Source organism: Equus caballus, chromosome 13 (genome assembly GCF_041296265.1).
Source record: "Equus caballus isolate H_3958 breed thoroughbred chromosome 13, TB-T2T, whole genome shotgun sequence".
Classification (NCBI taxonomy): Eukaryota; Metazoa; Chordata; class Mammalia; order Perissodactyla; family Equidae; genus Equus; species Equus caballus.
Window position 1 is genome coordinate 25234240 of NC_091696.1, and position 72089 is coordinate 25306328.

General features: G+C 43.9%; 1 long non-coding RNA gene and 1 pseudogene across 1 annotated transcript; both read right to left on the minus strand.

Moving 5' to 3' along the window:
* Nucleotides 1–6694: 6694 nt before the first annotated feature.
* LOC138916993 (uncharacterized) lies at nt 6695–52766 on the minus strand. The gene is made up of 3 exons (XR_011424295.1): nt 52640–52766; nt 28719–28758; nt 6695–6777 (listed from the first exon to the last, which is right to left on the minus strand). It is a non-coding gene; the product is annotated as an uncharacterized lncRNA (long non-coding RNA).
* Nucleotides 28946–29046, minus strand: LOC111767664 (U6 spliceosomal RNA; annotated as a pseudogene).
* Nucleotides 52767–72089: the final 19323 nt, after the last annotated feature.

Genomic DNA, 72089 nt, shown 5'->3' on the forward strand with positions numbered 1-72089 from the left:
CACAGCTGGTATGTGGAATAGAGTTGAGATTCAAACCAGTCGGATGGATTCCAGAGCCCATTTCATATCATCAGCCACATGCCTAACTCCTTTTATTTTTTTCTAGCATTCCTAAACTTTTGAGATTCATTGTATAGAGGAAAATATCCATTACCATATTCTCCACAAACTCTCCCTTAAAATCATAATGAGAAACAGATTAAGTATATGCAGGCATATATACACACGCATGCTTATAAGCATGTGCGCATGCATGCACGCATACACACATACACATCTAGCTGAGGAGGGTGACTAAGGGCAACACAGAGAATACCCTTAATTCTCTCTCTGCCTACCAGGCAGGATAAGCAGATTGAATCAGGCTCTCAGGCATAGTCTCTTCCAGCACCCCTGCTACACTCCAAACCATCAAAGGAGTATCAGGCTCATTGCTGTCCCAACACTAGACAAGTAACATCATCTGGGAGTCCTTGGTACCTTAGGAAACCGAAAGCTCACCACACAACATGGACAGACTACATAAAGCCTAAAAGTAGGCCAAAAAAAGTCCGTCTGAGCACAAGAACAAGTTCTCAGCCATCAGTAGCCTCTCCCAGAGCTAGCCCAAGGGATTAAGGGTCAGGTCTTGTGCTTGGTAAACACAGATCAGGATTCTGTAGGAAAGATAACGGTGATCCACTCAGGCCACTTCGAGGCTATTGCACACTCTTAGCCCATGCCTGCTACCCTGGCACCAGGACAAGTAGTATCATGAGTCTGATCTACCTCCTTCCCTATCCTTTCTGCCGGCTGTCCTCCTGAGACATCAGTCCTGCCTGATTTGCTCTTGCTAGCAGCGGGTGGTGCTGGGCAGAGGGAGACAGAGGGGAGCTCTATGCCTTCTTAGGAATGATCACAGCTCCCAAGGCCCAGCAGCAGGCCCATCGCCTACAGCTCCTTGCAGAACTTGGCCTTTGCCTTCCAAATGCACATGTGGCATCTGGAAACATTCCTGTGCCTTGAAAGCTCCATCTGCTCCCTGATGGAAGCTGCCCACGCAAAGGCTAAACTTCCCTCTGTTGTTGTATAAAGAGCAGAGCCTCCTTCTCAAGTCTCCAAATAAACTCCTTCTCTCCCAAACACAAACACTGACACCCAAATGTCTAGTTTTATTGGGTCTCTTATCTCAATTCACTTGATAGGGGAGCTGAGTCCAGTATAGTGTTTAATCAAAGTCTTCCATACCTCCCAGAGGCGCCACTTAAAAGCAGCACAGCTGCAGCCCCCCTCAGCACCTGTGGCCTGGCTGAGTTCAAGAGAACCAAGGAGAACAGTAACTCTGGGAGTGACACAGTCTGAAAGGGAGGAGATCACGTAGCAACTTGGCATTCATGCAAATACTAATACAATCATGGAAATACCAAAACATTCATCCAAATACTAATACAGTCATGAAAATACTAATGCATTCATGCAACTGGGTTACTGAGCAGTGATGGGCCTGGCCCTGAGGTCATAAAGGCAAGATAAATCTTCCTTCCAATGTTGTTGTGATTTCTCTCTCAGTATTGAAAAATGATTGTATTTTTTTAAATGTTTAGATCATAGTTCTCTGCTGAAGTTTGGGTCTCTTAGATGAGAGCGGATAGACACTCTACCTAGAAAAGGCAGAAGGCTGGCTAGGAGCAGGCTAGACTAGACATGGGAAGAATAGGTCAATGGCACCCAGCATTCAGAAGTCCTTGGCACATCAGACTGGCCTCCTCTGCCAGGGAACCCTAGTACCAGCTCCAGCTCTGGCTAGAGGCCATCACCTGGGCAGAGGAGCCACAGGGACATCTCTGCTTTGTGCTCTATCCCCTCCTCCCTACCCTCCTCAATCCTTCATTTACTAAAGATACCCAATATTCCCTCCTAACCCACAGTCCCTTTTTAGAGAATGACCTTCTTACCCCACCCCTACCCAGAGCCTACAAGGTCTTACACACCTCAGCCAGGATTGGATAGCTGACTGAAAATCACTCTCTGGGCCATAGCTAGTTAAGTTCTACTCTCCAATAAATTTTATCTTAGAGATCCAGATCTGTGGATAGGCAATTGATACTGGGCACTAAGACAGAAGACATGGATTTGAGTTCCAACTCTGCCATGCGTTGGTTGTGGAGCTCTGGGCAATTACTTTAACTATGCCTCAGTTTCCTCATCTATGAAATAGAGATCTTGGTAGTAACTACCCCACAGGGTTCTTGTGAGAATTATTTCAGGGCAAGCACTTGGAACAGGACCTGGAACGTGGCAACCTCTCCATAGGTATTAGCTATTATTATCATTTTTATTATCATTTCTATTACCATAGCAACAAAGCCATGGGCAACCAGAAGTCATGCCCGAGTAAAAACTAAGAGCATTGGAGATGTAATTAGACTGCCAAGAGAAGCAAAGATAAGAAACCATGTGGCCCCAGAAGGAGGAAGATAGAAAGGATACCGCTCTGCTGACTTTTTGGTTCCCTGAGACCCAATCTGCATCTGCAGTTGGATGCCTTGATATCCCCCAATATCTTGACTGTAAAGGCTCTATTTCTTAAATTAGCATGGGCGGGGGGTGGGAGTGTTCTGCTCCTGGCAAGTAAATGATCTCCAGCTAAGTTTCAGGGACTCCTCCACCATCCATGCCACATAGAATTAGTTCTGTCACTAACTCGTGTTACCTGGGGCAAGCCCACCTCCCCCTCCAGAACACTGCACAGATAGGACTAGCTGTCCCTAAAGCTCTGATGTCCTGTGACTCTTCAAGGACTGCCGTCACTATGCTGCCTGGAGCCCTATCCCTTTCCATCTGGATTGCCATTTTCGCTCTCTCCCTGGCATATCAGGATAAATTTGAACATAGTAAGTGAACAGAAAAGGAAAAGCAGCCAGTATGAAGTCAGCAGACAGTCTGAATCATTTCTGAGGAAATTTCCCACATCAAGGGCAGTGAGAAAAACCAGGTGAGCTCTGAGAGTGGCAGTGAGTCTTCAGTGACAGTACTCACATTTCCAGGTTCTACTCTAGTTTACAAGTCTACGGGTGTGGCCTCCATTTTACACAACTGGTCCCAAGGGAGTGACTCAGATTCGACACACAACTGCAATAAAGGGCTGTCACTAGGGGGATGACCTCACTGTGTGCTTCCAGCCTCTGCAGAAAACCATTATCCTGAGGACACGAGGTTATACTGGGCATCAGTAACAACCTTAGATGGGAAGAGGACCAGTGTGAAAGAAACTTGCCCATCAGCTATTAAGTACTAAGGACTTCCTCATACATTCTCCCATTTAATCCTTGCAACAACCCTCCAATGTCAGTATCTGCCCTGGTTAATGATGCTGTACTACAAACCACGCCAAAACTTAGAAATGTAAAACAACAACAATTTGTTTTTGCTCATGATTTTGTGAGTCAAGAATGTGCAAAGGGTTCAGCTGTCCCGTTCTGATTTGGGGCCTCTCACACCCTTGTGGTCAGATGTTGGCTGTGCTGTGGTTATCCAAGGGCTTGACTAACCCGGACATCCTAGATGGCTCACACAGACGGCTGCCACTTGAGGCTGTTGTCAGCTCATTGCTCAATAGAGTCCGTAGGATGTCGCCTCTCTGGGGAGCTGGATCTCTTACCTGCTGGTTATCTCCTAGAATAAGAGTCCCAAGACACCAAGTCGAGGCTGGGGAGCTTTTATAACCTAGCCTCAGAAGCTACTCTTCATCGCTTCTGCCATATTCTATTGACTGAAACAGCCACAAGATCCACCCAGATATGAGGGGAGGAAATATAGACAGCTCTCCTTCAGTGGAAGAAGTATCAAAGAATTGGGGGCCAGTTTCTAATTGCCACTATGTGATCATATCCAATGCGAAGTTCAGGGAACTCAAAGAGGATTACTAGCCTGTCCAAAATCACATTCCTAAAAATTAATGGAATGGGAATTCAAACCTAGCCTTGTCTAATTCCAAATTGAGCACCCCTTTGTCTAGATCAAACTGCCCAGTAAGCTTGGGAAATCCTGCTTTCTTGACCTTGGAAGGGGTGAGGGGACTATACATGTGCTCTATCTTTAGAAACTTAAGGCCCCTTCTTTCTATCTTCTTTCCTTCCTACCTTCCTTCCCTTCTTTTTTTGTAAGCATCAACTACTGACCACCTGGCTGCCTTGCTTCCCTGAGTTATTTCTAAGCCAGCGGTCAAATTCTACCACCCCCACCTCCATGTTGGCCCCCTCCCAGGGCTGTAGAACTTAAGACATTTGGAGGGGATGTCACCACACTGAGGGTCAGAACAGAAGGGAGCTCTCCAACTTGTCACCACTCCACCAGTAAATAGTGTCTTCCCAAAGGCTGGAGCCATATTGCTCTCTTGCCCTGAAAGGATGGACACAGCTATTGAATTTGAAGCTCTAATGTGTGCAAGAATCCTACAGTTTGAGAGGTTGAAGGGTCCCTTGGACTCCTCCAATTGTTGGTTTGGAAGACACTTAGACATATTTCCTGCTCATCCATCTGGAATGATAAGCACAGACATTATGGGTATCAAATATGAACATCTACATCATCTGAACTGCTCATTGGAAAGAGTTCTCATTTCCAAATGATCCTTCAGGTGATCATAACACATTATGGATTTAATTGCATCCTGTTCATAGCCATTGAGTGTTGCAGCTGACTGGCTTCTGTTGTTAGTTTATTCCCCTGGAGGATGAAAAGTCCACACCCCCCAGTGCTGTAACAACCACATCCAGCGAGTCCAGTCACCAGCTGATACTGATAGAGCTTCAGGCACAGTGGCTGAGCCCTAGTTTTGAAGTCTTATAGTCTTGATTCAAATCCTAGTTCTGCAGCTTATCCAGCTAAAATTCTCGACCTCTTCAAGTCTCAGGTCCCTGACTATTAGATGTAGATAATAAAAGCATCTTCCTTATTTGGGTTATTGTGAAATCATGCTGAGGCTCGGTGACATCATGCACTTAGCAAAATGTGTAACATCTGGTAAGAATTAAATAAATACTAGCTGTTATCATTATCCCCAGAAATAACTAGAGAGTTTTGGAGTAATGCTGAAGCCCAGACTGGAAGAAAAGGGGGCTAGTCAGGATTCATAGAGGCCTCATAGGTACGCAGTTATAGGCAGGCGGGGAGACAAATCCCAGGAGATCAACTAAGGGAAAGAAGATGCAGAAAAGCATGCAGGATCTGATATTTGGAAAATTACAGAGGCAACAGGAACCAGACTACTACCACGCCAGAGGCTCTTGTCTCTCTTTCAAACAATGTTCTGAAATGTTGGGCAGCCCAACATCCACGTATAGAAAGAAAGACTTCTAAGGTCAAACAATATCTAATGTCTTTAATACAGGCAGATACAGAAGTTAAGGAGAAGTAACACTTCTCGAGCATCTATTGGATGCGAAGTATAGTACAGTCACTTCTACACACATCGCATCATTGACTCCACACATTACACTGAAGAATTGGAATCGTTGCCCCTATTTTTTGAAAGGTAAAGAAACTGAGGCTCAGAGAAGTTAACATACTCAAGGTCATGGAGTTAGGATGTGGATTAGCTGAAAGTTGAAGCCCCGCTAACTCTGAAACTTGAATTCTTTCTGCTCTATATTCCAAAGAAGTTTCAGAGAGACCAGAATGTGTTGAAGGGCTTTGAGTGATGGCTGACTCCCCTGCAATGAAGTATTGGAGAGTTGTCCAAATGTCCTATGCCATAACCAAAATATCATCCTCTTCTTATTTTTTTTCCTTCAAAATGCCATTGTCTGATTCCAGTTGCCACTTCCTGCCAGAGAAAAGCAGAAATGGTAGGACCTGACTTTGAATCTGTACTTTCCTGACCTTTGGCATTTACTTCCTCTGTAATCCTAAACTTTCAACTTCCATTCAAGCACATCAAGAAGTTGTTGTCCTCAGTTTAAGCAGTTTGTTTTCATAAGAAAGCATTGTTTTGGCAGCACCAAAACAGCCCCCAGTCAATTAAGAAAGAAGGTTGGCAATTGTGCAAGAGATTTTGATAAATGGAAACCCAACTACAAGCTGCCCTTCCAAATCTGAATTTGCACATGATAATACACACAATAATGTAACCCAGTGAATATTGAAAACGAGGTCACACACATGGCATCTTTACTGCCACGCTGAGAAGCCGGTGGCGATTTCCTGTTTGAAGAAAGTGGCATTGTTCTACATTACGTTTAGAGTTGTGGTTTATCCGATAAAAAGCAGCTGAATATTTTGTCCCCTGTACCTAAGACAAACAATGACAATGTTTATCACACTCATCCAACCCTGCATACGGAATCAACCTGGAATTATTCTTTCAAGAGGATTGAGTTCAGCATTGTATGGGAAATGCCTGCGTCAAGAATTCAGTAACATGTGAGGGCACTTGGTCAAAACAACTGTACCAGCAAAACGCCTCACAGTGCACCGTCAGAGAGCAACAGTACTACACAAGTGCCAGCATGAGCCACCTGATAAAGTTTTCAGAAAATGTTGTGATCAGTTTGCCTGGGGTATTTGCTTTTCTTTTCCCATGTGAAAGATTGGAGTCGCTGGCATTCTGGATTAGCTACTATACCTTTTTTTGCCTTCCTCCACTTTTTGCAAAGAAACTGAAAGAAAAATGTCTGCTTTGAGTGTGATCATATACTGCCAGAAAGAAACTTACCTATCTAATCCAAGTACTGTCTTCTTCAAATAATGGAATTGAAGCCAAGCGGGGGCGATGGTAAGCAATGTGTCCAAATCCACCTAGATAGGGAGACAGAACCAAGCATGGAACCTACTGAGTTACAGATCCGTTTTGGTGAGGCAAGTATTCAGGTGAATCAGGGCATAATTCCAAGGGGAGAAAATGAAAGTTAAGGTTTCATCTGGTTTGTTTCTGGTTTAATTTGAGCCAAAAAAACCCATAGTTTCTCATATTTAAAAATAAGCCTTTTTATTTTTTTTTCTTCTTCTCCCCAAAGCCCCCCAGTACATAGTTGTATGTTCTAGTTGTGGGTTCTTCTGGCTGTGCTGTGTGGGACGCTGCCTCAGCGTGGCTTGTTGAGAGATGCTAGGTCCACACCCAGGGTCCAAACTGGTGAAACCCTGGGCCACGGAAGTGGAACCGGCGAACTTAACCACTCAGCCACAGGGCTGGCACCAAAATAAACCCTTTGAAGTAGGCAAAAAAAGTAGTATGCTTTTGGGGACAGGACAGCAATCTCTAAATTTATACCAGCTCAACATATGAAACTTCAGGTTGAAATTTTATGAAGCAACATCTAGTAAAGTATAACTACCTGAAAGTTCACATTTGTAAAATTTCAAATGTCCAAATAACAAACTATAAAAGGTATCAATATTTTGCAATTTTGAGCATCTTATGTATATTATGAGGACAAATTATATCTTGGCACTTGCTGTGATTGCTCTGGAAAAGAAGTCAACAGACTCTGTTTTGAGTCCTAGGTTAGCCACTAACCAGCGGTGTGGCCATGGGGGAGTCGCTTTTCTTTCTGGGTCTTGGCTTCTTCAACCATTAAAAAAAAGGTTTGATAACATGATCATCATGACTCTGTCTTGATCAAAAGTGCATCGTTTGATTTCTTTCCCAGAAGACTGAGAAGGATAGAGAGACAATGATGCACATGAACACAGCCGTAAGTGATGCTAAAAGCCTTTGCTCAAAGGAAGAAGCCAACAGCAAGGAGTCCCAATGAGAACAAAAGACATCCTGGGAATCAACCTTTTCACCATTCTCCTTCCCTCATCTTTACCATCACCTCCACTCCTTTTGGGAATTTCATGCATTGTGAAAGTTAAAGGACTGTGACTGATTTGGAACCTATGTTCCACTTTTAAGGTCTGTGCTCTGTCCCAAAGACCTTTCATTTTTCCCTGTCTGTCACATTGTCTACTTTTGCTAGCTGTAATTTCTAGAACATCTCAGCATAAACACCTTTCAGTGAAAGCATACGTTCAAGTTTGCAAAGGAATGAAAGTGGAAAATAAGATAGCAAAATCAAAACTTCACTTTATGAAAATGTTATAAAGTTTAAGGGAAAAGCTGAAAATTCGGCTGAAAGTTGGCAATAGGCAGTAGCTGTTATGTGATAAATACAGCCCTGCTGGTGGTTGGGGGTGGGGGGACTCTGCTCTGCCTTTTAGGAGGTCTCAGCTCTTCACACCAGCATCCAGCGTTCTAGGTTAAGAATTTACATGGCTATAAAAGGAGTTTTAGCTTCTCAAATTGATGTGTATTTGGGGTGGGTTGGCTATAAATTGCCTTCCCAGTTTCTTAAGTGGGTTGTCCCTATTTCTCCCCAAAACATTCTTTCTCCCACCACTTCAACTCTCCCAACCACTATTCAGTACTTTGACAGTTATCGCTAATAAAAATAATAATACTTACCATCTGAAAGTTAGTAGTATAGCTTGAAAGTTTTATGTACATTTATTTTTCCTTGGATTTATGTCAGTCTCTCCTCCAAGCAAAGAATAAATAAATAAAAGCACTTCATCAAATTTATAACCTACTCAAATTCAGAGATTTCTGAATAGGAAACAGACCAGGGACATTTAGCCAAGATTAACTTAACTAGAAAACCAAAACCTTGCATACGGTACTTTGAAGAAAAATGTTAGTCTTTAAAGATTGTGTCCACACGTGAAATGTGAAGTGGGTAACTAGAACAATTACTTTTATCACAAAGGCCTCCTAGCTTTACCTTTTCCAAGAAATGCTCAGGTAACAAAGGCAAAAAGGGTTTTCTGGTCTCAATTATATCCTAATAATTGTTTCAATTCTCTGCTTCCTTTTGAGTGTGAAGATCCAGTCTAAAAGGCTTTTTAAAAACAGGCTAAAAAGGTTTCCCAGATGTGAAATAGATTTTACAAAAGAAACTTCTGGCAAGTTTAACGTAAGTAAATCAGAAACATATGGGCTATGTTTCCCTCAAAATACCCATGGGTTTCAAAGCCCAGAAAACACATAAAAAGTAAAGGGAAACTGTTTTCCAAGGCTGGACTTATTTGAGAAACTGCTTGCTGTAACAGAGAGCCTGGCTCAGCTCCCCCAAGTAGGGGGTGGAGCCAGTGGTGAGGCCGCCCACCAGCTCCTACACTCACGCTTCTGTTGACAGTCCTCATTTCTGAGGATGATGTGATTGATGGCGTCTTGACCTGTGCCTATGGGTGTGACTGAGAAAACCATTGCTCAGTGCTTCCCATACTGAAGACATGACTTCATAGCTCCTTTGCAACCATCTGTAGTGAATGTTTACACAGCCTGTTTCTGTTTCTGTTCTTGAGGGCCTCTCATGCTAAATGATCAGGCTGGTGGTAAGCATACATTTACTGAACACTTAGCATGTGCCCCGTGGGGAAGGATAACAAAGAAATGGACAAGCACATGCCAGCCCAGGAGGTGAATTACAGACTCAGACTTGGAAGGGACTTTACGATTCCTGAGCTCCTCCTTCCACTCCGTGTGGGAATTCCAGCTACAGCTTGCAGTCCAGATAGTGGGAGGAAAACTCAAAAATTAGCCTGAATGGAGAACACAGTTTGGAGAGTCAGAGGGCCTGATATCAGGTCCCAGAAACACCGTGACTATAGACCTGTCATTTGACTGCTCAGAGTCTCAGTTTCCTCATCAATTAATTGTGGGAATAATAGTCAAATCACCCCTTGGGGTTGCCAAGGGTACCTCAATAAATATATGTCTCTTCCCTACCCCCTCCCTAAATAAGTAGAAAAACAAAACAAAGAAGATGGAGACCCGAATTTTCATCCTTATCCCTGAGAAAGACAGAGTTGGACGATAGAGTAGAATGAGAGATAAATGGGCTTGTCACCTGAACCCCAGATGAGACAGATGACTCATTCAGGCCATTCCCAGACCACACTGAGCTGGGGCAAGCCACCATATGCTGTCCAGTTAAGGCTTAGGGCTTGAGGAGTAGAGGAAACCTCAGACTCTTGGTGATTATCTCACTCCCAAGAGAAATAGGAGGGCTGCACAGAGCTGAGCATGTCCAGATTATTCTTCCCAGACTACCAGTCAGAGAGATCCCTTCACTCGCATGAAGAGGAGTGATGAATGGGCAGAGAACAGCCCAAGGTAACTCATAAGACGTGTTCTCTCCACCTAAATAGAAATACCAGCAGTAGAGAGCTAGCTAGCAAGGTAAGGCATGTGAAAGCCCTCATGTAAAGTGGAAAGCATTGCATGCATTTTAGTCTTTCACTCAATCAATCTACATTTATTGAACATCTATTTGCTTAGTCCTGTCACCAGCTTCCAGGAAATTTAGGTTGATTAAGACCTTGTTCCTTCACTTGAGGATACAGTCTGGTAGAAGAAACAGATAAGAAAGCTAAAAATTACAGTAGGCAATGAGTTTACTAAGACTCTGAAGTCTGCACAGGATAGGGAAAGGGCATCTAATTGAATGGACAGCCAGGTAAGCCTTCTTTGTGGAAATGACATTTGAGAGCTGAGGCCTAAAGAACACAAAGCAATAAGAGAAATTGGGATTTGGGGTGACTTTCAAGGCAGAGAGGGGTCCTGAAGAAGTCACAAAAGAAAAGAAACAGGGCATTTCAGGAAACCAAAAGTCATTCTGTATGGTTGTAGGAGAAATCGTCTTAATGTTATGGAGAATAATGAGAACAGAGCGTTAGAATATGGTAGAGTGGAGAGGAAGAATCTCAGAGTGTGAGAATGACCTAGAGAAGGAGAACACTAACCACTGCTTCAGTGTGGCAAAGGAGAGAGGTAGAAACAAGACCAAACAAGGACGTACATTTTTTAACTGACTTGAATAATTCTAATTTTTGTTTTATGTAAAATGGAAAACATAGATATAAACATGTAAAACATTTGTTTTATGTAACAAAAATGGGATTAGGAAAGGGAATGTACATACGTGAGTGTGTGTGTGTGTATTTTATAAGTGGAGACTGGAAGGACACATCCCAAAATGTTAACAGTGGCTGTATCTGGCTAGTGGGATTGCTAATTATTATTTTTTGCTTCTCTTTATTTTCTATCACAAAAATTTATAATTTTTTTAAATAAAATAACTAATAAAACTGACCTGGTCACAAGAAGTTTTCTATGTAAATTACCCTTTCAAATGGAGCCACGCATTAGGTTCTCTTGTATAATATTTCTGGCTCTTTCTAGCAATTACTAATCAGGTTACATGGCCTCAGGCTTTATGGGCGCTGGTTCTTCTTCTCCACCTTGGCAACTGTGATCTCCCAAAATATTCGCAGTGAACATTAGGTGAATACAGTAGTATAGTAACTCCCTGGCTCCCACCGGCAGGATTCATTCAGTTGCAAGCTCAGGAGAGATGTCAAGTTCCCTTGTTCTTTCATTCATTCATTTATTCTGAGAGCGGAACAGCCAAACAGACTCAACTTGACCTCATGTGAGCTACTGGAGATGAGAGCTGTGGAAGACCCGAGCCTTACACCTACGGAGAAGACTGTCACACACGTTCCTGCAAACAGTGTCATCCCATTTTGTTCCCTTTATGTTTCCACAGCTAAACGTGTCCGGGTCAGCCCAAAATGTTCTTTTTCAGATATATGAATGAGTTGGAGTTTTCTCTTTTTGTTTAATATAAATACTACATATGCAATGTAAACTATACACATTCTTCACCATTTGCATCTTTCACTTAAAAATATTTCTTGAAGGGCCCGGCCAGATGGCGCAGCGGTTAAGCACGCACGTTCTGCTTCGACGGCCCAGGCAGGGTTCACCCGTTCGGATCCCGGGTGCGGACGTGGCATCATTTGGCAAGCCATGCTGTGATAGGCGTCCCACATATAAAAAGTAGAGGAAGATGGGCATGGATGTTAGCTCAGGGCCAGTCTTCCTCAGCAAAAAGAGGAGGATGGGCAGCAGATGTTAGCTTAGGGCTAATCTTCCTCAAAAAAAAAAAAAGATAAAAAATATTTCTTGGAGATGACATTCTATCAGTAAATACTTTATTCTGAACATAAGCAAGCATAAATACATTTCTAGAGGTAAAATGTGCATTTGAGATTTTGATAGACATTGCTAAATTGCTCTCCATAAACTCCATTCCAATTTACTCTCCCCCTAGTGCCTGCTGTCTAGTACCCTCCCTAACCCAGCATGGTATCAAACTCTTGATCTTTGCCCAACCAATAGGCAACAAGTGATATCTCATTTTAGTTTTCATCTGCATTTTTATTGTGAGTGCAGAATATGCTTGAACAGGATTAAAGAGCCATTTTGCTAAAAGCCTGTTTACTGCTACCAAACACAATCTCTTTACAAAACGAGGACTGCCGACTCTCCAGAAAAAAAAAAAAAAAGAGCATGCAACAGCAGGCAGTATAAATCTGTTCTCAACCACTGCTGTGAAGCAGTTGACTGTGCCTTCCACCTATAACCTGAGCATTCCAAAGCCGCTTTCCGGACCACAGTGGAGAAATCACAGCGGAGACGGCAACCAACATGCGCATGCTTGCTGTACGCCAGGCACCAGGCTCCATAGACACTCATTTAATCCTCCTAACACTTTTAATCCATGAGGCTCTGAGAGGTTAAGTACCAGCCCAGACTCACACAGATTATAAGTGGCAGGGGAAGAACTGAACCCAGGTCTAAACGCCAATATCCATATTTTGTGCAGTACACCACACCGCCTCCTGCTATGCTGAGGTGTTTGAAGTCCACTGGCTTGCATTCTGCGATTTATTATGCTAAGAGGCTATCTTCTGACTTTAATCATGACCCTCGAAGCAGAAGTATAGTATAGTATTGCCTATCTGTGGAGCCCAAATATAGGCCTGGATAAGATTTCTCAGGATCCCAGCTCCCCTCAAGACTTGGGAAGACCTGCCAATGGAGACTCCACATTGAATTAACTTGTTTAATTATAGAAGATACCCAATTGTCAGTATCAGGAATCATGCAGAGACTTGAATATTATCAATGAAACAAAAAAGTGGGGCTGGCAATTGGCATATATATTGCAGGTCTGCACCATTTAGCTCAGCAAGGTGGCCCAGGGGATTTCCTGGGCGGCATGCTGATGGCTCCCCTTGGGAATGTATACCACAGAGCCCTACAGCAGTGTCTTGAGACAATCAAATTTGACAACTGCAAGTTCCAAATAAGAATTCCAGCCAATGAGGTTTCACTACTTCACATCAGAGCTCCTAACACAAATACGATATAGAGCAATTGGAAGAGGGCCTCTTGCCCAGAAGCTGGGTCACGGTTAGAGATCAGTTCAGGCAATCCAGTCCCCTCCCACAGCATGAGGGGTAAAGAGTCAGTAATAGGAAAAGGTGTCTTGGGAGCAGATACCTTTCACCGCATCCGTCAAAGCGCGCCCCAAGCAACCTGCCGCCACGCGTGCCAGGGCTGCCCAGGGTGCCGTCCAGGAAGGAGGGGCCTCGACCAGATAATTACAGAAATTGGGAATAAGCATTTAGAAACTTTTATAGCAATTTGGCAGAGTAATTTTATGTCTGTTGAATCTAATAGTAAAAAGAATTGGGGCTTGTAAAAAAATTTTATTAAAGCTATTAAAATGAAGAAGTGTTTTGACATGTGACAGTGCTCACAAGACAGGGTCGCAATTACTCAGAATAAGGAAGCCCAGACATTCTATCACACAACAAAGGGTTTCCAGGGGCCCCTGTATGGCCAGGAGGCGTGATGCAGGGTGCCTTCGCTGTGGCTCAGTGCCACCATCTGCCGCTATTGCTCCATAAAAGGCCTTTGGCAAAAGTTGAAACCACCACCAAGGCTACCATCACACAACTGTTACAATTGGAAGTTTTATTAAAAATGTGCAAAATGGCTTTTCTGGAGAAAAACTTTTATTCACTTTCTTAAGAGGGGGCAGAGAAAAAGCCTCTGAGAAAATAATTGAGAAATTATGTCGCGTACTCCAGAAATCCGTATCCAAGACTGGGATAGCCAAGTTCCAGAGAGCTGTCAAGACTTCCCAAGGATATGCTGAGAGAAATAAGTTAGGAACAAAAAGATAAGCATGTATGACTCCACTTATACGAGGTACCTACACTAGGTAAATTCACAGCAACAGAAAGTAGACAGAAGTTCCCCAGGGTGAGGGGGAGAGGAGAATGGGGAGTTGTTGTTTAACGGGTACAGAGTTTCTGTTTGGGATGACAAGTTTCTGGAAACAGATAGTGGTGATGTTGCACAACTCTGTGAATGTACTAAATGCCACTAAACTGTACACTTAAAAAGGATTAAAACTGGAGCCGGCCTGGTGGCGTAGTGGTTAAGTTCATGCACTCCAGCCGCCTAGGATTCGCAGGTTCAGATCCCAGGTGGGGACCTAGTATCACTCTTCAAGCCACACTTTGGTAGCATCCCACACAAAACAGAGCAAGACTGGCACAGATGTTAGCTCAGCAACAATCTTCCTCGAGCAAAAAGAGGAAGATTGGCAACAGATGTTAGCTCAGGGCCAATCTTCCTCACAAAAAAAAAAAAAAAGTTAAAATTCTAAGTTTCCTATATATTTTATCACAATAAATAAATAAGAATTCTTAATGTTTAGATTAAAAAAAGAAAAGAAAATAGCTTCCAATAAAGTAACCTCTTTCTGAGGCCTGAGTGAACAGGAAAAATTAATTAATTAATTAAAGCACAGTGGTCATTCCACCTGAATCCAGTTACTGTACTTGTGAACCAGAAATACACCCCTCTCTCTTAGGGAAAGACGAGGGAGTAAAACAACACATTATTCAAAAAAAAGAGGAGTCAAGAATTCCACGAGTACGGAAACTCCAGTGAGTCCCTGTGTCATGTGGCACTCTAATCATTCCCATCTTCTTGGAATTGTCCCCACTCCCATGTGAAATCTGCCTTCTCGACCACTGCCTGAGCTGCCTCAGCAGATCAGATTGGCTGGGGGAGTCTTCATGCGCAAACCTGCAAACACTCTGCACACAGTTGAGGAGGATATCCTTCCATAAAGATAAGTTCTATTTTTCATTGAAGATCTATAAGATTTCCCTGTTAGAATCTCCAAACGAGCTCTTGACAAATTCTTCTCCATAAATTTCAGTGGTTTTATATTATTCTGAAACTCCTAAATCTTTCTGCATCCCTCCGGCTCTTTGTTAGAATAGATGTTCTCCAAGTATCCATTCACCAACTTCCTCTCGTCTCTGTATATTCTCTTGCATCTACCCTGTCAACTTCAGTAAGCTTAGTCTTTCTCGCTATGATTCTGACCTTTTTCTCCTCAGCCTCAAGTCTGCATTTTGACTGCCTACTGCACAACTCCACAAGGATGTCCCACAAACACTTCAGGCTTGGTATGATAAACATTTATCTTCTTACCTCCTAAATCTGATCCTCTTCCTGCATTACGCACTTCCACAAATGGCACCACCACCATCCTCCCAGCAACCCAAGCATGGAAGCTCCTTGACTTCTGTGATATCCCTCTACATTATTCCTCTGCCTGCTGGTTTTCCTTCCTTCAATCCATCTGGCACATTCCCTGATTAGATTACTCCTCAGTCCATCTGCAGTTTCAGAAACCAGTGCCTAGTTGATCATTCTCTGCCAGCACTAGAAAGTTCCAAGGACCTCAGATCACCACAAACCAGAGACTAGTGAAAACACAGGTAAAGGAAGCTGGAACTTGCCTGGAATTCAATAATAGGCACCCAGAAGCTGGAGATGCCCCACCTTTCTGCCAAACCTTAAGATGTTACCCCTATTGTTTAGAGGGGCAGTGGCAATTACAATGCATTGTCCCAGCATTATGAAATGGAGGTCAGCACCCCATCAGAAAAAGCTGGAGGAGCTGGAGACTTTGCAGGATAGGATGGAGGCAGCTATTCAATCTGTTGTCAACTGAGCATCATTTATGTGCCAAGCAATGTACTAGGAAGCTAGAGATACAAAGAACCAAGCCACGTCCTTCAAGGAATTCCCAATCCAAGGAAGGGCCACAAAAATGCAACACAGGATGATCTTTCTTCACTAGAGACATACACAGGACACCAGCGGGCAGAGGGACGAGTCCCCAATAATGTCAGGAGCTTGGGTGGAGCGGTAGAGATTGTGGAAGAGTTCACAGAGGCTGCTACCTCTGAGGTTTGAGCTGGGATTTTAAGGATAAGAAAGGAAAGAACCTTCCAGGAAGAGGAACCACACGTGCAGAGTGAGGACATAAGGACACATGGGTTTTTAGGAAATAGCTAGTGTTACAGCATGGCCATGAAGGGCAGTGGCAGGAAATGACACTAGAGAGACATTTGGGTTCAGGATCACACAGAACTTTGTACAGCAAGCTAACCCAGACCCTTGACCTTCTCCTGTGACCCAAGAAGCAAGGATTAAAAATCACAGTTAGCTCCTAGAGGTGGCTGTGAACTTGCCTTTCATCTGGTCCAGCCCTCTCATTTCATAAGCCAGGAGGGGAATCACAGAGGAAGCAACTTGCCCAGGGCCTTCCGATAATCCCCACACTCTACACTTTCTCATGCAATAAAAACCCCACACACAGAGTCTCCGCTAAGACCTAACCGTGGAAAATAGACTCGCTGACATGAGGGGAGTGAGGATGCGGCAAGGCACCTGCTGCAGGGCACTCCTCTTGAAAGCAAGCCTGAAGGAAGAAATCGTCATTCTTGCAGAAAGAATAGATTGCACACAGACTTAATGAGGAAAAATAAACACCTTTCAAAGGCAAGCCTAACACTCCCTGTGAGTCATCCTAAGCCAAATGTGCCAAACCTCAGAACGTGCTAGCAGCACTCAAGGTCCTAATAGGCCTAACCAGCTGTAAGGCAAACAATTAGCCTCAGTCATAGCCAAGAACAAATGGTCAGATACAAGCATACAACCTCGAATCTCAAAATGCGAAAGGGTCACTTTACTCTTTTTTGTTTGTTTTTATGATTGTTTCGGGGCAACAAAAGGGGTTCTGAGGACATCATGAGGGTTTGCAGATACAAGGAGCTTATACTAATTAGATAGAGAGTGCAGGTGTAATCACGCACAAACTTTGGATCTAGAAGGAGCAAGGTTTAAATGACAGCTCATCCACTTAGTATGACTTTGAGCTGATTTCTTACCTCTCTCAGCTGCTCTAAGTTGCCTGGCAAGCTGCCAGGCACTAAGTAGGCACTCAGATATTCATGGGCCCCATTTCCACCTGTCAGGCCCCTGTGGGAGAGCGTTTGCAAAACTAGTCACAGTAATTCCCCTTTCTGTATCTATGCCCCTTCCCACACTAACCCTGGGCTTACCAGGTGACTTATTTTGGCAAATGACAGATGGAAAATGAGACATAAGCAGAAATCTGAAAAATGTTTGTGCATTGGAGTTTTCCCTCTTTTGTAACTCTTGGGGATCTTTTGACCACCACCCTATGAACAAGCCTGGGCTAGCCTGCTGGATGATGAGATATGTGTGACTAAATCATTTTATTGCCCCAGCTCACATCAAGCCAACCACCAGACATGTGGCAGTGGCCAGCATGGATCATCCAGCCTCAGCTGGCCACCCACTCCAGAAGAACTACCCAGCCAAACGCAAATCATGAGAAGTAACAGATGCTTGTTGTTTTAAGTCTCTGAGTTTGGAATGACTTGTTATTCAGCGAGAGCTGACTCCTTGAGCGGTAGGAGTCCCACGGCTTATGGCCTCAGGTCTCCCCTTACACAACAGGGGAGATCAATATGTTAACATCAAAATGATGAATCTCAAAGCTGTAGAAAGTTCTCTCTTGCCTATCGAAATTTCATCAAATATCTTTTAGGTACCTCAAGTCAAGAGCCAACGGTAAACTTACTATATTCCCTACAAAACAAAACAAAATTTTCCTCTTGTTGCTCTGTTCCCAGGAAGTGAAACAGGAAGACTGCTCTTGTCTCTGCCCTCCTCTCATCTTCTATATCCAGTCACCAGGTTCTGTCAACTCAACCTCTTACACGCCTACTGGCTTCCCTTCCTCTTTATCCTCACTATTCCTACCCCATGGAAATCTCTTACCCAAACTACTGCAATGGCCCCTACACAATTTCCTGCCTTCAGAATGTCCCCCACCAGGGCAGCCTCCACCTAAGCCTGCTACTCCTCTGCTGGAAGTTCTCGGAAATGTCCCTGTTGTTTGTGGGATGATGTTCAAATGCGCTCATCTCTCACGTAAGTCCTTCCCGAGCTGACCTCCTCTTCACTGCTATTTCCAACATCTACCATATCTCATACCACACTTAGAGTTCCCTCAGCATACCAGGCTGCTGCACGCCTCCAGGCCTTTGTCTGTGTAGTCCACACAGACATGGCATATCTGTCCTCTTTGCTCTCTTTTTGAATTTCTACTCACCATCAGATTGAACTCAGAAGTCACATCTCATGTATAAAGCACCCTCCGATGCCTCCCCCAAAAGAAGTTAGTCTCTTCCTCCCTGCTATCACTGTGCTCGGTCCATTCCGTATTGTTGCAGGGATCACACTCCAGTACAAAGGTCTGTCAATACTCTCCCTCGCCCACCTCCCAAAGCCTTTCTGCAACCTCCCTTATAGCAGCATCTGGAACCATATCCAGGATGCAATAAGCATTCAGAAAGAAGTCTGTCTAATAAATGAAATCTTAGCATCCTTCTCCTTTCCCTTACAATAAGCTAGCTTCATGGGCCTGTCATTAATAACTTCTTAATGCAGAGAAGCTCATTTTGCAAAATTTTGAACAAAATTGCTAACAAAACAAGGTTATAAAATCTTCAGATTTAAGATTTCCGTTTGGGGTGAACCCTTTTTGATATTAGTAGCCCCTGCTGAGTTGTAATTATGTTGCCTGGCTCTAAGAGGGAATGTATATCTTTGGCCCAAAAGAACAAGTTCTAAGAATAAAGAGTTTGATGACTCCCATAGAAAATCTTACATTCTGAGGAAAGTTCTGGTCAAAGAGAGGAGTAAGAGCCATGAAGGCAAGCAGTAGATTGCAGGTTCGGAAAATACAATAAAACTCTGGAAGCGCTATGTGAAATAGCCTGAATCCCTTCCCCAGCAGGGTGATCTCCTGCCAGAGCACAAGCATCAGAGTAAGAAGACTGAATTCAAGGCTCGGCTGCTACAGACTTCTGTGTCCACCAGCAAGGCTTATAACTTCCCTTTTCTCACCTGTACAATGAATGGGTTGGGCCAAATTATTTCAAAATCCTATTAAGTTCTATAATTCGATGAGTCTGAGTCTATGACAATGATTCCTACCCCTGCCTGTGTATCAATATCACTTGGGAAGCTTTATAAATCCACAGCTTCCCAGGCCTCTGTCTCAGAGACTGTGATTCCACCTATTTGAAGAAAAGTCTGGGAATTTTGTAGTTTTAGAAAACTCCAGCAGGTGATTCTGATGCAAAGCCAAGTTTGGGAGCTGAGCCACCATATAGAAACTTCACCTGCTATCATTTGTCAGCTACATCTACCACCTACAGAATAATGTTTTCCAATGGGAATATAGCTCCGATTTCATAATAATGGTTAAAGGGAATACAGGATTCACTTTACATAAACTCACCTTAGGGGCACTTTCCTGGAACACATCTATTGCTCAAACATGGAAATTACCTGTAGCTTTTTGTATTTCAACATCTGTATTATTACCATTTTAAGCATGTGATTTGGTATAATCTTGAGCAAAATACTTATCGTATAAATCCATCTTAGATCTTTTTTAGTGAAAAAATAATTTTTTTTATATAAATATTTACTGCCACCACCCAGGGACATACCTATGCCACAGAGTAAGATACACATCTGTGGCATAAACGAATAGCAGGATGAAAATGTACCAGCTAAGCATAGCTATCCACTGCAGCTGTCTGCCCACTCTCAATGTTTTTCTTCCTAGCAGGACCTATTCATTTCCAGGCAATGAACCATGATGAGTCTAAGTTAATTATGACAATCCTATTTCCCTTGGCAAGACACCAATCTTTGCCGGCCCTGTTGCAGCCAGGGAGAGCCATGTGACCTAGTGCTGGGCCATGAGTCGTGAGAGCCAGTCTGTTGGCGGACTTCTGGGAAATATGTTTTTCCTCCTTGATAAAGGAAGGATCCTTTTTGTCACCCAGATCCCTGCTTCCTTCCTTGAAAGTGAAGGGTTCCAGCAGCCCTCTGGTGACCACGAGGCATTAAGCATGAGGCCCCAGTGTCCACACTCAGAGATGACAGAGTGACAGAGTGGAAAATGAGAAAGAGCCTAGACCTTGATGGCATTAGGAAGTTGCTGTTCCTAACAGCAGATCTCTTGTTATTGAATTAAAAATTAATTTCTTCAGTCACACTAGCCACATTTTTTAAATCTATGAGGGACTCTGAGCAAACAGCAAATGAACTCCTAACAGCAGAACTCTTGTTACATGAAACAAGTAAGTATCTTTGTTCTTTCAAGCCACTGTAAGCCTTATTTTCTGTTACTCAAAGACAAGCTTACATCCTAACCAACTCAGTTTCTAGTCAGAGTTAAGTATAATCTGCAGGAGGCAACCAGGCATCTTTGGGGTCAGAGTTCCATGCCATTAGATAGGGAGAGAGCTGTCACCGGGGAAAAGGCATTTCAGTAACTGCAGGAAGGATGAGAGAAAGATGGGAGGAAGGGGGTAGAGACAGCTTTTGCAGAGAAATCTTGAAAATGAGAGACAGGAATGAAAGGCTTCAAGTTTATCATCTGACACTCTAGTAGGGGGGTCTTTACAATGGAAATGTATAAGGATTTTTTTTTCCAAAACTCTAAATCAAAAAATTGCAGAAATGGGAGCCGGCCCCATGGCTGAGTAAAGTTCTGCGCACTCCACTTCAGCAGCCCAGGTTCACAGGTTTGGATCCCAGACATGGACCTACCCCACTCATTGGCCATGCTGTAGAGGCATCTCACGTACAAAGTAGAGGAAGACTGGCACAGATGTTAGCTCAGGGTGAATCCTCCTCAAGCAAAAAAAGGGGAGGATTGGCAATGGATGTTAGTTCATGGCGAATCTTCCTCAGGAAAAAAAAAACAACTTCAGAAGTCACTGAACCCTGCTTCACACATCCAACCACTTTCATTGCTCTTATTCATTCCTCACCCAGAAGGCTCTGTCTTTGATTATGGGTCCTGCCCAATGGTTCCATCCAAGAGGATGCTTCATTTCAGGTCATATGAATTCATCTTGGCACCAACGCTGGCTCCTGGTCACTGGAGCCTGGGCCCTTTTGACTTCACTGGTGCACACTACATGTAAGCCTATGGAGGCCCCTGGGATTCTGAAAGCCATGTTACAATAAGATTCTCACATTTGGAACTGATTTCTGGAAAACACTGAGAAATGCAACACATCCTCTGTTTCCTCTCTCTCTTGCTCTCATTCTCTCTCTAATACTTAAGGAAATTTTTAAAAACCCATTGGTGTATAGCACATTGGCACATCAAAGTCCCCAAAGGAAAATATTTGAATTTCTCCAATCTATTTTCCTCTCCTGTTCTTTATGCTTCTCAATGTGAAGAAAGGTAGAGCTTACATTTTATGTCAACACAAAAGGCCTCCGTTTGTGTGCATTACTTATTAAAGTATTCAGCGATTCAATGTCAAGGTATGTATTATACATACTTTTTTTTCTAGGCCATTATCAGCTTTCTTACAACACTATTATTCTTCAGCCCAGCTAATGCTTCTGTCAAAGATCTAGCAACAAGCACGGAAAATGTCAAACAGTGGGGAAGAAACCTAGCTGTTTCCACAACGGCACAAAAAGCCCAAGTTGTCTTATATGGAAAAGCAGTGTAATTCCTCCATGACCACCAACGGATGTTTTATCAGGGGATAGAGTAGTGGGATGGTTTATTTGTTTTCCTCTGAACACCTGAGTCCACCTCCTCTGAATAAGTTTCCTTTCTTCTCTTGCCAATATCCTTAATAAAACAGAGCCTATGTTTTTATCTTTTCACCCTCTCCCAGGAGGTATCTGGCTGGGAACGTGACAGAAATCAGCCCAGAGAGTCAGTCCTGTTCTGTCTGCAGAGCAGTGTGATCAGATTTAAGGAGCACTAAAAGACTCCTCTGGAGAAAAATATTTTCCCAACCTGCTTACCAGGGTGCCTGAAATTACAGCCCTTCTGCTCTAAGGCATTGAGAGCCTCCATTAAAATGCAAATATGTTAGGTGAGTTATTTTATCAAACTATCACATCTTAGCTTGAATTAGTTTATGGCTTAATTCAAAATCCTGAAATGATGGCACACAGGGCCATTAAGTTTGGATGTGAGCAAAGATGATACAGAGGTTTAGAGTTTAAAATGTGTTGCCTAAGGAGCAGTCTTGGGTAGTAGGGCAAAGTAGGAGAACAGAATATTCTCTAATGTCACCAAAGTGAGTCCAGAGTTAATACTCACAGGCAGATGTCCTCAACAATCCTGGCTGAGCAACAGCCTAGTCCATGTGGTCCAGAGTTGTCATCCTCACACTTCAAAATAAACTAAAAGAACCATCATTGTGCATATGGCTTCTTTTCTCCCACTTGAATTGGCATCCTCGGTTGGATTTACTTACCATTTCTTCCCTGTCTGAGCACGCTCAGGACTCTTACCCACTCCCTCCCCAGCAGTTTCAGAGGCTGCACAGAGCCTACGGTAGACACTACCAGGACTCTCCAACATCTCCATTTCTCCTCCCCTCCCACTCCCTTGAAGTTGGTTATGACCATTTGACTGACTTTGGGCAATGAAATGTAAGCAAAGTGGTATCAAGTCCAGGAAGAAGGGTTGGCTCCTGATTCTCCATGTTCCCTTCCTCTGCCATGGTGAACTTGAGTAAAGATGCTTCAAGATCAAAGCAGCCAAGAAAGCTGGACACAGAGAGCAGCTACCTGGAAAGATGCTCAGACCTGCAGACAACCATAATTGAGTGAAAATAAACTTCTGTTATGTTAGATCATGATAGTTTATCATTTCAGCACAACCTAGCCTATGCTGGCTGATTCATACACCATAAATAGCACCTCAGGGAATCTCACCAGGCCCTCTCTATTACCACACACTCATCATTCAACAAATATTTATTGAGCACCTACTATGTGCCAGATGATATTATAGGTATCAGGGATTTAGTGGTAACAGTAAAGACAGAGTCCCTGGATTCATGGAGGTTACATTCTAGTCAATGATGAAAGGCTATAAATAAGTTTATTAGTTAGGAATAGGTTTGGCTGAGTATAGCAGAAAACCCAAATAACATCAACTTAAGCAAATTAGAGGTCTAATTTCTCTCACATAAAATAAGTCTGGGGGTTGGCATTCCAAGACTCACAGGGTAGCTCTACAGTGTCATTGGGAACCCACACTCCTCCTATCTTTCTGATCCACCCTTCTTAGCACATGGCTTCCATCTTCCAGAGCACTTCATATTCCAAAATGGCTGCCATTGCTCCATTCATTTTATCCACATTCTAGCAGGAAGAAAGAGAAAAGGGGAAAGGTAAGAGGGGGTGCCTCCCAACTGAGTCAGGCCCCCTTAAAGAGCTTTCTTGAAAGCTGTAGCCCACAGGTAATGTGTACAACTCATTGTCTACTCCTACCTTCAAGGGAGGCTGGGAGGGAAATATAATCCCAGCTGGATATATTTTTATCACAAAGAAAATAGTGTTCTCTTAGTAAAGAAAAGAGGAGAATAGGTATTGAGCAGGCATTTAACAGTCTCTGGATTAATAAGGATAAGGATTTTAGCTGGTGATAAGTATTTTGAAGGAAAAAACTGTGATTAAAAAATGGAGAGGGAATAACTTTACCCAGGGCAGGGAGAAAAGGGCCTTTCTAAACAAGTGGCATTGGAGTGGTGAGAAAAAGTTCTCCATGGGAGTGTCTAGGGAAGTGAACCCAGGGAGAGGGAACAATGATCGCCAATGATCGCTGCAGTACCAAGGAAGTGGAAGCCCCCAGTGAGTGGAGTGAAGTGAGTAAGGTGGAACGTGATGGGAGATGAGTGCAGAGAGGCAGAGAGAGACTCGGTCAGGAAGGAATGGGTGAATTTCAATCCAAGTGTGATGGGAAGCAGGTGGGGGTACTCGGAGGTAAGCAGGGCGTGACATCATCTGATTAATCCTTAGTTCTGTCATTCTGGATACTTTTGGGAACTGGTTTGTAGGGGGATAAGAATGGTGACCACTCAGGAAGCCAATTCAGACATCCAGACAGGCGATAACGGCACTGCACTGGATGTGTAGTAGCATGGATGGGCAGTGCTGAGGATGCAGCTGCGATCAGCCATCATGAATTTTTGCAGCTGCCATCAGCAATCGTGAATTTTTGGTAAACCACATTGGCCTTGATGGCTAACTTTTTCTACGTTTGGCTGCTCATCTACGGGCTCAGAGAAAGCTCAGAGAAAGTTGGGTTTTTCCAGAATTGCAGTCTTGCTGGGAGAGTATGACTAGTGGTGGCCGAGGAGACGCTGGGGAGGAAGGTTGTTGAGACGAGTCACTGAAATGAGGGACATTGGACTCTAAGCAGGGTGAGGAGGGAAATGATATAAGGCAAAGGCTGAGGGTGCAAAGCTCCTCCCCAGAGTAGGCCACTTCTTGTTTCCCTCCTGTGGCTAACGGCTTCTGCCCCTCTGCCTAGCTTCTGCAGATGGACACATGGCTGGACTGTCTGTCTGACACCTGGTGACCAATACCACCTGGGTCCCATCTCTCAGATCACCCTGGTTGGTCCTGCCCAGCCCACACTCAACTCAAGTATTGGGCTCGCAAGGTGTCTAGGAAGAAAGAGCAAACACTCCTTATGCAGTCCAGTGGTCAAGCATAGGGCTGAATGTAGGCTGTGGGTTCAAATCCAAGCTCTGCTACCTTCCAACTGTGTCACTGTGAACAATACTTAACTTTTTTGTGCCTCAATTTCTTCATCTGTAAAATGAGGTATTAACAAGACCTACCTCATGGGGCTATTGTGAAGATCAAAGAAATTAATGAAAAGCACTCAGAAGAGTCCATAGCACACAGTCAAGCTTTCGATTAAAGTTATCCAATGTTATCATTTATCATCATCCCACATTACTCCGATCGAATCTCACACCTTAAGACCTCCCCTCCACACCCCAGCCTTCATTTATCTACTTTCTCTAACTTATTTTATACTTACTATTCACAACACATAATCTCCACCTTACAACATGCTGTCTTGCTCTCTAACTGTTGGTATCACACAGTTTGGCACTTGAATCCACGCTAATTGCTGTGTGCTAATAAATAAAATCATGCCTTGCTCTGATTCTTTGTGTACATGCCGTAGCTCTTCTCTCCAGCTATAGTCGGAAATTCCTGTAGGCCAACCATATCTTCTCTCCCACCTCCACAGTAGATAGTGCAGTGCTAGCCAGGTAATGCGGACACACTAAGTGCTTAGTCCTGAAGGAGGGCCTTTCCAGTGGAGACTGCAGAAATCCTGTGCATTAGGGAAGCGAATGGAAGAGGGAGAAGGCTTCAGAACTGGAACTGACGTATAAATCTCTAGTTAAGCCAACCGTTCCGTGGGCAGGGCCTAGGCTATCCTGGGGGGTAAGTTATCAGGCTTTATATTCTTAAAAGTCTCCAAAATACTAAAAGAAATAGTCTGAGTTATTCAAGATTAAAAACTACAACTTTAGGTTGATCGCCAGGCCTCCTGGGCCAGCTGGGGTAACTGGCTCTCAAAACAATTCAGCTCTTCAAGATCATTAGCCCAGGGCGTTCCCCACCAGAGGGAGGAAAACTCTAGGCAGAACTCGTGGGCCTGCTGAGAAGCTGCGCTGCACTGAGCCACTCCGTAGTTTTGGGGGCTGGCTGAGCTGCAGAAACAGCCACACGCAGCACCACAGAGAATGCGACGCCGAGCAGCATGGTCTGCCCATCATACGGCATCTCCACACGTCCTTTTAATACAGCTAGTACGACTGAGGGGCACAGGGGAGTCGGTGAAGAATCAGAATCTGTAGGCAGAATTCAAACCACAGCTCTGCCACTCGCCAGCTGTATGACTTTGAGTTATTTTAACCTCTCTGTGCCTCCAAAGTGGCGGCTATAACAACCCCAGTGCTACACTTTTTATGGAAATGAAAAGGTTTTAAATTATTATAGTGCTCAAGACAATGCCTGGTTGTAAGCATTATGCAAGTGTTTGTTAAATAGTTTTTAATTTTAGTTATTCACATGTGTGTGTATATATTTTGAGCATTTCTAGGAAACATCTAGGAATGGGAAGATAAAGATGAATGAGATTCAGTCCTTTCCTTTCAGGAACTCACAGTTTCTTTTAATAGATAGACTGGTTGAGAAGCTCTAGTAGAGGGATTGGCAAAGTGAGGGAGGAAGGTAGGAACACTGCCCCGGGGAGCAGGAAAGGCCCCACAGAGCTGGCATCTGTAACTGAGTAGGATTCAAGGTGCAAGGGAAGCCTTTATAGTAGTGGTTCTCAACCGGACCTTGCATTTGAATCCCCTGGAAGGCTGTTAAAACCCAGATTCCCAAGCCCCACCCCCACAGTTACTGATTCAGAAGGTCTGGGTGGGATCTGAGAATCTGCATTTCTAATAAGTCCCCACATGATGCTGATGCTGGTCTAGACACCCACTCTGAGAACCACTGCCTTCCAGAATAAGAGATAAGCATGTGCATAGATGCAGGAATATGAAAGACCTGGTCTTCTCAGGGGAGGGAAAGTCATCTGGCCTGATTGGATCAAAGAGTAGTGATGGAAAATGGCAAAAGATGAGATGGGAAAAGGAGGCAGGAGCTGATCTCAAAGCAAAGAAGTTTAGGGGCAAATCCTGTACACTTGGAGGAGCTTTGGGAGTTTGTGGCCTTGAGGAACACAATCAGTTTGTATTTCCAAAACTATCACATTGGCATTAATCTGGAGAATGGACTGAAACAGAGGGAGACCAGAGGACGGGAGAACAGTTAGAAGAGGCCGGAGGAGAAGTGATGAGGCCAGAGCTGGCGCAGGGGCAGTGAGACAAGAAGAAAGAAACAGAGAAATCTTAGGGCACGGAACTGAACAGATGCACAGAGGTCTGTATAGGACGTGAGGGAGACAGAAGGATTAAGGGTTTCTCCAAGCTGGCCAGCTCTGATGCCGGGATAGAGGAGGTCCTATCAACTGAGAGAGGAATGTAGGGGATCAAAGAGATCTTGGGAGAAGAGAATATCATAAATTCAATTTACAAGGATTCTGGAGCATCTATTATGCTCATTAGGCAACTAGAAATCCAGGTCTGGAGTTGAGCAAAGAAGTCAGAAGTAGAGACAAAGAGCTGGGCAGCCCTGTACACAAGTCCAGGTTAGAATAAAGGCTGTGAGTAAGTTGACCAAAGGAGAGAATTGACTGAAGAAAGATTCAGGACAGAAACCTGACTTACCTGTTTAAAATGGGCTCAACAATCAAAACAAGAAGGGAGACAGGGAGAATGAGAAAGGCATGCAGAAGCTAAGGCCCAGCAGGACCTAGCAAAGATTTTACAGCTCCTAGTCTAGTGCTGTCATCTTTCTAGCATCACAAACCCTTCCAACACCACCCGCGTTGAAGAGAAGGTGTCAGTGCTGGTCATTGTCTGTTCTCAGGTCCGTTGGCTGCCCTGCCCTGTTCAGCTCCTATCACAGGGGCCCGACCCCTGCAAATTACATTTCTCAGGCTCCTTTGCCAACTGGCTTCTGGTTAACTTCTGCCAAAGAGAGGCATTGGCAGGAGATTGGGAGGAGGAAGGTAGTAAAGGCCAGGTTATTTCTCCCCTTTTTCCTTCTCCACCCCATGACGCATCTCTGCCTTCTGTGGCTTCTCATCAGACCTGTACTTCCTGTTCCCCCCAGGTACCCAGCTCCTGGGGTCTAGGAACAGTCCCACCTTCTCGGGTCCCTGCAGCTGTGTGTGCATGAGGAGGAGCAGCTTGCTGCTGTTGCTCATCTCTGCATTGACTCACCAACCCGTTTGGCTTTTCAGCTCTTCCAACACATGACAACTAGTTCCTGTATGAATTTCCTCTATTGAACTGGCTGCTGTGGGCTCTGTTGTCCTTGCTGGTCCCTGATTGATAAATACATAATGATAATACATCAGTTTCTCTACCCGTAACTTGTTTCAGGCTGCAGAATCCTATTCAGGCTGGGATTATCCACACTGATATTAACAAAGCCTTCTATTTAAAAGTTAAGGAGAAAAGTAATTTGAAAAGAGGCAGTAAATGAAGATAAAAGCTGAAATAAATAAATTGTAAAGCATAAAGCTGTAGAATGATAAATTAGTTCAAATGCTGTTTTTTTGATAAGACTCCTAAAATAAATAGACCTCCAACAAACATGATTAAGGGGACATTTTTAATTAGAAATGAGAAAGGAGATAGGACAAAATATAGAAAATAGATGTTTTTCTCCAAATCCAAAGAGAATGTTATGTACACTTGTAGGCTAATAAACTGAATTCCTCTCTGAAATGAATAATTTCTAGAAAGATATAGATTGCTTAAAAAAAACTCAAGAAATGTAAATCTAAACAGAATAGTAACCAAAGAAGAAATTGAGATAATTACCCGATAACCAAAAACATGCAGCTGGTCCCAAAGTTTCCACCAAAACAATTTTCATACTTTTAAGAAACAGATGATTTCGATGTTGTATAAAACATCCAAAGTGCAAACAGAGATAAGAGTACCTTTATGTCCATTAGGCAAGCATGATCTTCTTCCTAAAGCCTGATAAAGATAAAATACACAAAAAGAAAATCACAGTCACACATCATAAGTGAATGTGGATAAGAAAAGCTTACATAAAATCCTCATCTCTAAAAATGAACTTGTTTTACTGTACTGCTTCAGATCTTTAGAGGGAAGATAAGGTTTTTTTGTAACAGCTTTACTGAGATATAATTCTTATACCATAAAAAATATGGAACACTTTACGAATGTGTGTGTCATCCTGGCACAGGGGCCAGGCTAACCTTCTCTATATCGTTTCAGTTTTAGTATATGGCTGCTAAAGACGCACGAGGGATGATAACTTTATAGGTTAAGTTGAAAGAAATTACAAGGGATGCACAGCTTGTACATTACAGAAGCAAATAACCATTTGATAAAATTAGTATAATTCATATCAAAGGGAAAATATCATCTGGAGTAAACATTCACAGCAAATATTAAAAAGGGGTCATTTCTATGTTATGTAAAGAGCTTATACATATTGATACCATTTAGTCCCCACTATGTAAATCGGCAAAGAACTTAAGAAGACAACTCATGAAAACAGAGATACTATTAGTAAAGAAGCATGTGGGGAAATGTTCAACTTTACTTGTAATCTAAGAAATGGCCACTCAAATAAAGTTGTGGCATCTTACACCAACTACTTTAGAGGAATTTTATAAATTAACCAGTCTTGCAACACTATGGTAAAACTAGACCCCACATACACTGTTGGTAGCCATATAAACCGGTATTATTTCTTGGCAACACATATCAGGATCCATCTTAAAATACCGTTACTGTCCCCTTAGCTTAAGGAATTTTTAAAGAATAAAAAAATAAAGCTATATGAGATGTTCATTGTGATGTCCCTCTAACAACCTAAATAAATAAAATACGGTCTAAATCCAACAACAGAATCAAGGCAAGGTTATAAATTATTTTTATAATTATAGTAAACATTATAGTTTATCAAGCACCCTTGTATACGTTACTCCTTTTAGACCTCAACAGTCCCAGGAGGTAGGTAGGAATTACTAATTATGATTCAGAAAAATTAAATGACTTGCACAAAATCGCACAATCAGTGGCTCTCAAACACCTGCTACCAAATCCCATGTTCTCTCTATGTTAAAGAGGGCAGTGATGAATATCTGCTCTGAGTCTCAGTTTCCTCATCCATGAAACAGTGCTAATAAGAGTACCTAAAGAGTATGATGGGGATTAAATGAAGCTTTAAACGGCTGTGAAGCTCTTAGCACAGGGGGTGGCACACAGCAGCACTCAGTAAATTATTAAGAATAATGATAATACAAAGTTGTACCGATTCGATATGATCACAGCAATGTGAACATGTCTGCAAGTGGACAAGGACCAGAGAGAGTAAGAAATGATGAAAATGGCTGCTCACGAACAAGACAAGAGTATAAATCACATTTCTTTTTGGAGCTGTTTTGGTTTTATTACAACAAATAGAAATCTAGAGGGAAACAAAATTAGAATATGCAAAAATCTCCTAAAAGGAACTGGCATCTTTTGGGGAGCTTAATATAAAATCTGGGACCACTGTATCCAAGACATTTGAAATCATAAACTCATCCCACGCGCCCCTTGGAGACACTGTCTGGCGTGTGGAGCCAGCCTGCCGATGGCGCTGCTTCACTTGCCCAGGGTCCAAAGAGGCATTTATTGGCCTCAATAATATGCTGGTGCTAGTCATTCAGTCTTCCTTAAAGATGAATTCTCTTTTTCTTAAAATTGAAACTCCGAAGCACCTCAAGCAAATCTCCAAGCAGTTGGGGAATGGATCCAAGCCACTCCTGATGATCAGCAAAATTCCAAGGGAGCTGCTTTGCTGTAGGACCATCGTCTGCAAGACCAAGGAGACCGTGGTTACTTCTCCCTTTGGTCATGCGACTAGAATCTACCACAAGAGAGCAGGAAACACAGCCAGCGTTAGCCCCATGTAGGTTTTAAATCTACAAATGGGGGACAACTTGAACCACCAGAGACAGGCTTCAGAGTGATGAGGGAGAGAGCTAGAGGCACCCCTTGGCTTTTCCTCCCAAAAGTCAGCGAGGCCTGAAAATCTCCACCCACTACAGAGGCATAGATGAAAAGTTACTCCACTCTCAGTTACTGCGCTGTCACAGGTTGTGAAGGACAGATAGGAATAGGTATAGCTGAGGGATAGAAACGGTGTCGATCCAGGCTGTGGTCTTGAGCTCGAATCGTGAACAACTGCCTACATGAGTCAGAGCTCATGCGGTTAGTATATGAGCTCCAATAAAAGAAATGACAAGTTCATCAAGGGATATAAATTCAGAAGAGAAATGTCATGCGATGACACAGAACCTGGCATGACCAGAGGCTGAATCACACTGAGCTCAGACTCATATGTCCAAATACCTAATCCACGTGGGATGTCAAATAGGCATCTCAAATGTAATGTGTCAAACACCAGGCTCCAGGTGTCTGCCCTCACCCACTCCACTGGCAGTCTCCCCATCTCAGGTAACAGCAACGCCATCCTTCTAGGCCCTCAGCTGGAATTTCTTTGGCTTCTCTCTTTCTCTCACATCTCACATCCAATTCATCAGCAAATCCTGTGGGCTCTATCTTCAAGATATATCCAAATCCCTCCTCTTCTCATCGCCTCTACTACCACCACCCAGTCCAAGCCATCATTATCCCTTGCCTGTATTCTTGTTACAGCCTCTTAATCGGTCTTCTCACTTCCACCTTTGCCCGCCATTCACTCTCTTCTCAACACAGCAGTGGGAGGAATCCTCTTAAAACCAAAGTGGGATGACACTTAAAAGAACAAGTCCATAAAAGAACTAATAATTTGAATTTCATTGAAATTAAAATCTACTCTTCAGAAGACATTGTTAAAACAATCATAATAGTAAAAACAAGCCACAGACAAGGAAAAAATATTTCCAAAGCATATATCTGACAAAGATCTTGCATCCAGAATATATAAAGAACTCTCAAAATTCAAAAATAAGAAAATAAACAACCCAATTTAAAAACTGGGAAAACAAATTGAACAGACTCTTCACCAAAAAAGATACGTGAATGGCAAATGAGCATATGAAAGGATGTTCAACAGGAATAGTCATTAGGAAAATGCAAACTAAAACCACAATAAGATACCACTACCCAGCTCTTAGAAATACTAAAATTAAAATAACTGATCATGCCATATTTTGCCAAGGATGTGGAGGAACTGGGTCTTTCATACCAGTAGTAGGAATGTAAAATGGTCCAACCACATTGGAGAAGAGTTTGGCAATTTCTTAAAAAATTAAACCTAGACCCACCATATGATCCAGCCATTCCACTACTATGTATTTACCCCAGAGAATAGAAAGCGTATGTCCATACAAAGACTTGTACTGGAATGTTCAGAGCAGCCTCATTTTCAACAGCCAAAAACTAGAAACAATTCAAACATCCAGAGAAACTGAATAAGCAAATTGTGGTATATCCAAACAATAGAATACTACTCAGTAATAGAAAGGAATGAACTATTGATACAACACAGATAAACCTCAAAGTAATTATGCTGTTGGAAAGAGACCAGACAAAAGAAGAGTTCATACTGTATGATTGCATTTATATGAAATTCTAGGGGGAAAAACTCATCTATAATGACAGAAAGCAGATCAGTGTCTACCTGAGGACAAGTGACAGGGAAGGAGGAGGAGAAGAGCAAAAGGGAAAGATCACAAAGAGGCACAAGGAAATATTGCGGAAGGTTGGATGTGTTTACTATCTTGATTATGATGATGGTTTCATAGATTTTTTTTAACAAATTGCCACAGGCAACAAAAGTGAAAATAGATAAATTAGACTACATCAAAACTAAAAAAAATCTGTGCATCAAAGGACCCATGAAAAAAATCTGTGCATCAAAGGACCCAATCAACAGAGTGAAAAGGTAACCCACAGAATGAGAGAAAATATTTACTAATCACATAATAAGGAGTTTGTTGTTGTCAGTGCTGTCTAGTCAGTTCCAACTCCTGGCACCCCTGTGTACAACAGAGCAGAACCCTGCCTGGTATTTTTGTGCCAATCTCTCACCTTCTGGCACTGCATTAGACAATGCTCCACTGCTATTCATAGAGTTTTCCTGGCCAATTTTTTCAGAAGTGAGTTGCCAGGTCCTTCTTCCTAGTCTGTCTGAGCCTACAAGTTCTGCTGAATCCTGTCCACTATGGGTGACCCTGCAGGCATTTGAAATATCCGTGGCATAGCTTTTAGCATCATAGCAACACACAGCCACCATAATATGACAATCAACAGACAGGTGGTGTGGTTCCCCGACCAAGAAACAAACCCCACTGGCCAGCCTGGTGGCGCAGCAGTTAAGTGCTCATGTTCCGCTTTGGTGGCCCCGGGGTTCACTGGTTCAGATCCCAGGTGCAGACATGGCACCGCATGACAAGCCATGCTGTAGTAGGTGTCCCACATATAAAGCAGAGGAAGATGGGTACAGATGTTAGCTCAGGGCCAGGCTTCCTCAGCAAAAAGAAGAGGATTGGCAGCAGACGTTAGCTCAGGGCTAATCTTCCTCACAAAAAAAAAAAGAAAAGAAACAAACCCCAGGCCACAGCAGTGAGAGCACTAAATCTTAACCACTAGACCACCTGGGCTGGCTAATAAGGGGTTAATATTCAGACTATATAAAGAACTCCTACAATTTAACTATAAAAATAAATAAATAACCTGATTAGAAAATGGGCAAAGGACCTGAATAGACATTTCTCCAAAGAATGTATACAGATGGCCAACAAGCACAAGAAAAGATGCTCAACATCACTAATCAGTAGGAAAATATAAATCAAAACCACAATGAGATACCACCTCACACCTGTTAGAATAACTGCTATCAAAACAAAACAACAACAAAAAGAAAATAACAAGTGTTGACAAGGATGTGAAGAAATTGGAACCCTTGTGCACTGTTGGTAGGAATGTAAAATGGTGCAGCCACTATGGAAAACAGTATAGTGGTTCCTCAGAAAATTAAAAATAGAACTACCATATGACCCAGCAATCGCAGGGTTTATACCCAGAAGAATTGAAAACAGGGTCTCCAAGAGATATTTGTACCCCCATGTTCATAGCAGCATTATTCACAATAGTCAAAAGGTAGATGCAACCCAAGTGTCCATTGACAGATGAATGAATAAACAAAATGTAACATATTTAAATGATGGAATATTATCCAGGCTTAAAAAGGTAGGAAATTCTAACACGTGCTGCAACATGAAAGAACCCTGAGGACATTATGCCAAGTGAAATACGTCAGTGATAAAAAGACACATTACCATGTGGTTCCACTTACATGAGATCCCTGGAATAGTCAAATTCATAGTCAGAAGGTAGGGTGATGGTGACGAGGGCCTGGGCAGAGGAGGGAATGGGGAGCTGTAGTTTAACGACTACAGAGTTTTCATTTTGCTAGATGAATGGTCTTAACACTAATAATCTATACATTTAAAAATGGTTAAGATGGTAAATTTTATGTTAAGTGTATTTCACCATCATTAAAATTTTTTAAATTACCAAATTGCATATTTTAAATATGTATAGTTTACTGTTTGTCACTTTTACTTCAATAAAGCTGTTTTTAATTACATTTTTCAAAACTAAGTAGGATCATCTCCATCCTCTGCTCCAAACCTTCCATCGGCTTCCCATCTCATTCAGAGAAAAAGCCAAAGTTCTTGGAACGACCCCTAAGGCGCTACACGATCTGGCTCTGAAACCAGCACGCCCTCATTCCCATTTCTCCCAGCTCACCCCACTCCAGCTACACCATCCTCCTTGCTGTTTCTCAAACATACCAGGTGCGTTCCCAGGGTATTTACATGTCCTGTCTGCCTTGCCTGGAAAGCTTTTCCCACAGATAACTTCATGGCTCACTTCCTCACCTCTTTCACGTCTTTACTCAAATGTCACCCTTTCAGTGGGGCCTTACCTGACACGATATTTAAAACTGAGATGTCTTCCCACACTTCAGTCTCCATCTTCCTTCCCTGCTTTATTTTCCTAAATAGCACTACTCACTGTCTAATGGATCACATTTTACTTATTTATTTTCTCTGTGTTTCTACCCACGAGAATAAGCTCAGAAAGACAGGGATCTTTCATTGTTTCATTCATTGATTACATCCCCAGCAACGGGTACAGTGCCTGGTACACAGTAGGTGCTTAATAAATATTTGTGGAATAAATGAATAAGTGAATGAATGAAAAAATGAACAAAGGAAGGAACGTTATCTGACCTTGACAACCAAGTGTAAGGATCTTTTACGAAGGCACCCCAACCCCGTCTACATAGCTGGATATCTATAAAGCTTTGTGGTTTAAAAGCTCTTTACACAGACTCGATCTTTTCCAACCTTCACAAAAGTGCTCTAACATGATGCCATCGTCATTCCCTTTTTACACATAAGTGGAGGCTCAAAAAGGTTAACTGGTTCAAGATCAAGGGGCCACCAAATGCAGAGCCAGCACATAAACCAAGAATTTGCCATTCAGCCACCAAGTCCCACGATGCCACCCTGAGCACCGACACTTTTTCAACTTTCGTATCCTCCCATTTCATTCATAATGGCATTGCTGACAGATTTTAACAGTTCAATAGTTAACCCTTGTGCCATAAATTTCTATTTGTCACACCTAAAACTCGATATTTTAGAAGGCTACCCTTCTGGTTTTTAAATGGAAATTGATGACATTGTGTGTAGGAGCAGAGGAGCTGCAAACCCTCTCCTGAATCTCTCCTTCTACCTGGAGGCAAAAATAGAAAGCCAGAAGCACTCAGGGCTTCAGGCCCTCCCCACTCCGGCATGGAACGGAGAGATGTTATCTCAGCGTCACCAGGCCCAGGCACTCCCCACACTTAAGAGGTCCAAGACTTGGTTAGCAGCCAGGGGATACAAAGACAGGAGCGCAGCTGGAGCCACCCTCGCGTGGAGAACACTCGCCCCTCACCGCTCAAGGTGGCCCGATGTCTCTGAGCAGCCAGAAAAGAACACAAATAAACAGGTTTTTATGAGAGCTGTAACCCAATTGACAAAGGCGAGCTCTCTCAGCCTGGAAATGTCCCTGCTCTGAACCAGTTGCCTTGCCAACAAGCCACATGTTTCCACTCTGCAGAATCCAATTTCTGAGCAACGTGACAGCGACAGGTCCAGTGACATGATACACGACTCCAAGGTGCCTTTGAACACCTGCTGAATAGCAAAGAACAATGTGGCCCCCAGTTGTACTTAGCAACATGGGACGCTGCGGGGCAAACGCAGGTTGTGCCGGGTTTATGCAACAGCCCCCCACCCTACCCCAGCGTCTTGCAAACCACAGAGAGCACAGGCCAGGCCGTGTTCTTTATCACCATCATTATTATAATCATTCAAACACTTACATGGGACTCACTCTTGAAATATATCATTTAATCCTCATGACAACTCTGTGAGGTAGGTATTATTAGTATCCCATTTCAGGTGAGGAAATACAGACATCAAAAAGGTAAGTAATTTGCCCTAATTCACCCAGCTAGAGAAAGGTAGAGCCAGGATTTGAACCTAGATAGTCTGCCTCTGGAGTCCACCCCCTTAAACTCACTGCTATACTATCATTCTTTAACATTCCTTAAATGGGAAAGCTGGGGGATCATTCTAGTTATCATTGCTATGTAACAAAGTACCCAAAAACTTCATAAAGTAAACCCCCCATTTTACTATGCTCATGGATAGTGCGGGTCAGGAATTTGGACAGGACACAGGGAGGACAGCTTGTCTCTGTCCACAAGGTGTCTGGGGCATCAGCTAAAAAGATTTGAAGCTAAGAATGACTCAACAGCTGAGGATTGATACCATCTGAAGGCATCTCCACATCATGTCTGCCAGCTGATGCTCGAGATCCACTGGGACTCGGATGGGTCTGTTTGCTGCAATAGTCGCATGTGGTCTCTCCAATGTAGTCTGGGCTTCCTCTCAGCATGGTGGCTGACTTCCAAAAGCAAGTGTCTCAACAGGCAGAAAGTAGATCTGTCAGTATCTTAAGACTCAGACCCAGAAACTGGGACAATATCACTTCCGCCATATTCTTTTGGTCAGGAAGTCACCAAGTCCTGATTCAATGGGAGGGGACAGAGGCCTCATCTCTCAAAGAATCTTGGAGTCATTTTTTAAACCACTCAATGAGATCATTTATTCCAACCCCTTCAAGTTCGAGCTGAATAACTGAACCTCAGAAACGTTAACTGATTTGTCCCAGATCACATAACTTATCATTGTTAGTGGCAGGATAGAACCCAGGGCCTTCATGCACTGTTACCATATGCCACTGCTTCTCACTTGGCTGCACATTCGAGTCACCTGGGGAACTTTTAAAAATGCTGATGCCTGGGTCCCACCTGCAGGGATTCTGATTTGTTCAGAGTGTGACCTGGGCATGGGGATTTGTAAAAGCTCCCCAGAGACTCTAACGTGCAACAGTGTGAGAACCAGGCTCTGTGGAATACCCTCAGATGGTTCCACGCAGGGGACATCCTCCACTGTTTTACTGTGGCTCAGCATTTACAGTGGTCCTAGCCTACCATGGGGACAGTCCCACTAAGAACAGATTTCTGACACACTCACCTGGTTCAGCTTTCATCCTGAACCATTTGTCCTTCTCCTTCTTGATATATTCCTTATCTCCTCAGCTCCTGCCCTTCTCTGCCTCCCGGGTGCCCCTCAGGACTGACACTTCTTTTAACATTCAACTCCTCAACTATGACTCAAGTCCACCTCTTGGCCATCATCTGTCAACTCCAGGAACTCAGTTTTGCCTTCGGGATCCCTCACAGGGGGAGGCCCAAAGGCCAAGTTCTCTTCCTCCGTCCACCTCAGCCCCCTGGATGACCACTAACCCCAGTAATAACCTGCCCCCCCCAGCTCCATATATGTCTTCCTTCCTCTCACTGGCCGTATAGCACTGGGGTCCAAGTGCTGTCTAAGTCATGCTTTAAAAGACTGATTCTGTGAAACCATTGGTCAATTTGGTGGGAAATAAAATCTATCAACTTGATTATTTCACTGAAATAATGAATCAGTTACATCATATGCCTCATAACAAACTGACCAAAAGCATTGGCCTTAACAAATATTTTCAGTGTTTCTCCTTAGTTTTAGATTCTCATGAGGCCAAATAAAAAAATATATATATACAAGTGGAGAAGGAGCCTTTCTGACGTTGTTATTCTACTGGATTCACTGATTTGCATTAGGTCAGTAAAGATCTCCATTGTTTTGTCATGTGTACATATCTCCAGAGAATAATTTTATAAAATGTGTTTATTCTTCACTTTACACAAAGAGTCTTTCTAAACTTCCAAGGCAATTATTTTGTAAATTGAACCCCATTGTAAATGTTCCAAAGAAGAGGTATTTAAAGGGACTCTTTATCAAGGTTCACTACACTTTTCTCCCTACTTTTGTGTATGTTCGAAAATTTCCATAATAAGATTAAAAAATAAAAGAGAAAAGGAGGGAGGGAGAGAGGATGGTGGGGGGAAAGGGAGAGAGGGAGGGAGCAGGGCTGGGCAGCCTCAAGGTACTCTACAGTCATGTGAAAAGCTTTTATGTAAAGTAAGGCAAATAATACCCTCCCCCCAAGATGAACCTGTGTTTGTTACATGTGTATGCATGTGCGCGTGTGTGTGTTTTCAAGTTATATATACGTATTTGTAAACATAGATAAATATGTGTTTTTAAATTCTAATTTCTCTAGACTGGGGTTCTAAAAATCTAAAGTAATTATTCTTATAAAGCATTTGTCTCTATCAGCCTTCATTTTTCTCTCCCTCTCCCTGTTTGGGTCTCACTGCTGGGTAAGAGAGAGGCCTGCATCCACCTTGGTTTACAGAAGTCCACCCACTTTACGTGTACCTGTGTGTACTTGAAGACGCAGTCGCTCTTCGCAGGGACACAGAGACATTCCAGGCAGCCTGTGTTCACTTCTTCCCCCTGCCCTTTCGTCCGCCTTGGTTTTCCTCTATAAATTCCTGGTCCCACTCCAGTCCATGACACAGAGTTAATCAATTCTTCCTCAGTGCCCCAGTCGCTGACATAAATTCTGAAAGGCACTGCTTTGCAGATCAGTGTTTATGAGGCACTCACCTGCGTGGATTCCATGGGATTAGAGAGACAAGAAGGGGAAGCCAATAAGAGCCCACACACTGCCGGGTCAGTACAGTGCCAGAAGAAGGAGTATGTGCAACGTCAGAAACAAGGGCAAGGCAGGGCCTTGAAGACCTAAGATGGCAGCTTACTCCTGCAATTGTGTTTTTAGTTCCTTCTTTCTCTCTGCCGCACATAGCCTGACAGGCACTGGACACCCAGTCATCAAAATTCAACAGCAGATGACATGATTCCCCCAACTCCTTGCCCAGGTTCCCTGGACAGAATTCTTTCCATCAAGAGCATGAACTAAAAGACCCAAAGGCAATGCATACTCCTTAGTCCCTAACCTCATTTTCCTCAGAATACATTTTAGTCAAAGAGAAGCCAGGCCTCCTCAACTCCTTGTAGGACCAATTGAGGGAGAAACTGCTAAGGACAATTTCCCAAAAGGGACAGCTGTACAATATGCACCTGCCACAGTCTATCCTTCTGTTGAGCTGGAATGTGTCTTCATCCATCCATTGGTCTAACTCTGCTCTGCAGGGCTACCAGGAACAAATCTGCTCTCTTTCATGTAACAGCTCTTGAATTTTTAAATACCAATCATGTAACCCCCACCAAGTCCTCTTTCCTCCAGGCCCAACATCTCCAGGTTCTTTAGCCTATTCCTCCTCTAGCCTATGATTACACGTCCCCTTCCCACCTGGGCCTCCTTCTCTGCCGCAGGCTTGACAAGAGGCATATACTATTGATGACCAGAGAAGCTTTCATCCTGCCCCCGGAGGCTTGTAATGCGTTTATGCTTTCTCAGGATGACACATACTCCAGGAGTACTGAGAATTGCTGTCAATCTCTCTGGCACCATGAAGGACTCTGGCATTTCACCATATAATCATTTTTTTCCTCCCAAGGGGCTGCCTGCTTGAGGAAACTGTCGTATTCTCCAGCCAAGGGGAGCCAAAGCGTTCTGAGGCAGATAAGCATACCCCTGCCATGTGGTTCCTTCCAAACACTTCTCTGATGCACCAGCTTGTGGTAAAGGAGCTAAAATCACCTGCAGTCATAGATACCAGCCTCACCCCAGCTCCCCCAGGCCTCACTGGTCTTAAGAGCAGAGGAAAGTATTTTTATCAGGATAGTCTAGGTTATGCTGTGGTAACGAAGAGCCCTAAGTCTTCTATGGCTTAGAAAAAAAAGTTCAGGGACTGGCCCCAGGGCATAGTGGTTAAGTTCGGTGCAATCTGCTTCAGTGGCCCAGATTCACGGGTTGGGATCCTGGGTGCAAACCTACACCACTCATCAGCCATGCTACGGCAGGAACCAACATACAAAATAGAGGAAGATTGGCACAGATGTTAGCTCAGTGCTAATCTTCCTCAAGCAAAAAAAGGAGGAAGATTGGCAACAGATGTTAGCTCAGGGCAAATCTTTCTCAGCAAAAGAAAAAGAAAGAAAGAAAGAAAAATTCATTTCTTATTCATGCAAAGTTCACTGTGGATCTGGCAACTCCTCAGAGCAGTTTCCTTTCAAGTGATAACTCATGGATCCAGGGGACTTGCATCTTACAGCTACACATCTGGAAGACATGGCTTCCAGGACACGATGGCAAGGGAAGAGCCGGCTCTTAATTGCTTCGGCCTAGAACCAACACTTCTGCTGATAGCCCATTGGCCAGAACTAGCCACCTAACTGCAAGGGGGCTGGGAAATGTGGCTGAGCATGTGGATATTCAAGGAGCAGTATATGTTCTGCCACGCAATCTCAGTGGCCCTTTGACCCTGAAACACCTCCCCACATTTAGGTGAATCACTGCAAAATCAAGCTCCTCACAGCCCTTCAGATGATTCATAGGCTCCTCAGCAGCCACGATGTTTGATGGCTGCTGTCACCAGTGTCATCTTCTGAGCCCCTGCATGGTGATTTTAATTTGCAGCTGCAGACAACTCCCTCCATCTCTCTCCGCTGCCATTGACTTCATCAAGGTCATCACTTCCTTTCTGAATCTATCGTGATAGCATTCTTAACTGGTTTCCATTCCTCTCTCTGCCACACCACTGCCTATTACCTTAAGAAAATTCTAACCTGAGTATACCCTTATTCTGCTTCAAATCCTACCATAGATACAGTGCCAAAAGGATAGATCCAATTTCCTTAGAACTGTGTATAGTCTAGTCCCCAAAATCCTCCCAGCTCCCTTACTCAATGCCCCATTCCTATGTTCCTTGTGCTTAAAGCACCCCAAATTCATGCCCACTCCTCAAGGTGCCATGGCACTGCCCAGAGTGCTTCCTCCAATCTGCAGCAGCTGTAGAAACTCTACTGACCCTACAATACCCAGCTCAAGTGTCCCATCCTCTGTGACAACTTCCCCAACTCTCTCTAACAGAGCTAGCTGTCCCCTGCTCTGGGTTCCAGATGCCCTGTTAATGTGCTTCAATTGTACTTCTCTGTCGGCATGTCCATCTCTTCTACTTGGTAGATTTCTCATTGGCTGTGGCCATGCCTTGCTCATCTCTGTATCTCCAGTGGGTAAAATAACTCCTGGTCCAGGGTATGCATCAATAAATGTTGAACAAATCCATGTGACAAATTGCCCTATTCCTTCTTGCACTGCTGAGAAAGAAGTCATTCCTTCATATGCTGGCATGTTTTTATTCCAAAATAGTGAGAGAAACAGGAAATGGAGAAAATAGTAATAATACAGCTCACAGCCTGGGCTGGGGGTTTTAAAAGGAAAGCATTAAACTCCCTAGAATTTTCCCAGCATCCTGAAGACCAGAAGCTCCAAGGGTACCACTTTGACTTTCTGGATCGTTCTAAAGTGGCCTCTCTACCTCATTCAGAAAATCCAGTGAGGATGGACTGAAAATAAATAGCTGTTTGATTAGCCCAGCATTGAGCTATTTCAATGCATTCCCCCTCCTGAGCAGAGAGATTGCATGCCCTGAAATGAAAGGAAAGCATGTATGAAAGCCCTGGTTATTCAGAGGAGGGGCGGGGGAGACATAAAAACTCTCCAGAAAGCCTTCAGCACTGTAACTAAATGCTAATGTTTAAAGATATCCCAATATTTCAGGAAGCCATTGGTAGAGCCACACGAAAGCTCACGCTAGTTTTAAAGAGAAATATTTGACTTGGAGGGACAGACCCCGTGCTAGCTCCAAGATAAACTTTCTTAGCTCTCTCAGGCCAATTTTAATGCAAAGAGCAGCTCTGTATAAGTAAAAGTTCTTTTTCAAGAACCAAGCTGTGAATTATGCTACAGGCTGAGCTGAGCAGTTGGTCTTTTGCTGATGAAGGCAGAAGCCTGAATGTGATACAGAAGAGGAAGGGGTGGCCAGGGACATCCGAGGGGGATTATCACAGAAGGTCAGACTAATTAAACCAAGAGAAGTCACCACAGAGCCAGAGCTCCCACACACACCATCTTCAAATGCTCTGACACATGCAGGGGTTGATAAGAAAGAGACGGGTGAACTGTCACTTTCATCTGCCTGAAAGGACAACGGTCAATCAAATAAACCTTTTTATTGTTGGTTTAAGCCCAGGTGGAGGGAAGAATGGAAAGTGTTGCCAATTCCTAATTACACAGTTGAATCAGAGACAAGGAAACGAAGGAGAAGCGAAGTCCAATTGTCTCTCTGCTTAGCCATTTAATGCATGGTTCTTGCACACTTACTTTGTTCCAGGCGTAGCACTAGGTGCAAGAGATAAATAAGAAATGTTCCCTGCCCTCAAGGAGTTCACAATTAATAAGCATTTAAGTAAAATAATACTATACAGTGTGATTGATGCTCTACTAGAGCTATCTAAAGATTGCAAGGAGCACTGTAGGGGGAGTCTAACTGCCCAAGGAGTATTAGGGCTGGCTCCATAAGGGAGGCAACACATGAGTGAGCCCTTAAGAGTAAGAATTCTCGAGTTGATGAGCGGAAAAAGGCAGGCAAGGCAGAGGCCACAGCCCATACAAAGGTCAGGAGGCGTGAAACCATGACATTTTGAGAGGTTTGGAAGTGTTGAGCGGGGGGACACAGAATCCACACCAGGGAATGCTGGAGATGAGACTGATAAGGCAGTTGGGCATGAGATCCTGAAGGGCCTTGAATGCCACACAAAAGCATTTAGAATTCATCTTGAGGGGAGCCGTAGAAGATTTGTAAAGATGACATGATCCAAAATGTGTTTGAGAAAGATCACTTGGTCACAGGTGGAAGATGGAAAAGATATCTGGGGAAAGATCTTCTTCCAAAGGAGCTAATGACAAATGCCCCAAGCGCAGATGTGAGCCGCGCCGCCCGTCTGTCCTCCCTTTTCCTGTTCATCCTCCTGGTGGGGATGCTGCCGAGGCAGTGATTCCTGAGAATCTACTGACTGAGCCCAGCCGGCGCTGTCTACTCTCAGGGCCAGAGAGTGTGTTGAAGCCACCTCAGACTGGCTCAGACTGGCTCACGAGAGATGACTGCACACATCTCTTTTTGGCTTCAGTGACATCCCATCAGTAGCTTGAAATTGGCCATTGTGGGAGGCTTTTTACACCTCAGAAATCTGCAAACACAAACCAGGGCTTTTTTCCTTTCCCAGAGAGCCATTTATTAAACATTTTACCAGCACACCACTTGAAAAGATCCACGAGAGCTATATCTACTTAAAGAGACCAAACCACTACACATGAAATGATACAAGGACAATTCAGTTCAGAGTTTAGCACGCACTGAAGAAGGAGTCATGAGGCACGGGCAGTGGGGGAGCACGTAGAAAAGAAATACAGCACCCTTGAGAGTGACTCCAGGTCCTCCTCACCTCAGACTCCACCACTCTCACTCAAGCTGGGGTTAATCAGTTAGGTCCCATCTGATGGTAATTATATCCTGTGTGGTGTCATGACTAGTGATCTCCAACTATAGTTCTCAGAGGTGACAGGTAACCTCAAAAGTAAGTGTGCTGTCAGAGAACTGCAGACTTAGAAAGAGCCTGAGGGAAAGAATCCAGCTCAAACTCCCCTTTATTCATCCATGAAAGGAGCCACCTGAGGCATCCGCTCACAGTGACCTAAGTCCTTACAACTATGAACAGCAAAGCAGGAACTTGACTACAGCTCTCCTCTCAGCTCAGCATACACTCCAGTGCCCATACTGTTTTTTATTGGTAAACGATTGTCCCATCAGGACAGTCTACCTTTTCCTTAGACCCTGAGCAAACACATTCTGTACAGTATTGTCCAAGACTGGCACAGGCTTCCTGTCTTCAGTACTCTTGAGAATGCCTGGTATCCAGGAAAGCCATGCCAGATATTCATAATGTTAACTGAAGCGAAACTGAATCAATAACATATAAAAGCATCGTATCAGGAAATACACATGCAGACTGACTTCTGAGGCTCCATGAGGACCTTGGTCCTGAGTCCTGAACTGAGGTTCTAGAGCCTGGGAGCAGGCTGGGAGTGGCTGCTGAGCAGCAGCACATGAAATAAGGGAGCTCTGAAGCTCAGCAACCAGGGATGATGGCAGAATCAAGAACCAAGAAGGTGGTCCGAAGTTCACATCAGCCAAGAGATTCAGACAGAGCAGAGGAATCCAGAACAAGACAGGCAGACTAGGAAAGAGCAAGAGAGTCTAGAAAGGAGGGATGGTGGGGAGGAGGGACAGCCTCAAGAGTCTCCCCGGGGCTTAAGTCTCAGCCACTGATATTTGCACTAAATACCTAGAGCTTAAATTTTGCCTCCCCAGAACTTGGATCTCACGTCCCAAAACATTTTCCTAAAAAGATTTTTGGGGTTAAAGTAGAATTACCAACTTTTTCCTTTGCCAAAGCAAGAAGAACAACAAAAAAACAGGGGCCAGCTCCATGGCCAAGTGGTTAAGTTGGCGTGCTCCGCTGCGGCAGCCCAGGGTTCGGATCCTGGGCGCGGACATGGCACTGCTCGTCAGGCCACATTGAGGCGGCATCCCACATCCCATAACTAGAAGGACCTGCAACTAAGATATACAACTGTGTACGGGGGCGGGGGGGGGGGGCGGAGATAAAGAAGAAATAAAAAAAGACTGGCAACGGTTGTTAGCCCAGGTGCCAATCTTTAAAAAAAAAATACACACACACACTAGCACCATCTCACGAAATAATAGATATTTAAGCCTCCCAAATTGCGAAAGAACAAATTCTTAGAATAAAGAACTTTCTTTTAAATTCACTACATATAGCTTCATGAAACACACTACATTAGCCGTTACTTTGCTCACTGCACCATGGCCTGCTGGACCAGACCAGGTGGGACGAAGGGCCAAGGCAGACTGGACATATTTGGAATCACCCAATTCCTCTATGTGCATATTCTTCATATCATTTATGGTGGCGGAAGAGGAGGAGTATTCTCTTGGTAATTTTCTCCAGCACCAGGTGGTAAGCACCATTCCTAGTCCTTCCAGAACCACTTAGCCCTCTTCTATTTACAGTACCTTGTGCCTGGTTCCCAGGGTTACTGTGACATGCACTGCTCACACCTTTCAGCCTAATATGAGAAAGAGGAAGAAACCCCAGTTCCTTTGCCTTGTGTAAGACCATCTTTGCTCCTTTGTTACTCAAGTGTTAAGACTTCAAAGAAGGACAAACTAAGCCTAACATTAGCAGAAGGGAGAAAATAATGAAAAGGCAAAGCAGAAATAAATGAAATAGAAACCAGAAAAACAATAGAAAAGGTCAATAAAACTAAGGGTTGATTTTCCAGAAAAAAAATTGACAGACTTTTAGCTAGTCTAACTAAGAATAAAAGAGAGTAGACTCAAAACAAAATCAGAAATTAAAGAGGAACCATGACAACTGATACCACAGAAATACAAAGGACCATTAGAGACTACTATGAACAATACTATGCCAACAGACTGGATAACCTAGAAGAAATGGATAAATTCCTAGAAACATACAACCTACCCAGACTGAATCATGAGAAATAGAAACTCTGAACAGACCAATAATGAGCAAGGAGATTGAATCAGTAATCAAAAATCTCCCAACAAAGAAAAGCCCAGGACGAGGTGGTTTCCCCTGGTGAATTCTACCAACATTTAAAAAGGAATTAATGCTAATCCTTCTCAAATTTCTCCAAAAAATTGAGGAGGAGGGAACACTTCCAAAATCATTTTATAAGCCCAGCATTACACTGATACCAAAGCCAGACAAGGATACTACAAGAAAAGAAAACTACAGGCCAATATCTCTGATGAATGTAGATGCAAAAGTTTTCAACAGAAGATTAGCAAACTGCTTCAACAGCACTCCAAAAGGATCACACACCATGATCAAGCGGGATTGCTCCTTGGAGTACAAGGATGATTTAACATATGAAAATCAATAAATGTGATGCATCACTTTAATAGAAAGATAAAAATCATATGATTGTCTCAACAGATGCAGAAAAAGTATTTGACAAAATACATCCTTTAAGGGGCCGACCTGGTGACATAGTGCTTAAGTTCACATGGTCCTCTTTGGCAGCCCAGGGATCACAGTTTCGGATGCCAGGCACAGACCTAGCACTGCTTGTCAAGTCACACTGTGGTGGTATCCCACATAAAATAGAGGAAGATTGGCACAGATGTTAGCTCAGCAACAATATTCCTCAAGCAAAAGGAGGAAGATTGGCAACAGATATTAGCTCAGGGCCAATCTTCCTCACAAAAAATAAAAATAAAAAATCCTTTCATGATAGAAACTCTCAACAAATTGGATATAGAAGGAACATACCTCAACATAATAGAGGCCACATGTGACAAGCCCACAACTAATATCATACTCAGTGGTGAAAGGTTGAAAGCTTTTCCTCTTAGATCAGGAACAAGACAAGGGTGCCCATTCTCACCACTCCTATTTGCATAGTACTGGAAGTCCTAGCCAGAGCAATAAGGCAAGAAAGAGAAATAAAAGGCATCCAAATAGGAAAGGAAGAGGTAAAGTTGTCTTTGCAAATGATATGATCTTATATATACAAAATTCTAAAGACTCCACCAAAAAACTTTTAGAACTGATCAACAAATTCAGTTAAGTTGCAGGATACAAAATCGACATACAAAAATCAGTTGTGTTTCTACACACTAACAACAAAATATCTGAAAAAGGAATAAAGAGAATGGTCCCATTCACAATAGCATCAAAAACAATAAGATACTTGGGAATAAATTTAACTAAGGAGGTGACAGATGTGTGCGCTGAAAACTATAAGACTTCGATGAAAGAAATTGAAGAAGACACAAACAATGGAAAGATAACCTGTATTCATGGATCAGAAGAATTAATACTGTTAAAATGTTCATACTACCCAAAGCCATTTATAGATTCAATGCAACCCCTAACAAGATTCCAATGGCATTTTTTACAAAAACAGAAAAAACAATCCTAAAATTTGTATGCAACCACAAACGACCATGAATAGCCAAATCAATCCTGAGAAAGAAGAACAAAACCAGAGGCATCACACTTCCTGATTTTAAACTACATTACAACGCTACAGTAATGAAATAGCATGGCACTGGCATTAAAATAGACACATAGACCAATGGAACACAATCAAGAGCCCAGAAATAAACTCTCGCATATATGGTTAACTAATACTTGACAGAGGAGCCAAGAATATTTAATGGGGACAGGCTAGTCTCTTCATAAATGGTGCTGAGAAAACTGGATAACCACATACAGAGCAATGAAAGTAGACCCCTATCTTACATCACTCACAAAAACTAACTCAAAATGAAATAAAGATTTAAACACATGACCTGAAACTGTAAAACTCCTAGAAGAAAACACAGGGCAAAAAGATCCTTGACGTCGGTCTTAACAACAATTTTTTGGATATGACACCAAAAGCACAAGTATCAAAAACAAAAACGTATAAGTGAGATTACATCAAATTAAAAAGCTTCTGCACAGCAAAGGAAACAATCAATAAAATGAAAAGGCAACCTACCAAATGGGAGAAAATATGTGCAAATCATATATTTGATAAGGGGTTAATATCTAAAATATATAAGGAACTCAGACAACTCAATAGCAAAAAACAAACAATCTAATTCAGAAATGGACAGAGGAAACGTATAGACATTTTTCCCAAAAAAGAACACAAGTAGCCAACAGGTATGTGAAAATCTGCTCAGCATCACTAATTGTCAAGGAAATGCAAATCAAAATCACTATGAGATATCACCTCATACCTGTTAGAATGGCTATTATCAAAAAGACAAGCGATAGCAAGTGGTGGCAAGAATGTGGAGAAAAGGAGACCCTTGTCCTCTGTTGGTGGAAATATAAATTGGTACAGCCACTATGGAAAACAGTATGGAGGTTCCTCAAAGAATGAAAAATAGAACTACCATTTGATCAAGCAATCCCGCTTCTGGGTATATAGCTAAAGGAATTGAAATTAGGATCTTGAAGAGATGTCGGCACTGTGTGTTCCCTGCAGCATTATTCACAATAGCAAAGGTACGGAAACAATCTAAGTGTCCATCTGTGGGTGAATGAATAAAGAAGATGTGGTATATATATGCAGTGGAATATTATTCTGCCATGAGAAAGAAGGAAATCCTGCCTTTTATGACAACATGGATGGACCTTGAGGGCATTATGCTAAGTGAAATAAGTCAGACAGAGAAAGACAAATACTATACAGTCTCACTTGTACGTGGAGTCTAAAAAAAACCAAATTCATAAAAGCAGAGAATAGAATTGCAGCTGCCAGGGTCTAGGGGGTGGGGGAAATGGGGAGATGTCGGTCAAAGCGTACAAACTTCCAGTTATGAGATAAATAAGTTCTAGGGATCCAATGTACAGCATGGTGACTATAGTTAACAATACTATATTATATACTTAAAAGTTGCTAAGAGAGTAGATCTCCAATGTTCTCATCATAAGAAAGAAATGGTAATTATGTGAGATGATGGAGGCATTAACTAACCCTACTGTGGTAATGAATTCACAATATATAAGCATATCAGGTCATCACATTATACACGTTAAACTTACACAATATCATATGTGAATTTCATCTCAATAAAGTTGGGGAAAAAGAGCTGCTAGAGATTTTATAAATAGAAAAACATTCATTGGCTCTGCCTTTGCAGGTAGATGTAGTAAATTCATATAACATGACCTCAAGGCTCAAAAGGCTCCTAAAGCTTTTGGTCTGTGCTGTGCTGGCACTTGAGTTTAAAACTTGGACAGATGTTTGACATCTCCCTAATCACAGAGAGAAAGGGGAAAAAATGCTATCCCAGGGCATGTGAACATATGGACCCGTACCAGATCCATAGTTGTTGGTAAGTTATAGAACCCTAAAATGTCAGTTATGAAAGAGCCCTTTGGATTACCTAGCCCAGAGCTCACAGATTGGTTTCATTGCACACATATACACCATTTGAGAAGGAATGGCTGCCTAGGGTGTTGAGGAGAAACGAGGTGGCCTCTGGGCTCAAAGGGGAAAAAATACTGTGATGGAATTCCATACATCTGCCACAGACTCTGCCACTCATCAAGGACTCAGGCAAATTCCCTTGTTACAATTAGGGAAACCAAGGCAACCAAGTGATTCCTCCAGTATACCCAGCTCATCAGAGTCCAACCTTGCTCTCCTACCCCTCAGTCTTGTCTACCCCTGTCCCACCATGTTGTCTAGGTGGACCAATCTCATTCTCTTCCTGGGTTTTGTTTTCTCATCAGTTCACACACCTGAACCGTGTGTGACATCTGCCAGAAATTCCCCCTTCCTGGTCCTTCTCTTCCAGGCCTTTCTTTCTCCTTCTATAACAGGTTGGAAATTCAGAGTCTACAGTGCTCTGCCTGCTCCAGGGGGCCTTCACAGGGAGTTCTGTTTCTGGAAGTTTCAGCCTGCTCTACTCAAGCCATTCTCGAGTTGGCAGGTTTTTGAGGTGACACACCTCGTCTCTTTAACTTCACCTAGATTAGTGCTTACCACACTTGACCTAACTGGTGTTTGAGTTGTAGCTGTTCCTGTATTTACAAGCAATAAGGTCCTTCAGAGAAGGGGCTGGGTCTTTGTATTCCACACAGTGCAAATGTAGGGCAGAAAATAAATATTTGTGAAATGAGAAAACGAGAGGCTATAATTAAGTTTCATGTTACTCTTCTGTGCTTCAGAGCTTCAGACCCAAAGTACAATTTTTCAAATCTGACAGAGAAATGCCTTTCACCTCCTCTCTGCTATAGAACACACCACCACCCACACTACTGAAGTTTCCACACCATTCTTCCTGGTAGTCTCCATGCTCGCCTCACAGCACTTTACTCTTTTTGCTTAGGCAGTGGTTTTCCAATTTATTTTAGCAGCAGAACCGTTGGGTCAAATGAAATATTTCACCAAACTCCAGAGATAAAACAGCATAAAGCAGTGAAGTGAGAGTACCCTGCTTACATGCCCCTTTTAGCAGCCCCTAACCCACCCCACTGCACCCCAGGCCGCCAGATCCCTAGAGCTCCGTGGACCTCACACTAGCCTCCCACTGGTGCCTTCCTCTCCGGTACCCTTGCCTCCAGCCCAATCCTCACTCAGTCACCAGCTTAAATATTAACACTGGTCTAATCTTAACACCCCCTTCAATCTGTCACTTCTTGGTGCCATCAAATCCAAACCCTTCCTGCTGGCTCCAAGACATGGATGAAACTAGCCACACGTCCAACCTATGCCCCACTTCTTGCCTCTGCTCCCATCACTCTGGCTTCAAGGGGAGCTCCTGTACACACCACGCTGCTTTCACTCATGGGACTTCCTGAGCCTGGGGTGTTTATCCACAGCCCCCTCCTTAGGCAGTCCTCCTCCTCTTCAAGTGGCCTATTATCCACCGCACCCTCAGCCTCTTCCTCTGGATTCTGTTGCCTGGCGCCATCTTTCACTCATCCTAAATCCAGAGAGTCACCCGAAGTCCTCCCTCACCTTGCACATCCAATCAATCACCAGGGCTTGGACTGATATATATCCTGAATATATCTTAAGACCATGCCCCTCTCCCTCCTCATTGCCACAGCCTTATTTTGGACTCTCTTACCTCTCTCAAGGATTCCTGGAAAAGCCTCCTGATGGGTCTCTCTGCCTTGCCAAGCCACCTTGTCCTGAGCTTCAGGGCCATCCATCCAAATTATAGTCCCCTCCCACGGCCCCCCTTGCTTAAAACCTTTCAACTGCTCCCATTGGCTTTGTGTTGAGGTCCAAGCTCGTAAACTGAGTATAAAAGGCTACTCATCCTCTGGCCTCTGCCTACCTTTCCGACCTCATCTCCTACCACTTCCCTAGCCTCAGCCAGCAGTTCAGACATCCCAAACCATCACCATTTTTTCCATGGGGGCATTTGTCTCTCACCTCAGAGCAGGCTAACATTCCACCCATACATACCAGTAGACAGAATCAGTTGTTAAATACAGAAAGACTTTTGCACAAGTTGGTAAATAGCCACTGGCCCAAGCCCCCAAGTGTCTCCTGCCACCCTTACCCTTACATGCCCTACCTCCAGCAGTCACAGGGCAAACATCTAGCCCAGCAAAGAGCCAAGTTGTTAAACACCTTGGCTCTCGCCCCTGCCAGGAGCCTCTGCACTCATGCTCTGCCTGCACTGCCTTTCTCCCCACCCCGTGATGTTTCCTGCTTCTCCCCCATGACATCCCTATTCCCTACCCACCCTCCCCCCACCCCTGGGAGAAGCAAGGGACTCTTCCAGCCTCACTCAGTCACTCCCTCCTCTGTGTTCCTATAGAACCTTCTTTGTGCTTCTATTATGCAGCTTGCCCTGTTATACTGTGACTTCTTACACATCTCTCTCCCACTCAACAAGAGCTCCTTGGGGGCTAGAGCCACATCTCATCCCCATCATAGATGCTCAATAAGTGTTTGGTGAACCAGACCTTTTGAGCAAATTAGAAAAATCCTATTTCCTTAAAGCTTTCCAACTCCTCCCATTCTCACAATCCTAGACTTTCTCACATCCAGTGCCTCCCCTGGGCTTACTATGTAGAGCTCAGCCCACAATAGGTGCTCAATAAACACTATTTCTAGGGGCTGGCCCCGTGGCCGAGTGGTTAAGTTCGCGCGCTCCGCTGCAGGCGGCCCAGTGTTTCGTTAGTTCGAATCCTGGGCGCGGACATGGCACTGCTCATCAAACCACGCTGAGGCAGCATCCCACATGCCACAACTAGAAGGACCCACAACGAAGAATACACAACTATGTACCGGAGGGCTTTGGGGAGAAAAAGGAAAAAATAAAATCTTTAAAAAAAAAAAAATAAACACTATTTCTAAGGCTAATATGTATGTACCTCTTCCCCCCAAATGAAGACATAACGGCCCTTCTTAGCTCAAGTCAAGAGATCCAGCTGAGGCCGAGGAAACCAAAAACTAGCTGCCAAAAAAAGCTAAGCACACTGGTCTGCCCGGCAGGCGAGCCAAGAACCACTCACTCCAGCTCTGCCTTATAAAGGAGGAGCACTTCACCCCCATCCCAGCCCCTAGAAGCATTTCCTCCTGCCCTCCGTGAAGATCCCAAATAAGGCAGCCCAAAGCCTGCTAGAGAAAGAGAAAGCAGGGGTTCAGACAAGGTTCTTGTTCCAGCTGCCTGGTGCTGTGTGTGCTGTGTGTGTTTTAAAGGAGAGAGAACACAGCATCAAAAGAATGTCTTCTCTTTCGAAGACAAGCACAAGCAAGATCACGCAGGCTCTCCTACCTGTGGCAGATTTCTCCTAAAAGGGCTGGGAACACAGGGAGACAGTGGGTGTTGGCTCATCCACCTCCAATCTGAGGCCAGGAGCAGCTAATCTCTTCTGTCATCAGTGCTTCCTGGGCAGGCTAGTGGGGGAGGGACAGAGGAAGGAAGGGAGAAAAGAAAGGAAGGAAAGGGAGGAAATAAGGAAAGAAGGGAGGGAAGGTGGAAGGAAAGAGGGAAAGAATGTAGGGAGGGAAGGTGGGTGGGAGAAGAGGAGAGGAGGGAAAGAGGAAGGAGGAAGGTGCGGAGGGAAGGACGGAGGGAGGGGGGGTAGGACACGTGTAATCAGCAGCTACTACAGGCCAGGCACTCTGCCAAGTGCTTTGCACGGGTCCTCTCCCTGAACCATGAAAAGGGCCTTCTGAGCTTGGTATTCCTCCCATTTTAAAGCAGAGGGAATGAGGCTCGCTCGGGAAGTCTTCTGATTTGCCCAAGTGTGGAGGGCTAGTAAGTGGCAGAGCCGAAATTGTAAGCCAATGTATCTGACTATGATTCTCATAGGCTCTCTGTGGCACTGCCCCCTCTCTCCCTGCCTCTGGGTTTTCGCAAATCTCCAGCAAGACAAACTTTGCTTGACATTTCCAGTCACTCTCCCCACTTTCTGCTTGATGGAGCAGGTCCACACCCGCTGTGGCTTCTCGTCTTCAGGGGAATTTACTCAACATGAGCATGCATACATGTGCTTTTCTCAAGGTCAGAGCTAAAGATTAACAGCGGATGGGGACAGCAAATGGGGCACTGGAACCGCCCCTTGCTCAGGCATCTGTTCGAAATGTCACCTGTGCTGGCCAGGCCTTCCTTGGCTCCCTATCTAGTATTGCCGTCCCCCATCCACTGCCCTCCCCCCTCCACCCCCACCCCGCCTCATCACAGTGCACTTTTAGTTTCTCCTTTCCCTTTACCATGGTCTGGAATTATTCTTACCCACGTGTTTCCTTGCTCGGTGTCTATCTGCCCCACCAGAATATGAAGTCCAGCTATGACGGAGCCAAGGTGGGCCATCCAGGAGTTCTGAGTCAGACAAGAACCCCGGGCTTGTGCCACTGACCAAGAGATTCTTCCCCAGACACCTCCACCTGGCATGTCTCCCCACCACTCAATTTACCCTCCCTGAAAGAAGTGCATGTAACGTATTACCTAATGTGAAGCCAGTCTCCAGCTGGGTGTAGAATCTCCACGCTAGCAGTGTCTATCTCTGTGAGATTCCTCCAGAAGCTAGAAGCATCAGCCTCGATCCTGAAGAGCCACTGCAAAATGGCTGCTCACCAGAGAGGCCTGTGCTCTGGTTGCCCATGCTTTCCATCAGGTAGAAGGCGGTGCTGCCCCCGTTTTCCAATGAACTTGTTGTTTTCTAGTCATAGGTATTTGGCCATAAGTTTAGAGCGGTTCCTGGGGTGTATGTCAGAAATGCAGATTCAAGGGCCCTGAACTTCTGACTCCAATATTTTGTGACCTTGAAATCTTTCCTTCTTTACTGAACTCCTGGAGGAAGAGAAGCCAGAGAGATTAATCTGTCCCCGCACTTGTTACTTATGGTCAAGCCATTGGCCCCAGTGGCTTACAGCTTGCTTATACAAATAACTGCTGGTCCAATACTATTTGAAAACTTTTGCACTGATGATTGTTTAGAAACCAGAAAGCTCAGTCACTCACCTCCACCAAGGGGACATTGTCACATAGCAACAGGTTCCCACCCACGTATAGTCCCTCAGGCAACTTGCTATTTTTGAGCACACTCAATATGTCCTTCTCAACTTGGAGCTCCAAAATCTGTGTGTGGATGGGGTTGAACAGTTACACCCAGGGGAGAAACCAGATAGGCTAATAGCTCTTGCCCCTGTCATTTATGTCCAGCAGCTGTTTAGGATGAATGCCTTGAAATACCACTCCAGAGACCTCAGCCAGGTTGTTCCCTTGCAAAGGCCAGAAACTCTGGTTTGGGGGAAGTATCCTCACGACAAGGACTCTCCAGTCCCACACACACAATGTGCCTGCCTTCTGCTGCTCCATTTCGCACACTTGTTTCTCTTCAAGTAGGGAGCTGGGCGGTACAACCTCACTACGAAACCTCCCCAGCACTGTTGCACTTGAGAGAGAGGCTGAAGAAACCACAAGCCACAATCGCTCCTACCAAAATCCCAAACCTAAGAGGAAGTCAAAGACTAAACCCTTGAGTTATCCCTGAACTGATCAGTGGTGGAGAAATTCCTTGGCCCATGCAGACGCCATGGAAATTTCTCACTGATAAGCATAGTGTGGATTCCAGCCACGGTGTTCAGAAGAGGCCCCTGGCTCAAGGCCTCCTCCCACCATGGAAGGACCTCCTCTTCCCAGCTGGCTCCCAGCACTCTACCCCATCCGTAAGACAGTCTCAGGATGTGGCCCACACACAAAGCTGAGAATTCTTACAGAGAATATGACTCCTTTCTCCCACCCCAACTCCCTCCCCGCCACAGTTTAATGCATCAAGTCTGGTTATTGACTTCAAGTCTACTTTTAAGTTAATTTTGGAAGTACCGCTCCCTTCCCACTCCAAAGCAGAAAAGAACTGGCGTAAGACCTCCTTAGAGAAAACAGCTCATGGAAGTGCTTCTCAGAGTTCATCAAAGGTACCCTTGTCTCCCATAGAGAATATGCAAAATCAAACAAATTATACCAAGATAGCTCTTTATTCTTTTCATTTCCTCATAGGTTTGGGATGTCACCAGAATGGCGCAGCATTTCTAAACTGCATTTCTCTCCTCAAGCACATGAACTATTTCACTTGTCTGGCTTACGCAATTGCCAGCCACAGCAGTATCACGTACCTGGTATTTCTACTCCTCAGTGCTTTTGCTTTTCCAGCCAAGAACTCTGGCCTGATGTACCTGCTCCCCACTAAAGAACACTTTCTTGAATGTAACTTGACAACCCAATTCAATTCACTCCACAAGCATTATATTTCCATTCAGTAAATTTGTACCTCTCGGTCCGCAATTAAGAAGGAAATATGGTCCATGTACCCCTACCTGTTACAGCAGGAAGAAAAATGTCAATAGCTGGCTTCAATGAAAACTCCCAGCCAGCTAAGATTCAAAATTCAGATCATGAGTAGAGTTTGTCCTTTTCTAATTGGTTTCTGCCTGTCAAGCATTCCTTCTCCCTGCCCTTCACATCGGGGACCTTCCCAGCCTTCTATAGGAAGGGGAAATTCAAGAGCCAGAAGTAAGCCACTGGTATGATTTAGTTGCAATCATGGGCCCTAACTCCAAGACACTACCTGTCTAAATGTGGTACTGACATCCATGCACTCATCCAGAGGCTCATCTCCATCAATAGCTCCTTTGGTTGGGGTTTTGCAAACTACTGTCAAAGGCAGTTACCACCGGGAGATGGGAACAACAGCAGTGCTGGCTAGTGTTTCTCTGACCCAACCAAGCTGCCAGTTCCACCTGCTTAGTTGCAGTGCCTCAGTGACACCTCCACTGGCCAGCAATCTGCAGGGCCTCCCCTTCCAGTGCTCTCCTTCCCCACCCCCTTGTCTGGTCACGTTTCAAGTTTTTTTTGGTTACTGTGGCATGCTGCCTGTGAACATTAAATATTCAGCAATCTTTGGGTTCCTTAACGCTTTTGTGCAGATAGGTTGGCTTTGAGAAAAGAACAAGCTGATCTCAACTAAAGGGAGCAACAGAGCGAGCCAGCGAGTCAACAGTCCAAATGATGTTACAGGAGAAGAAGGCTGCTACTCCACAAGACAAACACAGCACAGCACAGCAGGGGGACGGTGCATCTTCATTGGAGACAGGGTGGCGCAAGGGTGAGGGGCCAGGGCAGGGCTGAGAGTCGGGGAAATACAAACCTCCCTGAGTCTTGGTGTCCTCTAAAATGGAGAGATTTGTACTGACCTATAGGGTTGTTCATGAAGATTAACTGAGAGGAGGCACGCACTTGGCTCAGACACTGTGAGCTCCGATTAGTACCCAAAAGATGCTGCGGAGGAGAGACATGAAAATTCTCCAAAGTCTCCATCTGCAGATATTTTAAATCTGGAAGTTCAAAAAGGGATACCTTGAAATATCACTCCAAAGACCTCACCCACCCTGTTCTCTTGCAAAGAGATTATGTTTTCTGCACATGTGTGTCTGTGCGTGCGCCACATGCGCGCGCACACACACACACACAAACACACACAGTTAGCCTGTATTCCTTTTGTAGTCCTTGGAATAAACAATGATTACCATCACAATGGGAACATGGCTACCACTAACGGAGCACTTCCCACAAGCCGAGCACTGTGCTAGGCCCTTTGTCTACACTCCTTTCATCTTCAAGATGTCCTTTGAGGGAATGACTAGGGTCTCATTTCAGACATAGGGCACTTGACACTCAGAGAGAAGTAACGTACCTCTGAGCACACAGCAGTTAGTGGCAGATCCCAGAGATCAGCTTCTGGGCTGCCTGGCACTCAAGTCCAGGTTCTCATCACTACCCTGCACAAGCTCCATTCTAGGGAGAAAAAGCTGCTAAGGGCAAGCAGGAAATGTCCACCCAGTGAGCCCTCCTCTTCCCAGATGCTGAGTGCTATGGAAAAACCGCTCAAGCAAGCTTCGGTTCAGAGAGAGGTGGATTTGTCCTCATTCGAGCTGCCAGCCTGTGCTGACAACCAACATGTTCCAACAGAACAACCCAAATCCCTGTTCTACCCAGTGAATTCCCCTCCCCCGTGTGGCAGCCCCAACAAACTGCCGAGGGCTCCCTAGTCCAGGGGTGTGACCTCTCTCCATTGCACAGAGACAGTAAATGTACCAAGGGAGCGCGGGACACTCTTAAAGTACAGCCACACGCCAGGCCTAATTAGCTTATTTTTGCTTTCGCTGCTCCTCCCAGCAGTGTCCAATCCCTGCAGCCAAAAGGCTAAGAACGCGGCTGCCAGCATCTCTGCAGCGGCTGCTCAGAGCCTGTTCATAATTAATTTTATAAAGGGCCTTGGCTCCACAACCCCTTTCCATGTGCCTGATTCAGGTGAGATCATGACAGCAATCATTGCCAAAGCTCTGTCCAGTGGAGTAAGTGCTCACTGGTCTGTGAATGTGTGTGTGCGTGTGCGTGTGCATGTACGTGTGTGTATGTGAGAGAGAGACAGAGGGTGGGAGACTCCTCAAAACACCAAGAAGCCAGCAAATGAGGCTCTCATGCTTTTCAGATCCTGGACACCTAAATGGTACTTTTTCATTCAGTACTTATTTAACTAATTTAGCGTTTGTGTGTGTCGGACACTGCTCTGGGCACTAGGGACATAGAAATGATTCAAACACATGGTGTCTGTCTCCAAGGAACTTACCATCAAATGGAGAATCTGTACATGTAAATGACAATACAGGTGATCAGTGCCTGAAAGGCATTAGTACAATCTGCTACATGAGCACAGAGAGGGAACATCTCACTCAGTCCCAGGAGGTCCAGAAAGACTTCCTGAGAGCCATCAAAAACTCAGAACCTGGCACAGAGCCTGATGTGGTGTAGGCAATCAATAAATGCCTTTGGACTAAAGTGTCTTCTACAGTGACTCCCTGAAAACCAAATAAGAATTAGCCAAAAGGGAGGATCATATTTGCATCGGATAGGAATCATTTTGCCTACATCAAGTAGCTTAAAGAACTAGGCCTTTATTTTTCCCATATAATAAGAAATCCAGAGACAGGTGGCAGTTGGTGTTGGTCCACTATCTCAGTAATATCAGAAATAACAACTCAGTGATTCTCTTGATCTTATCCCTCGTGGTCACAAGACGGTTTCCATAACTCCAGACATCACATCTACCTCCAAAGCACAAAAGGAGAGGGAAGCATGACACCAATATTGGCTTCTCTTTTTAAAGAAAAGCTTTCCCCCCAAACCACTCCAATAGGTTTCTAGTCACTTCTTGGCCAGACCTTGTTACATAGCTACTCCTAACTGCCAGAGAATCCAAGAAAGTTAGAATTTCTAGACTCCATAGTGAAGGCAAGCATGGGAGAAGGAAGTTGGGATGACGGGCTTTAGATGGTCAACAAGCAAAGTCAGCTATAGCATTCCTAAGTCTCTTTTTCTTCAACACTTCTTCTTTCATAACTATCCATTCGATCGACTAACCTTTATTAAAGTGTCGTCTTTGTGTTAGGTTCTATGTGAGGCACAAAGTCTCTGTCTTGAGAGCAGACAAATCATACTAATATCTTACAGTAAGTACAGTGATGGAGATGGGTAAAGAGGGGGAGAGGTGCCTCTCCCGGAAAGTCTTTCTTCACTCTCTTCGCGTGCCTTTTCCTCCCATCCTTCTAGCCCTCCAGTTATTCAAGTCCTACTTATTCTTTTTCTTAATTTTTTAAAATTTTTAATTGTCATAAAATATACATAACATAAAATTCACCATCTTAACCATTTTTAAGTGTATAGTTCAGTAGCACTGTGCGGTTAATCGCCAGAGCTCTTTTCATCTTGTAAAACTGAAACTCAGTGCCCATTAAACAATTCCCCTCCCACACTCTCCCCAGCCCCTGGCACCACCATCCTGCCTTCTGTCTCTATGATTTTGACCACTCTAGACACCTCACATAAATGGAACCACACAGTATTTGTGTTTTTGCAACTGGCTTATTACACTTAGCATAATGTCCTCAGGGCTCATCCGTGCTGTAGCATGTGTCAGAATTTCTTTCCTTTTTAAGACTGAATAATATTCCATTGTCTGTATATACCACATTTTGTTTATCTGTCCATGGACATCAAGTTCTACCCACTTTTTAATGCCCAAACAAAAATGTTTTCTCCCATAATGACCAGAACATTCTAGCCCTCAGTAACCTTTCTCAGTGTAATCACTATCTCTGTGAGAAATAAACACTTGTTTAAGCTATCGACATTCTACATCTTCTGTTAGTCAAAGTCAAACCTAATCTTTATCAATATACCTCATTTGTCAAATGAGTATATTCATAGTACCTACCTCCAGAGGTTGATAATCAGATGGTATATAACTGTGTGGTCATACCAGTTATTAAAATACTCCCATGCCAATCAGTGAATAGAAGCCACCTCGACCCCTGATAATCCTGCCCCCAGACCCCCAGAACTCCCCATCATCTCTCAATCAAAACATTAATGCTGGACTGGTTGTTAAATATTTTTAATATCCACCCCACTTCTATCATAAAACTGTTGTGATAATTAATTGAGATAATATGTATAAAGTGCTTAACATAGTGCCTTGAACCTAGTAAATAATACATTTTTGCTCTCATTAAATTATAATTATTACAGGACACATAGAGATCACGCATTCTAATTCACTTAGAAAGACCTTGATGGTACTTTTGGGAAAACCATTCTCTCCAAACTATTTAGATCAGCTCGGCTTCAGGGAATTTGTTCCCAGTCTGAGACATCTGCCTCCTCTGCACTGAGAGGGAGGATTTGCTGGAAGCTCGAGGAGAGCGCTGACTGGTGGGGGTTCTGCCAGGTGGTGGGGAGGTCGCGGGTGGGTGGGCACAGCCGGCTCGGCATCCTGACTCGAGGGCTGTGCTCCAACGTGAGGCTAACCTATTTCTCTGAAGCTTTCTGTTCTGGCTTGCTTGGTTGTTGTCTAATACAGGGAAAAAAATATGAAAAATTAAGAATTGATTTAGGACTCACCCATTTTGCTTCAGTTTTATAAATAGTTACAGTTAGCGGTCTGGTTGTTTTTTACAAGAAATTTTTCTCACCTCTCCCAGGCCATCCGAGGCGCCCCTGTGTGCTGTGTGGTACAGTGTTTAACTTCATTTGTCAGCGATACCAATCCTGCTCCCTTGTTTGCCGAAGGAATGCCAAAACCATCGGCTTGGCTCCACGCTTCGCTCTCGACCAGTGGTCTTGCTGTCCTCCCCACCCCAACCTCTCATAACAAGGACTCAGCCTGTATGTCCCAAAAAAGGCCCTTGGATTCAAACTGCCCAGATTCATCTTTACTGAATCGATAACTTCCATGCCTTTCACTCGCTCCCTCTGTGCTGCTGATCAAAATTTTAAAATTCCCCCGAGAGGTGAGTCAAATCAGTAGAAATGTTACAGAAATGTACAGAAATGATTCGAGAGGGTTTTGTCAGTAGGTTTGACCAACAAAACCTGCTACCCACCAGCAAATGCCTGAGGGTGGCCTCCGTGTAATAAGAACAGAGAACCCAGGGCCTGAGCCACGCTGAGTGTGCCCTGCAGAGCAGCATGAATGTGGTGACTGATAAAGCAACTGGAAGCCTAGAATGATCTGATAAGGAGCAGGTCCTGCCACAGAATCTTAAACAGAGTAGGGGCCTGATCAGAATGGTGATCGGTGCGCCCTTCCATGGGCTGGTGGATTGGAGAAGGAGAGAGGCAGAAGAAAGGACAGTCAGGGCAGACACTGCAGCAACCAGAGCAGGGACAGATCCCAACCTGTGTTGGGTGACAGTAGGAAGAGATGCTGCTGAGAGCCCGCAGAGGAGAAATTGTAGGGAAGGAGAAGGATTTGATGACTGGGTGGATATGGGGTACGGAAGTTACAGGAATTAGTTAGAACTGTCAGATGTCTCCCCTGAGGAGCAAAGAGAGTGGTGGGACCCAAATTCAGGATTTCAGAAAACAACTGAATGCAAAAGGCGAGAATGTGACATTCGAGAAAAGGAACAGAAAAGCTCTCAGAATTCAAGGTAATGGGAAAATAGTCTGCTGGTTAAGTTTGGAGCCCAGCTCCAGATGTAAGAACAGCCACAAGGTGATGGAACAAAAATGGGTAAACACAGCCAAGACTTGCCTTAAAGTCAGTGGGGTCCTGGAGCCAGCTCTTACCAGGAATTTTGTACAGCCTTTATTAAAACTGAGTGATATTAACTGACAATCAAATAAACTATATTAAAAGCAAAGGCAATAAATATTTAAAACATCACTTCCTAATTATTTTAATACGTTTTACTACTACTACAGTCTGTGCTCTTGAGGGCGTTTATGTGATTGTGTCAATATTGTGGAAATACTGTAGAATGGTATGCCACGGCACATCTCTCCCCAACTCTGGGTTTAGTGATGTCACATTAGTAGTTCACGATCAGACCTAGAGGGATTATTTACACCATAGAACCTGGCAAATGTGTGTGTGTGTCAGGGGTCATCTTCTTCCCCAAGATTGGGCTTCTCGCCATCATGGTACTCACCACACAGTCCCGCTGCAGTAGCCCCTCTTGCTGCAGGTGCCAAGCCCCAAGCCTCACAGGCAGAGCAGCGTCCCATTCATGGTGGAACTTACTCCTGGCATTTAGCTTGGCCGGGCACACGGGAAGCACTCAGTAAGTGTTTGAATGAAAGACGGATGACATCAGAGCCTTGGAGTGTTGGCACCTACAAGCACATGGTCTCACGGGAGAAGAGGTCAATGGTTTAAGAACACATGCTCTGGAGGAACTTGGATGCATATTCCGTGCTGCTCACTCACTGCATGGCCTTGGGACCATCCTTTATGTGGCTGCTTATAAGAATTCTGTATGTATTGACCCATTTAATTCTCACAATCGCTCTGTGAGGAACATACTGTTGTGATTATTAGTGTTATTACTTTTTTTTTAAGGGAAGAGAAAGCTGAGGCACAGAGAAGTCAAACAACTTGATAAATGGGAAAATTAGGACTTGAAACCTCACACTTAACCACTAGGCTATACTGTGGATCAGTAGCTTAGCCCAAGGCCAGACACACTGTAAGTTCTCAAGAAACATGAGCTTCCCCTAGACTGCAGTTTTGGGGAGCTCCAAAACTCAAGCCAATTTCCCATATCAGAGCACTCTGCCTGATCCATCTTTTGCTATCATCCAGAATAAAATCATCTAACATCTGTGTCATTTGGGTCCCAGCACCAACATCACTTGGGAGGTTTCCTTCACACAAGGGAAGCTATGTGGGTTGTCATTAAATCACAATGAACTCAGATGACAGGGCAAGGCCAGCTTCACATCTCTAGAGCTCAATTTCCTTATCTGTAAAATGGAGTGGAAATAAAGACATTGACTGTCTCACAGGGTTGTTCTCAAGCTTACACATGATAAGAAATGTTAAGGTGTTTTATAAGTTATGGAAGCTATAAAAAATAGTTCACAGGGGAAGGCCAAGGGAGTAGAGCAGTGTTTCTGCTGCAGGTGGAAGTGATTGTCAGGTTATTCAGACAAGACGACTCCTCCCCATGCCTCCTCCCTTCTCCCTTCGTTCAGCCTAAGCATGGGCCGAAGAGCAGCCTACAGCCCCATTGCTAAGTACAGACAAAACTCAGGATTTCTGTGCTGCAAGTTGCTAGAGAATGAGTGCTTGCGTCCTCCCAAAATTCATGTTAAATCCTAGTCCCCACTGTGATGGTAATTGGAAGTGAGGCCTTTGGGAAGTAATTAGGTCCTGAGGGTGGAGCGCTCATGAATGAGATTAGTGCCCTTATAAGTGAGGCCCCAGAGAACTCCCTCAGCCTTCTGTCACGTGAGGTCAAAGTGAGAAGACAACCATCTATAAATCAGGAATCAGGTCCTCACCAGATACTGAATCTGCTGGTGCCTTGACCTTGGACTTCCCAGACTCCAGAATGGTGTGAAATAAATTTCTGTTGTTTATAAGCCACCTAGCCTATGGTATTCTGTTATAGCAGCCCAAATGGACTAAGACAGAAGTTTTATCACAAATTATTTTAAATTGACATGATTTCCAAAAGCAGATCTGCCATATAACTATCTTGGCTTTGACACCACCATGAAAAAAAAACTACAGAAAACAACTATCACACACACACACCTCAAGCCATTATTTATAACTGGGAAAAAAAAATTTTTTTTTAAAGATTTTATTTTTCCTTTTTCTCCCCACAGGCCCCCCAGTACATAGTTGTGTATCTTTAGTTGTGGGTCCTTCTAGTTGTGGCACGTGGGATGCTGCCTCAGCATGGCTTGATAAGTGGTGCCAGGTCCACGCCCAGGATTCGAACCGGCAAAACCCTGGGCCACCGAAGCTGGGCCAGCTAAGCAGAGCATGTGAACTTAACCACTCAGTTATGGGACCAGCCCCTGGAAAAAATTTCTTGATGAAGACCAATTCATACTCATTCTATATAGGACTTTGTTTGTTTGTTTGTAATACAGAACCATTAGTTGCTTGTTTTATAGGGTTTGAAGTACTCGAAAAGCTCTTTCGTGCAGATAGGGATGGGACTGGCAGCCTGACTTCACTGGCAGACCTGAATATTTGCATTTTCTGGCTTTCATACACTTAAGTTCACAAACTAAAGTCCTAGTCAACAAGCTTTTTACATTTGAATAGATTACAAAGTGTTTACAAGTCTGAGTCCTTCCAAGACAGTAGTTAATTAGTTTCACAAACAACAGCGGGAGAGTCTCATTATCCTGATTTAACTAAGGAAGACACTTCATCTAGAGAAGTTAAGGGACTGGATCCAGGCCCTAGCACGGAGTCTAATCATCATTGTCATCAGCATCGTTATCGTCTTCACTAATTTTTAACATACTAGGAGGGCACTCCAACAATCTGTCCTCGTCCTCCAGGAGCTCGTAGATTAATAGACCTTTGATGTAACCATTTCTCAAAGAGCTAAGTAGGTAATAAAACATAAATATTTAGTGAAAGTAATACTCTGATACCTCAGGCCTCTATTCTTCATTAGAAGAAGTCAAAGGAACCAAATCCAAAACCATGGGAGGTCACCCCATGACTGGGTCTCAGTTTCCCCATCTGTAGTAAAGAATTAGTACCATCTGACCAGTCTTCCTTCTTAAGGATCAGCTGGGATGCTTGTTAAACACCCCGATTCCCAGGCCCCTACATCATAGGTCTGGGGTGGGCCCAGGATCGAGTCTATGGGAAATAGTGTTTTAACTAAGAATGCAGTAGAGGATAAGATAGAAGCCTTGGGACTGATATGTCCAAGGCATTGTTGTTATTCAGTGTGGCCCCCACAGCTGCTGACCCAGAAACATGGTTTATTTTTAAAAGTTAGGACAAACCCAGAGCCTGACAGATCACTTATTTCCATAGTACATACAGATGAATTCAACTAAGAATCTAGAACAGAGAGCAACATGGTCACCTAATTAGGACGTTGATGGCACCTGCCTTTTTCCACAGGGCATAGCCTACCCAAGAGTAGTCAGAAGGGCATAAGGATGAAGAATGGCTCAAGCTAAACTGCTTGGGCTCCAAGTGAGCCTAGACAAGTTACTTACCTTCCTTGAGCCTCAGTTTCCTCATCTGTAGAGTACAATTAATGTACAACATGGCTAAACCTTGAAAACATCATACTAAGTGAAAAAAGCCAGACACAAAAGGCGACATATGTGTGCTTCTATTTATATGAAATGTCCAGAGTAGGCAAATCCATAGAGGCAGAAAGCAGATTAGTAGTTGCCAGGGGCAGGGGAGAATGGGGAATGACTGTTTAACAGGTATAGGGTTTCCTTTTGGGTGATGAAAATGTTTTAGAACTAGATAGTGGTGATGGTTGCACCACATTGTGAATATACTAAATGCCAATGAATTGTACACTTTAAAATGGTTAAAATGATGAATTTTATGTTGTGTGTATTTTACCACAATTTTTAAAAACACAATTAACAATGACTTGCCTCCACCTTCTCTCGCCATCTAGCAGAGAGGAAGTCAGAACCCAACAGCGGCAACAGGAGGGCCGTCTGGCCAGACAAGCTGGAGCTATGGTGTCCTCCACCTCATAAGCATTTTAGAACTAGAGTAACTACTTACAGACCGTGAGGATATCGCCTTCTATAACCAGATTCTCCACGTGCAAGTGCCTAACCTCATTCATTCTTTTAATCTTGTGAACTGCCATGCAGGAAACTGAGGCCCAGAGCATCTCAGAGCTTGTCAGTGGATGGCATAGCCAGGTTTGAATCCAGTTCAGTCTGAAGCCAAAATCTGAGCTCTTTCTGTTATAATACACTGTCTCCCAAGAACGAAGATGTTAATTTTTTATAAATGTACATATACTTTCTATACTTTTTACACTTTACTAAAGGCTTTCAAACTCTTTACCCTCGTTCTATTACTAACCCTGTGGAGTAGGCATTGTCTCCATCTTACAGATGAGACGAAGTCCTGTGTTTTGCCTAAAGTAACTGGCCGTCCGAGAGTCTGCTCCTCTTCCTCCCCTCAGAGCAGTTCCCGTGCAGAGTAATTAGACTACAAACAGAAACGGGGCAGGTCCTGTGAGAACTTTCTAGATCAGGGGTGTGAAAAAAGGAAAAATTTTTATTTTGGGTTTGCTTTCTTTTTATAAACCCTGGATTGGTAGCCAAATATTTTCCCCTCAGATACAGAAATGCTGACGCCCCTGAGTCCCCAGCTGCGCTACTACACATTAGCTCAGTTAAGTGCATGGATCTCTCCTAAGAGGGAGGAAGTATGTTTAATCTCACGCTTCTAGCATCTGAAAAGAACTGAAGGTAAAAGGCGATAGACAAGAAACTCATGGGAGCGAGATGGATTAAGACTTCTTTCAGTAAACTAATATTTGTTGAGCACCTACTGTGCCCAAGCATGGTTCTAGGCAGATTTAGGGTCCAATGGTAGACAGGATGGATATCTGACTTCTGACCTTGTAGATCTTGCCATCTATTGCAGTGTTACCTAAACCAGAGGCATCAATCACCCAGGGAGCTTTTTGTAAAATACAGATTCCAGGGCCCCGACCCCAGAGATTTTAAGGGAAGCTGAGGAATCTGGATTTTGAGAAGCTTTCTCAGTGACTAGAAGGAAGAGCTAAATCTGAAAACCTAGCCTTGTCCTTCCCAAACTTGCCCAGTCATAAGAGGCACCTGAAGTACTTGGTAAACACACAGATTCCCAGGCCTCCCTCCTAGGATGAGCCCTAGAATCAGAATTTAACGAGCGCATCAGGTACTTCTCGGGATCCAACAAATTTGGTAAACAATGCTCCAGCATGCTTGGAAACACCACACACAATCCAAATCTCATCCCTCAAGCCCCAGTCACCTCACAGGAACAGCCCCACAAGACATTCTGGTTCCTCCGTCATAAAATGAATCCAGTCGTTTATACTGTCAAAAGCCACGTTTCAGGAAGCACTCCCTTCTCAAAGGATTCTTCCCCCTTCAGCAAAAATTCAAAAAGAAAGAAGACACACTCTCTATGTATTTGTGCTATAAACCATAGCCATCAAATCAATTTGAAAGAATTCTGATTTCAAAGAAATAGTGCCTCTGTGCTAAGACCTGCAATGCCATGTTAACCAGAAGAAATTTCGCTTGTAAGGCCATGAACCTGTGTGTACCTCTAAAGCTTTATGAATAAATAATGGACATAAAAATAGCAATAATGAACTTGGAAAAATACTAGCTAATTTACACCATAATAGAAATACCCAGGGATCTTTAACAATTGAAGGACTGATGCCAGCCTCTCTAATAAGTACACCAAACCATATTATTCCACATGTGAGTGTAATTTCTAAATTGCAGTGTACAATTCAGAAGGGTGTATGCTCTCTGAAAGGCAAAGAAGTATTTATATGAATGCTATTACTCAGCTGCATCATCCCCTGATGAGAAAAATCAAAGGAATTATTGGAATAATGCATTCTTTGAGGCCCAGGAGCAAAATGTTTCAGAAAAAGGCTACCATTAATCTTTATGCAATTGCGGAGATAAACCAGTGCTCCATGCCACATGAAGCACACAGAGTTGTGAGGCTTTGTGTGAGTAGCTTCACTCCTTCCACCCCTGGGTGGCTAAGAAAGTTACCACTCCTGTGCATCTGTGCCCCAGAAAACCCCTGCACCAAGGCTGGCCATTGACTGACATTAAGAACAATGGGTCAGCTGCTGCAGAAGAAGGGATTGCTGCACGCCAGAGTCAATTTCCCAAACTCCAAATCTGATAGCCTCCGATAAAATCTAAACTCCAGATTCTGACATTTGAGAGCCTCCAAAAACAGCCCCTACCTACCTCTGCAGCTGCACTTTTAGCCATTTTCACTCCTCTTTCCACTTCCCTACTTCACAGCTTATATGCCAACAATTTTGGAATATTTTAAGTCTTCTAAACATACCTTGGTACAGAGGTTCTCAAATGGGGGCAATTTTACCACACACACACCTTGCCCCCAGGTACATTCTAAAACTTTGAAGACATGTTTGATTGTCGCAAGTGAAGATGCTACGAGCATCTAGCAGGTAGAGTTCAGGGCTGCTGCTTAAACATCATAAAGTTCACAGAACAGTCTCCCACAGAAAAGAATAATCCATCCCAAAATGTCGATAGTGCCTCTGTTGAGAAACTCTTCCTTGGTAAATCGCAATAATGGCCCCAAATCTTCACCGGTCCCTGCATCGATATCCTAAGCCCTTTAATTTTGACATGTTCTCCCATCGTGGGCAGCACTTCATCCCCACTCCTTGACTCTGGACCCAGACATATGACTTGCTTTAGCCAATAGACTGTGGCAGAAATGATAGTGTACATGTTTCCACTTGTTCTCTCACACCTCCACGGGTGCCGTGACAAACTCATGCTCATGGTCTGACACCAGGAGGAGGATGTGGATTGGAGCCAGTCTCCAACTAAGCCAGGCTAAATCCCAGCCCACAGGCAAATTCATGAGAAATAATGATTAATTGTTTTAAGTCACTGAGTTTGGGGCTAATTTGTCATGGAGTAATAGCTAACTATTACACACACAATGCTGCTTCATGCCTTTGTACATGCTGTTCCCTCTGCTTAGAAAGCTTCTCTACCCTCACCTCCATCTTTCTTGGAAGACTGTTACTAATCTTTCAAAATCAAACTCAGAGATCTCCTTTTCTAGAAATCTTTCTTGGATTCTTTGCAGAAAAATAATCCATCCCTCCTCTTTGACATACTTCTACTGTTACACTGTACCATGTTTATTAACTTGTCTTTCTCTCTTACTAGATAGTGAACTCCTTAAGGGCAGAGAGCAGAGACTTTATCTCAACTCTCTGGCCCCAAGGCAGCACAGCGATTAGAATGGACACTCAGGAAATATTTATGGAATGCAAAGGGATGAACTGGAAGGCTGAGGGAAGATAATTATTAAGGGCATTTATCAGCTTTGGCTCTCACACTGGAATGGTGCCTGGAACATGGCCCAATCCCTGTGACAAAAGAAGAGACTGTTGGCTCCAGCCTGCAGTCTGGATTTCCCTGCCAATCAAAGTCGTCAGGGAGAGGAACAGCCTCTGCCATTACTGTTTAGCACAACGAAACTGTTTAGAGGAGAGCCTTACCTTCAGGAAATTCCAATGAGCCTGCTTTATTGTTACTGTCCAACAGAAATGACTCCCATGGGATTAAACAGAGTGTAAAGTAATTGCTAAAACATCCCCTGCCATGGACAGAGAAGGCTGAACAAGACATAATGTGCCCACTTCTCTTGGGAGGGAAGGAACTCGCTCATGGAAATTGTGTGTTATTGGAGCTCTAAATGGTAGGAAGAGGTAACCCAGGGAGGGAACATGTAGAGCGATGCAGAAGAAAGAGCCCAAACTCTGGAAACAGATCAGTTCAGGTTGAAATCTCAACCACACCTCAGGTCACTTCATGCCTCTGAATCTTGGTTTGCTCATCTGTAAAATGGGGATGTGAAACACCTTTCCTCCAAAGGTTGTGATGATTAAAGATAATACAATAATCTTAGTTCCCTTTCCTCCTGTGGAAATTTGGAGTAGAAACATATCAAAACAAATACGCCAAAATTGAGGGACCCAGGCCAAGAAAACGTAAGCTCCAAAGAGATAGTCCCACCAGAAAATGAGTAGGAAAGAACTCAGTGGGAATTGGAGAACACTAGAAATCTCCTTCCCACAAACAGAAAGCCATGGAGCTGGAGGCTGGGCAGCAGTAACTCTCAACCATCTGTCTTTGCTTCATAAACTGGTGAGCTGAGCAGTCATACAGGGTCCCCCCAAAGGGCCTCATGCTTAGTTTAATGCTCTGTTGTCACTGTCTTGAAATTCTTTAAGATTTTTGAAGGAGTGCCAGAATTTTATTTTGCACTAGGCTTTGCAATTAAGAAGCTGGCCCCTCTCTTTCATCCTTCAGTCCCTACAGATAAGGGACAGGATAGCTCCAGGAACTCTCCTCTCTGCTAAAATGTGCATGTATCTGACAGGGCCCGGCCTATTGGGAAATTCTAGCCTGAAAGTTCTTACAGCCATCACTACTACATGAAAATTCCTAGGACAGGACACTCAGGAGTGGAGGGTGATTCCTGCAGACGAAGACTGTCAGACAGGGTGCCTTCAGCTGCAAGTAACAGAATATCGGACCAAGAGTGACTTAGACAATAGAGACATGTAATTATGCCGCCCAACTAGAAATCTGGAATGAAGCTCTCCCAGGATGATTCAGCGTCTCTGTGACTCTCCTTGCCTTGACGTTGATGCGGGGTCGGTGAGCCGAGGAGTCGAAAGAAAGATTTCTTGGACTCTCAAGATCTGGCAGTAGTGCTCTTTTATTTAGAGAGTAGAATAGCATGGGGACAGGACCCATGGGCAGTCAGAGTTTCTGCTGCTGCTGCTGCTGCTGCTGCACCTGCTGGCATGGGGACAGGACCCATGGGCAGGCAGAGCTGGTTCGTGGGGACAGGACCCACGGGCAGTCAGAGCTCCTGCTGCTGCCAGTTGAGGGTGAGAGCTAAATTTAAGGCATAGGTATATGATTCATCTCTTTACAAGACAAAGGAAAGAACATGAAAAAAAAGTTAAAATGGTATCAGTGCAGGTGGGGTCTGGTCATTGAGTGATCCCATGACTTTTAGACAAGAATCAAATCGGATTAAGTAAAGGTTAGAAAGGTTAGACGCCACCACCCTAAACCAGTTACATGAGATTGCCAGAGAGCAACCAACTTAAGTTCTTGCCTTCCCCATTAAGAGCTTCTAGAGATAAAACCATTCCCCCTTCTTCCTGGCACAAAGAGGGAGGCATCTTCACAGATAGAGGTTTCCCTTAGAAATGTAAATGTTTCCCAACAAAGGGGCAAACAAATTCCACTCCTTGGAGCCTGAATCTCATCTGTAGTTTTAAAACTAACCAGCCTAAAAATCCTCATCATAAGCCATTTTAAAATTAAGCAGCCTAAAAATCCTCATCAACGTCGTGGTCGCAATATGGCTGCAGCCATTCTAAACACAGTTCTTCCCACAGCACCATCCAGAGAAGGAAGGGAAGAAATGGAATCTCTTTCCATATCTCTCCGTTTTTATTAGAGAAGAACATCTTTTCCAGAAGTCCCTCAACAGACTGCCCTTTTGGTCTCATTGTCTGGAACTGGGACAGACAGCCACACTATCTGCAAAGAGGGCTGCTAGGCAAGTGCAAATCTGCCATAGGGGAATAGGAAGCCCAGGGCTGCCTTATCGTGATCTGAACAAAGGTGGATCCTGTTACCAAGGAGGAAGGAGGAATGGCCAGTGGGCAAGTGGCCTTGGATTAGGTGTCCTCCTAGTCCCAGAGCTATTCCCTCTTCTGAGGAATCGACGGAAGTCTGCCTTCTCACCACTTACCAGGACTCACTGACCATCGCTGCCCAAAGGCCCCTTGGGAAGGGTGTTGTGTGCAGAATAAGGCCAGTCCACCATCCCATGAGGACAACTCGAAGTGAAGGTCTTAAGCCATCACTTTCAGAAACATTGAGAAGCTCTCTCATTTTCCATCAGATTCATATTCTTGGGTAATTTCTGTGTGTACCCTGAGTCTCAGTTTCCTCTCCTGTAAAATGGGAATAATAATGCTTACTATGTAAGGTTGTTGAGAGGGCTAAATGAAATAATTCTATAAAAAACTCAGTAAATGTTAGTTCTCCCTTCCCATGGAGTTATAGGTAAAAGAACTAAGGCCCAGAGGAGTTCAAACTTACCTAAGTTCACAAAGCCAGAATGTGGCAGAACTGAAATTTGAACCCAGGCCTTGCTGATGCTGAACCTGTGCCACCTCTCTGTTCCTGGGGCGTTTTTCCACCCAGCACATTCCGGCACTCTCTTTTGAGCCTTGATGACTTTCAGGGGTTCAAGAATTTCTTGCTAAAATGCAAATGCTCTGAGAGAGGTACCACCATTATGAGCCAATTCCTGCTGGAGGACAGCTGTTCTCCTGACAAAGGAAGGTCTTGTGGGAACTAAAGGCATGGTGGGAAACAGAAAAAATAAGAAGCAGGCTAACTGGCCTCACAGGGATTTTCCTGCTTTGCAACATGTCTCCAAAAATCACACCCAAAGGACTCAGGCATGTGGTACCCAGAGTGTCACCACCTCAAAAATATTTGTATTTTCTTTGAGCTGACAGAACAAGGGTAGAAATGTAATATAGAACTGTGTTAAGTTATATTAAATTAGGGCAGTGTTCAG